At 44.0% G+C, this 72,089-nt stretch overlaps 3 protein-coding genes across 3 annotated transcripts; all 3 read right to left on the bottom strand.

The window, feature by feature from the left end:
* Nucleotides 1-4,631: 4,631 nt before the first annotated feature.
* Nucleotides 4,632-7,730, bottom strand: LOC311173699 (spermatogenesis-associated protein 31D1-like; the record flags this gene model as incomplete). The annotated part of the gene is made up of 1 exon (XM_084237790.1): nt 4,632-7,730. One exon carries the CDS (start codon nt 7,728-7,730, stop codon nt 4,632-4,634), a length of 3,099 nt encoding a protein of 1,032 aa, XP_084093916.1.
* Nucleotides 7,731-35,483: 27,753 nt separating this feature from the next.
* Nucleotides 35,484-38,582, bottom strand: LOC311173698 (spermatogenesis-associated protein 31D1-like; the record flags this gene model as incomplete). The annotated part of the gene is made up of 1 exon (XM_084237789.1): nt 35,484-38,582. One exon carries the CDS (start codon nt 38,580-38,582, stop codon nt 35,484-35,486), a length of 3,099 nt encoding a protein of 1,032 aa, XP_084093915.1.
* A 30,025-nt stretch (nt 38,583-68,607) lies between these two features.
* On the bottom strand, nt 68,608-71,706 carry LOC311173697 (spermatogenesis-associated protein 31D1-like; the record flags this gene model as incomplete). Its single annotated transcript, XM_084237788.1, has 1 exon — nt 68,608-71,706. One exon carries the CDS (start codon nt 71,704-71,706, stop codon nt 68,608-68,610), a length of 3,099 nt encoding a protein of 1,032 aa, XP_084093914.1.
* Between the last annotated feature and the right edge of the window lie 383 nt (nt 71,707-72,089).

Genomic DNA, 72,089 nt, shown 5'->3' with positions numbered 1-72,089 from the left:
GCCAGCCTCCCGGCCCCCCAGCACCCCTGCCTGCCGTATGCCTGATACATCTAAAGAAAACACCTGCAAAAGCCACTGAGGGTTCCAGGACTCCTCCTTTACCCGGTCTGCCGGATCAGAAAACCTACACTGTGTCCATTCCTGCCCCTGCACGTGGCCAACCTCTCCTGTCATGCCGGCTGCTCCCCTCAGCAGTGTATTTTGGGCAGTCTGCCTGTTCCAGCCTCCGCTCTGTCTCCGGTGAGTCCTCTCACCCTACCGTGCCTCTGGCCTGTACCCCAGCTCTTGGATAAAAATAAATAAATCTTAAAAAAAATAAAATTGTATCTTTTTTTAAAAAAAATCATCTGGTCATTAACAAGAAAGGAGAGACACTGTGATCCTGGCAAATGGAAACCAAAGACCCATGACAATGAATGTAGATGTGATTATGGACTGATGCATGATGGAGGTTGAGGAAAAGGGCCACAATGAAACATTTGGAACACTTTGAAAACTTACAAGAAATAAAAATTACAGAGGACATTCATTCCTCAATAAATTGGCAAACATGAAATATGAAAGAGAGATTAAGGTTTTTTACTGAGAGTACCGAATGGATACTTTTATTACGGAATACACAGATATTCAAGAATAATGTACAAAATTCATGAAATGTATTTCTCAAGCATTTGGGAGAAGATAAAGGGAAAAAAGGATGGTAGGGAAGGAGAATAAACTGAAATGGGAGTTGGTTTTTCTTTTGTTAATATTTTATATAATTCTTACATCATTTTTCATTTTTGCACAATGTATGCATTTTCATTTTGGTTATATTCCCCATACAATTGCACCCCCCCTTATTTTGACCCTAATCCTTCTTCAACTCTCCCCTCCACCCCCCCCACAGTGTTTCTCTAGTCCATAGTTGCTTGTTGATTTTGAATTTTACTTTGTATTGATTAGTCTTTTTTAAGTCCCTTATTTAGGTTTTCTAAATTCCTGCTATGAGTGAGACCATCAGAAATGGGAGATTTTAAAAAATGGATTAGATATTAATTGGTCAGTCTGAATAAAGAGTAATTGTTTACCAACCATGTCCCTTCTCAACACACTTGTCAAATATGTTCTTTACATTATTGTTCTGAATGTTACCTATCCTTTGAGATTTCTGCAATTAATACCAACAGCTCGCATCACCTCCCTACCCAGGTCCCTGAGGTGTGCAGTGCCACCTCCAAAGCTGTTGTCTCAGGTTCTGTCTCAGGTTCTGTCTCAGGTGAGAAACTTGGGACCTTTTGTACATATAAGGCATGCTGACATTGCAACAGGGTTTCAGAAAGTACTGGAAAAAACTAGTGCCCCCCCCATTAAAAATATTTAATGATACACACTGTAAAAAAGAAAAAATTCAACATGTTTTCAGCATGTAAATCCTAATTATCTGGTGTCTCCAAAAAAAGAAGTCATTCATTTCCTGGGGTTATGTGGTTTGAATTGGTTTGCCATCTCTGCTGGTTAATTACCACTCCTCATGGGTTTCCATCTTCCAAAATGTAATGACATCATTGTTGTAGCTTCTCTCTTCTTGTCAGCAAGGGCTTAAACTTTTTAAATGATTGTAAATGGTTTTATTGAAATAGAGTGCACATCCCATATGTTTCATCCATAAAGTATATAATTCCATAACTTTTAGTATATTCACAGACACATATAAACATCACCATGGTCAATTTTAAATCATTTTCGTGAAAACGGAAAGAAACCCCGTAAACGAGTTGTCACCCTTCTTTATTCTCATCTCCCCACTCCATGCAACCGCTAATCTACTCTGTCTTTCTGGGTTTCCATATTCTGGATATGTCACCAGTAGAATGATGTGTGTGGTCATTTGTCACTGGATTCTCTACTTACCATGTTTTGAATATTCATTCATATCACAGCAATATTAGCAGTTTTTATTGCCAAGCATGTTACAATGATTCTATGGAATCAGTATATTTCATTTATCTATTCTTCAATAGATGAATGTTTGTATTGTTTCCCACTTTTTACTATTGTGAGTAGTAGTGCTAGGAGAGTTCATTTCCAAGTTTCTGTGTGGAAAGGTATTTTCCTATTCCTTGAGTATATACCTACAAGTAGAATTTCTGGGTTATAGCCTAAGTCTATGTTTGACATATTGAGGAACTTCCAAACTGCTTTCCAGAACAACTACACCATTTTCCCTTCCCGCCAGCAGTGTGAGGGTTCCAATTTCTCTACCTTCTCGCCAATATGTTATTATCTGATTTTTTTTAGTCTAGCCATCCTTGTATGACACGCTATCTCATAGTGGTTTTGATTTTAATTTCTCTGCTGAATGATGATTTTTTGTACCTTTTTATTTAATCTTTTACTCTGATGGCATTTTGGAAAGGAGAGTAACAAGTGCTTGATCTGCGTGTGTTTTCTCTGTAAGATTACTTTCCAAATGGTGTTGAGGGAAGAAATCACTTAAATGAGTTAGTGGACTCAAAGAGCAGAAGGGTGTGCCAACCCTTCTAAGGCTCAGTGCTTTTTCACCAACAATGCTGTTTGTGGATACGTTCATTGCAAAATATCAAAGAAGTGGGGGAGCTTCTATGTTGGCAAAGAACTTATGTGTAAGAGTTGAGTTTTAAGATATTTAAACTGACGTTCATACCTTCAGCATAGTATAAAAGATGTGATGTGTCACACTTACTGGTTCATAATCCTGGAAGAGTGCAAAGGATACTTGGGGAGTTATTGTGTTCCGTGTATCTTGTGTTATGTTTAAACATTACTGTGATGGAAACTGAAAATTAAAAAAATAAAAGAGATCAAGTGCCTCATAAGGAGAGGGAAGCACAAAAAAATAACCTGTCAAGGGTGGCCTGTGTCCATCAAGATTAGAGTGTAGCTGTGTCTCAACAAGGAAATTGCAGAAACTATAACTCCTTTGCTGATGGGTGGAAACCATTATATGTAACAGAAGAAAAGTGGAATAGGAATGTGTTTTGGAAAGTTTGTTGATGAAAAAGTGACTAAAAGCCCTCCCATGGTTTCTCTGTGAATGGTGCTCCGGCACATCTTTGAGCAAATGAGATAAGTGTGAGGGAAGTGAAGGAGGTGTTGAGTGGCACCAAAGAGAATACACTAGAGACACTGAAATGAGTTCCATTGCTTGTGTTCCCATTTTACTACACATGAGATAATTCCTTGTGGAACGCCTGGCCTCCAAAACCCACTTGTATGTTGAGTCAAACAGAAGAGGTGTATGCCAACCCTTGTAAGTCTGTGTATGTGCAGTGTGACCCAAAGAGCATTGTCTGGAGGTCTTTGGTTAGTCCCCAAGAGAAAATGTAGCTCTGGCGCAAAGTCTTAGACTCACCGCTGGCTCATGAATTGAAAGTGTGGTGAGCGAGATCTACCATGACTCCCGCAGGGACATGTGCATTGAAGGTGCTACCTCCATCCTCATAGGTGAACTCTACACACTAACAGTGGGATCTTGTCATCAAGTTTGGGTAGATGCCCTTCCCAAAGAAGAGGTTGTCATGGCTGATGACATCCCTACAGATACAACTGCATTAGTACCGAAAGAACCCTGAACTCTATGACCAAAAGTCATCAGGATGCTGCACGGTACCCGGCCCAGACCCACTCAGGTGGTGCCTGGATCACACTGAGTAGTGGAAGCAGGACGGATCATGACATGGTGATGATGGGGTATATTGAGGCATAAACCTGTTTCACCAGCAGAATCCTGTTTTGCCCTCTTTTTCTTACTACCTTCTTCATTTAAAACATCTTTTTTTTAGCTTTCATTTTCAGTTCACCCTGGGAGGGAAAGGGGCTGACTTGTCAACAGCCCACTGACACTTACATGATGCTTGCACGTGGCATAAAATGTCATGACTCCTGGCAGGCTGAAGAAATACCAGGGGGAGAAAACGACTACTTCAAGGTCCCTTCTCCACAGAGAAGCCTCAGTGGCAGGTTTAACGGTGCTGAACATGAGCCTTCTCAAACAGCATCTGCACTGTTTCTAGATCCTACCCCAGCTAGTTCAACAAAATGCGCCCTCCTGATCCAGGTCCTTGGTCCACACTAGAAACATCCACCTGCAAACACTCCCACTTTCAGCATTCACCCACCACCCGTGGGAACCTCTGGTCACTGACTGTAAACATAATTAAGGTGTTCTTTCTTCTTTCCTGTGGATTTGCTTGCAAACACACTTGTTGTTAGGTCTCTGCATCTGGAAGACCGCTCTTCCACAATCCCTAAACACTAGAGAGCATACAATGAAGGAGAAGGTGTGGGATGCTATGTACTTGCATCAGGGCTATGCAGAGCACATGTCCTCAGACTTAGGTGGAGAGTGAGGTTGGGGCTGAAACACATTCTAATTTCTCAGCCAGGGTTCCAAGGGAGTGGTCATCATTGAGAAACCAAAGGAGGCCATTTGTGAGAACTGAACTAACTCCTTGCTTTCAGCACAGCCCCGATTTACCCAAAACCCAAGTCCCAGAAACATAAGACTTTGCTACTAAAGAAGAATTTATTGGGGATAATCAATCTGATAAACAATAATTATTTTGGGTACAAAATTTTCCTCGCTGGAAAATTTCAGAAGAATTTTCTGTTTATGTAGTTGACACAGCTCTCTGATCACCGTCCCTTCCACAGTGGTGAGAGACGTTGGAGAAGCGTGGCCCACGTGAGGCCTGCAGTTGGCATTTAGATGGTATACAGATACCATGTGGGGGTGGGGGACGCTTCCGACACAATAGCTGTTCCCCAAGTGCCACAGCTTTCTGTGGATGTCCGCCCATGTCTCTGACCCATCGAATATTTGTAGGATGAGTCTGGCCAGCAATGACAGCAGCGTGGGGGCAGAACTTGGCGTGTGTCACTTTACGGCAGGGACCCCTATAGTTAAGAGGATGTCGCTGAATAGGCTCAGTGCAGGTCTGCACTTTTGCGTTCTGATGCGTTCTCCCACACATCACTGGTGAATGAATGGTCTCCTGATAGCCCAGCCTCTCCTGGGACTTTCCAGTGCCTGTCTTGATGTTCTGAGCTCCCGACATCCCAGTAAAGGAAGCTCCACTTTTAAGCGGACAGCTTGATATGGAGCTGCCCTTCTCCTGGGAATTTTCTTCCCTTTTCCCAGGACGAATCCATTGCAAAAAGTGCTTCACTTTTTGCCTGAATATGTTCTCAGCAGGAGGTTGCCCCTCTTTGCTGAAAACCTGGGCAGTCTGCCTCCAGTGTGCCTCATGTAATGCCATGTTCCGAGTGGGAACGCTGTGCCTTCTGGGTTGGGGTGTCCCCGGCCTGGCGTCCCCTCCACCCAGCTCATCTGTGTTGGTCCCCCGAAGACTCACTCTCTTGGCAGCTGGAGGGAAATTCTTATCCTGCCACCTCTTGAACGCATGCTGACAAATCCCATTCCCCAGCCGCCGCCTCGGGCAGAACCCACTGTCCACCAAGTGGGCCTGCAGCACCTGGGAGGCCTCCATGTCCCCAATGGAGATGCCCTGAGCATGAGTCAGTGAGGACTTGACGGTCAAGTTATCCGAAGAAAGCGGTGCTGGTGGAGGGCTCCCTGGCTTGCTCGTTATCAAAATGTCACTAGATTTTGATCGAGGAGCATCAAGTTCCTCAGCCCTGAATATCTCCCTGGACATAGCGGCTTTGGAAAGCATCTCTAAGTTCTGGCGCCTCTCTTTGCCCTGCAGCATTTCTGCCCTACTACCGAAACTCATTCTGTCAGCCTCTGGCTCGTGTGTGGCCACAGCCTGCCTTGCAGGCGGCATGGGGGGGCACCTCGTGCCTCGGGGACACTGAGTCTGCCTTGACTTGCCCGGGAGACTGTGTTTGACAGGCAGAAGACTGGGTCTGCCACCCTTCATCCTCTGCGCACCCTCTGCTGGCTCCTGGGTGACGGCAGGGATTGGTTCTCTCACGCTCCCTTCTCTGTCCCTGCCCAGGTGTGAGGTAGCAGGGACAGGGTGAGCTCGCACAGGACCTACACCTGTTAGCCCCACCTTCTCTTCCCCATTCGATTTTCTTCTAATGGACGTGAAGCCCCCTGATTTGGAGTCCTCCTGAGTAGTCATGTTGGTTGAGGAGGGATGGTTGGGAAGGGAAGAGGTTTCTGTCTCTTTGAAGATGTCTAAGGATTGACGGACTCTAGAGGGAGGTCCCAATCGCATCCCCAGACGAAACCTCTTCATATGGTCTTCCAGCAAATTCTGCGCGCTGGACTTCATGAAGGAGAGCTGCTGGGAGGTGTTGAGGGAGTAGTCCTGACACACCGATGAACACAAATCGTCCTGCCCTACTTGGTTGTGCAGTTTCGCAGAGACTTTTTCTGGGCTATGTCCCTCATACCTCCCTGCATCCTTCTTACACTGAGACATTACCGAGCTCTTCCTCTCACGGACACTTCCCGATTGGCTCAGTCCAACATTTAGAGTTTTGCAACTCCGCCCCTGAAGCACAGTGCTTCCCGAAGGTGCACTGTAGCCCCCCAATTCATTTGCCTCTGACAGCCATTCTGGAGGCATCTGTAATGACATGGAATGTACGATCCTTTGGGGCAAGCCACAACAGTGTTGGATAAGCCTCTTTCGAAGGTGATGTTCTAGTTTTCTCCGCAGTTTATCACTAATGGGGAAATCTCCCGGAAGGATGGAGATGGATTTAGAGACAAGAGAGTGCCGGCGTTGAGGAAAATCGGGAGGTGAAGCGCTAAAGTCTTTGTAAGAACTTTGGACAACAGCGGGTAAACCCCACACATCTGCTAGTTGCTTCTGCAACACATGCCATTCCAGGAATTCAGTATCAGCAGGTTGGAGACAATCTGGGTCATTCTCGGGTCTATTGAAAAACACGCCACAGATCTTAATTTGGTGTGAAGGGCCAGATGGTTGGGCTGGGATTGGGCAAGGCAGGTCGGCTGGCGGCTGGGATTGTGGCATGGACGGGGACTGTGGCGGAGTTTGAGGCAACGTTGGAGTCTGGATTTCGGGTGAGGACAGAGCGAGGGGCTGGGGAAGCTCTGGGGCTTCTTGATTGGTGGAGGCATTTGATATTCTATTGAAAAAAGAGACAGGGGGAGCGCCCCCCGCGAGAGAGACGGCAGAGCGCAAGGACTCGCTGTGTAGGGATGGGAGACCCCAGAAGAACTGGATGCGTTTTTGCTGTAAATGGTCCCCCAAAGATTTAAGATGTGGGGGCAGTTCATGCATCTGCAGCTCCTGTGGTTTGCCTTTGGGGCTCCCTTGGGGAGGGGAGACTGCTGAGTCATCCTTATCAGCAGGGGACCCTAACATTCCCCCTGAAGATTTCGGTTGGTACCCTGGTCCCTGTGGTTTTGGAAAGGAATAACTATTCTTTTCCTTGTCCTTCCACATCAGGAAATCACTCCGCTTTTGCACTTGCCTCTCTAGGAGTTCCAAGACGTCTGCACTGAGAAATGGCAGGTTCACAGAGGTCTCGAAAGACGGAAGGGCAAGCCATTCGTGAGTGAAGTCCCCACGTGGTGCCCAGGTAGAGGCTAACCAGTCTGAAACAGAAAGCCCTGGTGGGCTGCAAGAAGTGGTGTTCTCTGGGACCGTCTTGAATGAGACGGAAATTGCTTTAGATTGAGTCCGAGTTACCGTAGTGTCTTGAGGTGATGAAACAGACAGTGTTGGTGGTGGATGATGATAACCATACGGATCATCAGGATTCATTGGTTGTGGCAAATTAGGTAAGGCTTTGATACCTTGACAGAGGGTGGGGTCCCCTGAGAAGATGTTATTTAGAGACAAAGGGGTGTGTGCTGGGAGCACAGCGTCCACTCTCTGGTTGTGATATTGGGGGACTGGGCAAAAAGCACGGTGTTGTGGTGAAGAATGGCCTGCTGGGTATTCAGGACCCAGTGAAGGAAAAGGCTCTGGTGACAGATTGTATCCCGGTGAGGGTGCAAGAAACTCATCTGAACAGGTCAGTGGATTAGGTGAGTGAAGAGGGGTGGAGAGGGGTGGTGGGGAAGGTTGAAGCAAAGAAACTGGTATTTGGTCTCCAGCGGGAGCTGCTGGGAAGGCAGAGGACATTGTGAAGGAGGACTCAGCCATGGGAGCTGTGGAAGCCAAAGAAGAGACAGAGGGAGCATCTTCCAGGGCTTCTGAGAACAGCAGTTGGTTGATCTCAGCAGTTGCTCTGTTACACACTTCACAGAAGGGGTCTGGACACAATAGTTGGCGAAAGCGGGTGGTAGCATGTTTCCGGCCCAGGGGACTGCAGGAGACACGGGGTGTTCAAATTGCAGCCAGGGCCAGAACCATGAAAGGATGACCCGTTGGCCTGGCAGGGATGGGACATCTAACTCTGCTTCTTCACATTGCCCCGCTCTGTGACCTCACAATACCCTCCTTCCCGTGGCTACCCCTCCCATGACTACAGTGGGTAACACTAAATCCCTAGGTCATGCTACAGTGGCCTAGGTCATGCTACAGTGAGGTCAGGGCAAGGACAAGTCACCTTTCCACAATAGCAGTCAGCTTCCTCTTCTCTTCTGTGTCACTCTGGCAATAGCTCCAACCTGGGAAACAAGAAGAAGGTGTCCTATGTGCTGAAAAGAGAAGCGTAGGTCTAATGCAGGAGTCCCTTAGGAGCCACCTTGGGGCTATCTGGCACTGAAATGCTCAACAATCACTAGAGGAAGACAGATGGCAGTGATACTATCAAGCAGGGTCGTGTGTGTGTGTGTGTGTGTGTGTTTGTGTGTTGCTTCACGACTAGAAGACTTTGATGCACATGATCTCCTGTGATGCCCTAAACCACCCTGGAAGGAATGCAGGTCGGTGGTTCCCTCAAAACGGAATGGATCATCCATGAAGTCAGAGAACTTTTAGAAAGTCAGGCCACTGAAGCTCTGACTCTCAGTATACCCCATGGGCCTGTCAGGCAGCGGCCATTACCCCGGCCCCTCACTGCTTCCTGTCCCGGGGCGGCAGAGCAGGGTACCTGACATACCCCATCCCATCAGCCGCTCCTCGAGGGCCTGTTTCTGAGAGAGACTACTATCCGCAGAAACCACAGATTTGGTAGGGAAAGAAGAAGTCAAACTATCACTATTTGCAGATGATGTGATAATATACATAGAGAACCCCAAAAACTCCACAGAAAAACTAATTCAACTCATCAGTCAGTTCAGTAAAGTGGCAGGATACAAAATCAACACGCAAAAGTCAGTAGCCTTCCTATACACAAACAATAAATCTGAAGAAGAAGAAATCAAAAAAACCATCCCTTTTATTATCGAAACAAAAAAAAATCAGGGACCAGGAAAATGAATAACTATAAGAAAGCGAAAATGAAAATCAACAAAAAACTATGAACCAGAGACACTCTATGGGGGGTAGGGAGCGGGAGGGGAGGGATTGGGGTCAAAATAAGGGGGTTGCAATTGTATGGGGAATATAAAACTAAAATATTTATTAAAAAAAATTTTGAAAGGATAAATAAACATTACAAGTAAAAGCAGGATTACACAAAATATTTGACTGCTTATTTGGAAAAAAAAAAAACACTTATAAAAAAAAAAAAGGAAATCACAGATTTGGGGCTTCCTGCAAGAGAGGGAAGGGCGGCCTCGGAGAGCGCGGGTGGAACGGGCAGAACCTTACCTGTCAGTGTCCCCCCTTTCTGCCTCCTCTTGGCTCCGCACTGAAAACAAAAAGAATGAATGATTGATTCTCAGTTCACTCCTCCTCTGTGGAGAAAACTCAGACAAGACTCTGTTCTCATTGACTGAACGTCGTATTCCTTCTTAAAAATAACTTCTAAACGTGCTAAGGGCCTCCCTGGTGGTGCAGCGGGTTGAGCACAGCACTGTGAGAATCCCCAGCCTCTGTGTCGCCAGTTCGATCCCAGCCGGCCAGGGAGATTCCCACAGGGTGCAGCAGACCTCTCCTTTCTCGCCCGCGGCTCCCCTCAGCAGTGTATTTCCGTCATTTTGCCTGTTCTGCTCCCTCTTCTGTCTCTGTGGATTCTCTCTCCCTTCTGCGCCTCTGGCCTGAACCCCAGTGCTTGTGGAAATAAATAAATCTTCGAAAAAATAAAGGAGTTTAAGAAAATAAAAATCTAAAATTACTAAAATATTTTCGGGGTTGCCATCTGGAAAAAGGCGGGGATTTTGTCTATGAGGTGCACATTGCTATTCTCAGTCAGCAGCCTATAGTCTGTTGGGATGGGAGCTTGTATCTTGGCTCGAGATCCCAGGCTACAGCCTCTGCTCAGGGGACTGCGCTCCTGATCAGCTCAATATTCAGGAAGACTTGATGGAGTGACACCTACCAGGGAATGTGACTCATGACCCAGTGTTGGGGCCTGTGTGTCCCGCAGAGATCTCAGACACTGTCCTGATCAGGAACGCAGGGGCACGGTGCTTACTTCCACCACACCCAGCTGGTCCGTGAGCACCTCGTGAGCCTAGTCCTACCTAGTCTATTCCCGAGGAGCATGAAGTTGTATTCTTTGTCACACTTCCCTTTCCCACACTTCCCAGAATCAAGCAAACTTATTTCAAAATGTGGAAACAGACATGGAAATGGCAATACAGAACCTCTACTGGGGAATTGCCCAGTGTTCCTTACCTTTCTGCCCTCTGTGGTTTTCCAGCCAGTGAATAGAGATGGAATCCCCACCAGGTAGCACAGGAACAGAAAGACCAAACAATACGCACATAGGTAAATGAGGTCAGGGTCAATATCCAAGGATATTGAGCCAAAGCTCAGCCTGGACTCATCAATATGGCATTTCAGAAATGAAAGAGCATCCCATTTACTGATTTCCATATTGTGAATCACACGCTTGCCTGAGGCAACTGAGCCTGAGAAGGCTAGCACTGGCCTTTATTTAGTCCCTTGCTTACATCACAGAGCTCTGAAGTGTCACAAAGGAAACCTGGGAGCAGGGGCGGGGCTACCACAGACTGTGCCCATAGCCCATCCCCCAACTCTGGTCCAGGTCCAGCAGGTTCCTCTATTCTCCATAGCCCACGAGGTTTCTCCACCCTAAACTATCATCCAGTTTTCCAGTTCCACCCTCCATCATATATTTGCTTCGAGTATATATGCTTCTTGTATCTGTCACGCAGATGGAAACTGAGCTCCTCTTTACCGTTCGAAAACCCTGGCTTGAGTCTCACCAATTCAACTGCCTTGAAAGTCTGTAATACTGCTGGGAATGTTTGCACATTGACACTCAACATCCTATGTGTCCTCAAATCCATCTTCCCCGTAGGATGTTTTTGCCTATTCAAACTCAGATAAAGATCTACAGTGCTTTTTACGCTGACTTTTTTTATGAATGCCAAATAGTGAATTTTAGTATTGTGTTTCTGTCATTTTCAATCATCTTTATTCAGCGGGGCTGATTAAAGTTAAAGTGGACAGTTCATGACGAAACTTCAGGAGACAAAAAAAAAAATGTGTAAAATAAATGTAAATAATTAACTTCAAATGTCCTTGGACAACCTCATAACATTTTTCTTTTTAAGGTTTTCTTTTTATTTATTTATGCATACAAGAAATGGGGTATAGGCCAGAGGTACAGGCTTCACCAGAGACCCTGTGGGGAGCAGAACAGTGGGTCGACTGAAATACACTGCTGAGGGGAGTAGTGAGCCAGACAGGAGAGGTCTGCTGTACCATGTGGGTTAGCTCCCAGGCCATGCATGAAACTCAGTCCTCAGTGGCTGGCAATAGCTTGAGAGCACAGAGACTTAACTCCTGCACCACCTGGGAGGGCCCTCTTAACACTTATTTTTCTAAAGTTAGCAAAGCTTAAACTGTACCAAAACTTTTAGTAGATGCCACACACATACACACCCACACACATCCCCTTTGACAATCAAAATCCAGTGCCAGAATGAGACATTTGTTGTAATGAACCAACAATTGACCCATTACTATCAACCCTGGGCCATATTTTACATTGGGGTTTAAACGTAGTGTCCTACATCTCTATTAAATATTGCAGTAGCACAGTAGTTCCACTGTCCTGAACATTCTCTGTCATCTCCCCTTCATTCAATTATCTCTTTTCCCTTCGCAACCGCTGATCTTTCCACTGTCTTCAGAGTTGTGCCTTTTCCAGAATATCATGCAGTTAGAATCATATGGCACGTAGTCCATTCAGATTGACTACTTTGACTTAGCAATGTGCATTTAAATTTTCTGGGCCTCCCCGGTGGTGCAGCGGTAGAGCGCTGGGTTGCGAAGCTGCCCGCGGCCTCTGCGGCGCCGTTTCAATCCCCAGCTGCTCCCCGGCCACCGGAGGAGGGTCCCACATGGCGCGCAGACCTCTCCTGCCGCCCGCTGCTCCCCTCAGCAGTGTACTTCGGTCCTTCTGCCTGCTCTGCTCCCTGTTCTGGCTCTGGTGAATTCTCTCACTCTCCCGCACTTCTGACTGTACCCAGTGCATGTATAAACAAAACAAGCAAAGAAACAAATAAATAAATAAATAAAACATGCCTCTATTTAAAAAAAATAAAAATAAAAATGAATTTTCTTCATGGCTTTTCCTCACTGCATAACTCATCAGGTTTGCATTGTCTAGATGTACCACTGTTGATCTCTCCAGTTACCTTGGACGTCTTTGTTACATCCCAGTTTTGGCAACTGTAAAAAAAATGATATATCACTATATAGCACTTCATTAAAATGTCTTTTGTGTACCTTACAATTCATTCATTAAAAGCTTATAATTCAGAGCTCTCCTACCTACCTGTGATTATGCAGGTGTCTTTCTTTCTCTTTCTCCTGCTCCTAATAAACCTGTCCTTTTAAAATATAAAATGGGCGCGGGGGGGGGAGATTTTATAATTCAGTGACTCAGTATGCTCACAATTTTGCATCCATCACTACAATCAATTTCAGAAATTTTTCATCATTCTGAAAAAAAAGTCTGTTCTTCTTGGCCCTCATGCTCCAATCTTCTCATAGGTCCTCACCTAGATGACCACTAATCTACCTTCTGCTATATATGTGTGTATACATACACGTCTGAGTATTTCCCGTGTAGCGAATACTACAATATGTGGTCTTTTGTATGTGGTTTCTTAGTATGATTTCAAGATTCGTCCATGTAGTAACATATGCCAGAAGTTCATTTCTATTAATGGCAAATAACATTCCATTTTATGGATATCCCACATTTATTTGTATATTGATCAGCAAAAAGTTGGATTATTTCTATTCTTGGAATGCTAAGAAGAAAACTTTAATGGACAATTGTGGACCTGTTTTGGAACACAATTTCTTGATCACTCATTTTAGGAGTAACTTAAGTTTACATCTTGTCTAAGCTTGTTGCTTTCTGAGATTGTGGTAGTATCACCATATTAGACTCCCTATGAAATAAGGTCTTTGGGATCTAAATACAGTTTCTCTCAGGGGTCATGGTGCATTGAATTTGCCCTCCTGCCGTACTTTCAAAATTAGACCTTGAGTCAGCAAGAATGAAGGTGATGTATAATGCTTACACTTTAAGAATAAGGGACCCCTAATACTGTGATAAATAGAAAATGGTCGAGAGCTCATGGATAATATGCAAATTAATCACTTCAGAACACAGGACTTTTCTCTTACAGGTGACAGATAAACAGGATTCTAGTTTAAGCAAAAAATTTTAATGACTTGCCTTATAGTAATCCATAATGTAGGAGTCCATCCAGCTTCTGATTCCCCATGACTTGGTTCTATTTTCTCAAGGTTGATTCATTCTCATGTACACAAAATGGCATCCAGTGAATAGAAAAAGAGAATTGTAGTCACAGTGTTCTCAACTAAAGTTGCAACATTCAGTAAATAGGAGGAGCTCAGGTCAGAGGAACACTCCTGAAAAGGATACTAGAAACCAGAGAATACCATTGACCTAGTTGAAGTCTGATCATAGTAGAACCAAATCGAAAATAAGCCACAAAGAAAGCAGGAAAAACGTCTCATATATGAAGACTGAACAGCATACAGCTGAATGGTCATGGGCTAACAAAGAAATACAAAAACAAAGGAGGATTTACAAATACCTGGAAATGAATGAAAATGAAGACACACCCTACCAGTAACTGTGGGCTGCACCAATTACTGTATTACACTGCGCATACACAACCATATAGGTCTCCTGCACAATCAAGACAGAAGTCAAATAAAGAATCTAAACCTACATCCTAATGAACTCCAAAAAGAGGAACAAATGAAACCAAAAGTCAGCAGAAGAAAGGAAGTAATAAAAATAGAGTTGAAATAAATGAAATAGACGTCAAGAAGAGAGCTCAAAATATCAGCGAAGCCAAAGCTGGGTTCCTTAAAATGATAAAATCGACAAACCAGCACTAAGATTAATGAATAAAAAAGGGCGAAAACCCTGACAAATAGAATCAGAAATGGAAGAGAACCTACAACACGCATCTCAGAAACAGAGGATCATATGAGAGGACTATGAAGATCTTGGCACCAATAAATTGAATAACCCAGAAGAACTGGACGAGTTCTTCAGAATACAACTTCTGAAACTGAATCAGGAAGAAATAGAAAACGTAGGCAGGCCAATTACAAGCAAGGAAATTGAAATAGTAGTCAAAAGCCTCCCAACACTGAAAGCCCAAAACTACAGGGCTTCCCAAGTGAGTTCTACCAAGCCTTCAAAGACAAAATAATAACTATTCTTCAAACTGTTCCCCCAAAACGGGAGAAAATGAAATGCTTTCAATAAAATTTTATGAGACCAACATTACCCTGATAACAAAATCAGAAAGAGAAAGATACATGCCAATATCCTTGATAGACATAGATGGCAATAATTCTCAACAAACCTAGTTCTACCTCACAAACCAAATTTAACAATATGCAAAAGGATTTGTTCTGGCAATTCAAGGGTGGATCTACAACCACGAACTGATCAGTCTCATTCACCATTATGAAAAAGGAAATATCAAAATCATATCGTCATCTAAGGATGCAGAGAAAGCATTTCACAAGATTCAACATCCACTTCTTATTAAAAACTCTTCCAAAATGGGCAAAGAAAAACCATGCCCTTACATAATAAATATCTAGGCCAATAACAAAGCTAACTAACATCATTCTCAAACGAAAGTTTTTCCTCTAAGATCAGATACAAGACAAGGATGTCTGCTGTCCCCACTACAACAAAATACAGTCAGGACAGTTAGTAACAATAAATCCTAGGGATGGAAAGGAATCTAATGGACAGAATTATAACATCCCAATGACAAAAATGCTCAATTTTGAATAAAATAGTCTGTAGCTTGCAGACAAGCAACCACATGATCCAGCAATTTGACTTGTAGATATTTAACGAAAGGAGACAAAAACTAACTGGAAAAGATATCTGCAGCTACATATTCATTGCAGTATTATTGCAATAGCCACGACATGGAAACAAGACCATCAATGGATGAGTGACTAAAGGAAATCGGATTGTAAGGAAATCTTGCCATCTGTGACGACATAGGTGGTCCTTGGAGGCATTATATGAAGTAAAATAACTGAGAAGAAGAAAAATCTCTATGATCTCACTTATCTGTGGAATCTTTGAGGGGAAAAAACAGGCTCATAAATACAGAAAACTCAGATTGGTGGGCACAAGGAAAGTACGGAGAAAAATGGATAAAAAAGACCAAAAAATACAAATTTCAGTTAAAAAAGGTCACTGGATTGTAACATGGAGCCTGGTGTCTATAGTTAATACTGCATTGCGTATTTGAAATTTGGCAACACAATACATTTGCAAAGTTCTCATCACAAGGAAAAAAACAAATTTTTGTTACTCTGTATCATAATGGGTGACTCTTCATGATCAGAGCAGAAAGGTGAAGGAGGACTCCTAGAGCCCTGGCTGGCTTTGTCAGGCTTTTTTTGGGTTTACCAGGTACATGCCAGCAGGGGCGCCCCAGGGACCAGGTGGCTCTCAGGCCTCCTGGCCCCAGGCGAATCTTTCAGGGCTCTCTGGCATTCTCTGGTGGCCTCTGCTTCTCTGCTGCTCCTCTACCTATCTCTCACTTCTTGTTGTTCTGGTTGTTCTGTACTGCTCTCTGGCTTGCTTCTGGTTCGGTTCCTCTCTTAAAGGCCCAGTCTCAGCCCAGGTGTACCCACCTACGTATGCCCACACCCCACTCCAGATGCCCACCATCAGGCATGCATTCAGGACCCCAAGGGTCCATTATCAACCCTAATGGGGGGAGGGCAGAAAAGCCTAACAATCATCCACCCCACAGATGTTAACCAGATTTATACTGGTGAGCATTTTTAAACGTATACCAATACGAAATCCTTCTGCTGTATACCTAAAATTAATATGCCAGTCATAGCTAAAAAAAAATTGAAAATAGCACTTCAGTTAAAGTCTAGCCTTATTTTTACCTCAGGTCCATATATAATTCTGCTATATCTGAAGACAGATGTGCTTTCAGTCTTTGTTATGACATTAAAAGGAAGTATAAATGCCCATATATTCTGTATTATACAGATTATAATTTTGTCAATTACTCTTTTGAGTTAGTGATAATGTGAAAGATGTGTGCACAAGCAAATGAAGCATAAAGCTAACGAAGCCATGAATGCTGAGAGTTTCTTGTAGTGATAAAGTGGTCTCAAAAAAGGCATACTATGCTAGGAAACATTATTATTTGTCTCTCTGGTAAAATGCCACGAGAGGTTTCAGAAGAAAGGGACTAGTATTTCTATGTCTTTGGTAACCTGTTGTGACATTTTTTCTATTCTAAATACATATCCCTTTTTATACTTAAAACAATAAAAATTAAAAATGCATTTATTCTTGGAACAAAATTGCATTTCAAAAGCAATGTTATTTAAAATAGCAAAATTATAAAATGGAAACCAGATTAGTGAAGGAATAGGGTTGTGTCCTAAGGGATAGAAAAGTGAGTGCGTCTATAATATGGAAACATAAGTGGTACTTGTAGTGATAAAAATCTTCTGTATCTTGAATATACCAATGTTGATCTCTTGTTGATATCTGGTAAGGTATTATAAATTAAGCATATATGGTATGTGTTTTTTAGAACTACATGTACATCCCTATGATCTCAAAGATCAATTTCTAAGAAAAAAGGTGAGGGCCTCCACTGGTGGCACATCGGTTGAGCACTGTGCTGTGAAGCTGCCGCAGCCTCTGCGGCGCCAGTTCGATCCCCGGGTGGACTTCTGACTGTACCCAGTGCTTGTATAAATACATGAATAAATCTTTAAAAAGAAAGAAAGAAAGAAAGAGAGAGAGAGAGAGAAAAAAAGAGAAAGAGAAAGAGAGAAAGAGAAGAGAGAGAGAGAAGAAAGAAAGAAAAGGAAGGAAGGAAGGAAGGAAGGAAGGAAGGAAGGAAGGAAGGAAGGAAGGAAGGAAGGAAGGAAGGAAGGAAGGAAGGAAGGAAGGAAGGAAGGAAGGAAGGAAGGAAGGAAGGAAGGAAGGAAAAGTGAATGGGAGGGCTATAAGGACATGCTACATATCTTGGTTGTGACAATTTTATTATCAAAGGCATTATGTTGTGCACTTAAATATGTGCTGCTTTTTGCATATCAATTATGCCTCAAGAAAGAAGGGTAGGAAGATTTCTCTTTTCCCTTTCTGAATAATTCAGGGTTATCCCTACTAGGTAAACCAAGGGAAAGAAGCATCCACATCTCAAAGAAATGTAGAAGAGCAGTTAGAGAGGTGATGCAGGGTCCTAGAACAGTGTGTCAGAGCCAAACCAGGGTGAAGAGGAGTTTGTCATAGAATGGTTACCTGGTGCAGGGTGTGGGTATCTACATGACACAGCTGCTTGGTCCACTGAGTCCAAGTGCAAGTGGGGAAAGAGGACACTGTACATGGAGGGGACAGTTGTGATGACATGTGGTTTTTATACAGATGGAGTAAATGAACAAGTAAATGTATTAAGAATAACGATATTCAGATTTCTCCTTAGAGGAGAAAGAAGTCACAAACATGGAGAGTGAAAAGAAGGAAACTAAAATGATCTCTGTGATAGCAGATTGCAGCTGAAGGTATTGGTGCGAACCCACAGCTGTCAAAATAGATAGACACGCAGAGAAATAAAGATGTACATGCATGCATATGTTGCGTTTCTGTCACACACACACATATATCCCTAACCTAGTCCACTGTGTGGGCTTAGAAGCAGCAACATCCTAACACTATGGAGCCCATCTAATACACTGACCCTGGCTTCCAAATGTCATTCTTCATTAACAGAACTGGGATTACTTGGACACATGGCCGAACCTACAGCTGATGTAGGAAAAGTATATGATAAGCCTGAAGCAAAACTTCCCTGAAATCAATATTCTAAAATAGTAAGCATTGTCATGCAAAGAAATGGCTATAACTTCTCAGCATATATGTAAACTTATCTAAATGATTTCAGGTATATGAGACTTCTTAAAACCTAATATATTCTGGAATAATATTATTGATCCAATTATAAAACAAGGGGACCACAAAATTGAGCAAGCATCCTTTGTTTATTGCTTTATGCTCAGTTTTTAAAAATGTTTATTTTTAAGCCTTTTGCTACATACAGGGATTACTTACTAAACTTTGTAATCAGAAAAATTCATTGAAAAATGAACTGACAGTATTCTGGAATAGAAGCTTGCCATCTTGTCTTGGAACTGAGAAAAACTGCAAAGCATAATGAAAAACTGAACTCCTAAAAATTACTAACAAAAGAGTGACACTTACTACATGGGACTGAATATTCTGAATAGAACTAATATAATCGATAGTGGATTTTTGCTAATACTGGTTTTCAATGTTTTGCCTTTTAGGTCCAGAAAGCTTCTATTTGAAAATTGCTATGATCTGCATCAATGGTAAGTTGCATGTTTTCATAAGTAAGCTGGGATATTTGCTTTTCTCTCTCTCTCACCCCAAATATAAAAACTTAAAGTATTGGTACTTACCATGGCAATTTGTTTATCTGAATAAATCCAATAAGACTCTCCTTTTTCCTCTATAGGAAAATGAATAAATCTTTGACTGAAAACCAGAATGCTCTTAGAAATCGACTGACTTCAGAACCTTTGAGGACAGCCTAATACCTTGCTTTCAGAGATCTATGTCTACCAGGAAGATTAAATAATGTCACTCTCTCTGGAGACCTGGAGAGCCAAGTGCGTTTTGGAACCGCAAGGACAGGAACTTACCCCAAAAGGCAGGTATTTACAGGAAAGATCTGGGGATGACACCATGGATGCTCTCTTACCCTGAGAAGCAAAGAAATAAGAGCTCAGTATGAGATTCCTTGTGGAGAGTCTAGTGCAGTCAAGCTTAAAAACAGTACAGTTATATTTTGTCCTGTTGTACTTACTCAAAAGAACTGACCATTTGTTTCTATGCAGGCATCACTCTTTTTCTCTTTTCCTTATCAACTTGACATGTGGCACTGAAAAAAAAAATTATAACATTTATTTGAAACTACAAAAGAAACCAAATAAGTAAAATATTCCTAAACAAACAAAAAAAAAACCCTAAAAAACAAAAATGGAGTAATCATACTCTCCAATTTCAGCTTACATCAGCAAGGTATTATACTCAAAATAGCAAGGCATTAGAATAAAAGTAGACACACCCATTAATGAAAAAGAAATGAGGACCAGAAATACCCATACACATATAGGGACAACAAATTTATGTCAAAAAAACTAAGTGCATAAATTAGAGTAAGGCAAGTCTCTTCAGTATATTATGTAGAGAGGCTAGAGTATTATATGCAAAAGAATAAAACAAGAACATTGCTGCATACCATGCGCAAAAGCACTTTATTTTTTTAATTAATGATTTATTTTATATAATTCTTATATCATTTTTCATTTTTGCATAATGTATGCATTATCATTTTGGTTATATTCCCCATACAATTGCACCCCCCCTTATATTGACCCAAGTCTTTCCTCTCCCCTGGGCCCCCCCCTCCCATGGTATGTCCTAGTTTGTAGTGCTTGTTGATTTTGATTTTTACTTTGTATTAATTTGTCTTTTTGCTGGTCCCTTATTGAGGTTTTCTAAATTCCTGCTATGAGTGAGACCATCCGGTGTTTTTCTTTTTCTTTCTGACTTATTTCGCTGAGCATGATCCCGTCTAGCTCCATCCATGTTGCTACAAACTGCACGTGTTTATCTTTTTTGATTGCTGAGTAATATTCCATGGTGTATATGTACCATGTTGATCCAGTCATCTATTTTTGGGCATTTGGGTTGCTTCCATTGACCTACTTCCATATGATCCCGCAATTCCACTCCCAGGTGTTTACCCAAAGACACAAAAACATTAATTCCAAAGGGCACCTGCATCCCTATGTTTATAGCAGCGCTATTTACAAAAGCTACTTCAAATGGATTAAAGACTAACACACTTAAGATCTGAAACCATAAAATAATAGAAGAAAACCTAAGAGATAAAAATCTAAAAGTTGTTTTTTAGTGATGGCTTTGTGGCTGTGTCTCCAACAGACAGGGAAATAAAGATAAACAACAGAGTTTTATCAAATTAAGAAGTTTCTATACAGCAAAAGAAACCATTATTAAAACAAAAACAAACTACTGAATGGGAAAAGATACCTGTAAAATGTCGATCTGAGAAGAGTTTAATATCCAAAATACAGAAGAACACACAAAAATCAACAACAACAAAGGCCAACCCAATTTTTAAAAATGACGAGAGGATATGAATAGACACTTCAACCAAAAAGACAAAAAGATGGCCAACAGGTCACATACCATGAAAACATGTTCACCATCTCTTAGTGTTAGGAAAACGCAAATCCAAACAATGATGTCATATTGTGCTCCTTCACACAGTGACATCTTGCTGAGAACGGCTATATCCAAATGACATCATACAAGTGTTAGTGAGGATGAGAAGAAAAGGACCCCTATACACTGTTGGCAGGAATGCTCTTTGCTGCTGCCAATATGGAACAGTATGAAGAACCCTCAAAATATTAAGGATAGAAATGTCCTATGATCCAGCTGTCCCACTTCTGGGTATTTTTGCAAAGTAGGAAAACACTAATCCAAAGAAATATGAAGCCCATATTCACACAACAGTGCACAATAACCAAGAGTTGGAAACATCCTGCCCAGAAGAGTGGATAAATGCGTGGTAACTATACCCAATGAAATACTACTCAGGTATTGGGGGAAATTATGAAATTCTGCCATTGACAATAACTTCAATAGAACCGGATGGTATTGAGCTAATTGAAATGAGTCATCAATAAAGACAAATAGTATATGACGTCACTCATATCTAGTTGATAAAGAAAACAAAATATAAGAGTATGCAACAAATTAGCAGCTGCCACAATGAAGGGGTAAGGGATCCAGTAAGTGAGACATGGAAATCACTTTTGGTGATGAACACAATGTAGTATATATAGATGTTGGGATATGTCTGTATATCTATATAATGTCATAAACCAAACTTAGCACAAATAAGACAAAAATGCCTACAGACAGATCTCTAGTAAACCTCACATCCTGCTGTCCTGGAAATTCAGAGCATGAAAAACAGCTCTGCCCCTTCCCGCAATCCACCAATGCCAGTGCCTTTATTGGCCTTCTCCTGCGGTTTCCACCAACAGTTCTTACTAGACTCACTGCCAGATCCACTGGAAGTTAAAGCTAATATTGGTGCTTCTGAAAACAGCCAGCACAGGGTCGGTATTAAATCAAAGATGAGGACTCTATGATTTAGTGCACGACTTGCACTTTGACTTGTCTAGGCACTGGCAGGGCCCCACGCAGTAACTGCAGTGGCGGCTACAGCCTCCAGACTTGTTCACTCCGATCCTCACAGTCACCATATTAGTAAATACCAGCATCTCTACATAGAATAGACGAGATGTGCTGCAATGCAAGCCATTGGCCACACAGCCAACACAAGGCGAAGCCTTCACAGGCCTCAATATTGTTACTCTGTTGATTCCTATGATCACCTCTGGAATTGGGTGGGCTGCCCACGGCAGAGGGGGCTCAAGTACCAGCACAGCAGACACGGTCCAGACCCAAGGTCTCGCAGAGTGTCTTCGGAGGCTGCAGCCAGGCTTGGCAGGATGGGGGACAGCGAGGAGAGGCTGTGAACAGCCAGGACCCCAACCTGGGATGGAAATGGCAGACAACGGAGGACAGCATCAGGGCAGGGAGAGAGGCTCGGGCTTCCAGAAACCGCGCAGAATCTCATCTTGGGAGTTGGTGTCACCTCTTGCCACAGAAACGATGGACACAGAACCCAGAAGCCATGCAAGGACACTAAATCTATCTATAACCTTCTCTGTTGTTCACGTCACCCTTCTATAAGAGAAATAAAGAAACCTAGTGAGTGGAAAGCATTGGGAAGATTAAAAGAGGCTCAGAACCCCCATTTTGAAAGGTTAAAGAGATAGCCAATAATAGCCACTACTGGGCGCCTTTTTCTATTTAGTTCAGTCTTCAACGCCAACCAAATATGCAGACAGAGAGAAAGTGCCTCTGTTACTGAGTCCATTATGGCTGGACATCATGGGTTGTTCATTACCTATGCCCACTGGGCACATTAAAAGACCAGTGACTGCATAGCCTCTTGCCACGTGTGAGGAAAATACTGTTTTCCTAAATCTCTCCAAATAATGGAGGTCTATATTTGTTATGTGAGCAAACATCATTTCATCCCTCAAGAAGTTGTGCTGTCTCCCAGGTGCTTACACATATAAACCATCTACTACTTAAGAAAATCATCTTTACATCCTTTCTCAGATCAGTGGAGGCCCTGACCTCCACTTAAGCAACTCTCCCTCTTTCAATCTAACGTCTTCATCATCGCCCCGACTCTCTGCTTTCCTCGGAATATCCAGCTAAATATTCTCCCACTTGGGAGTCAGGGTAGAACTGTACCTCACAATTTCTTGGGGTTCAGGGCATGTGAAAGCCATTAATAACCCCATGGTACCAAAAGCCCAGAATATCCTATTAAAGAAAAGAGGAAAATTACCTTTCATTCCTTCTGAAGCCCCATTGGCAGGGAGTAGAAACAGCAATGTATAGCTTGATAACTTACACTGCTTCAGATGAAGTTTGCCTAAAGCAAGGCCAGAATTCCACAGAGGAAAAAATACCCATTCTTGTCGTTGTTATTACCCCAACCCCTCCCAGAGTGAAGCACCTGCTAATCTTACAGTGATCAATTCTTTCCCTGTATCTCACCTACGTGAAAGAAGGAAAAGAAGCCAAGTCTTCTGGGATAGTTAAGGGGACAATGAAGACCAAATGTGTCCTTTTGACCTCAGGAAACTAGCAGCCTAATTTTTACTTTGATTCAGGGTCAATAACGTTCTAGAAGAAAAGTCTCAAAAGAGAGTAGCCACTTACCATTGCCTGTGCCCCTTCTTTGCAATTGTGGGTTAGGCCAAAAATCTCATTATTAGCCCTTTGAAAACTGCCTCATGAAATCTGATACCCTTAGGCAGTGGAGAAATCCACAATGTGTGACAGTGGCATCTGGGGTGTACTCACCTAGTCTGCATCGAGGTAACAGTCAGTTCTTGCCTGACTGACATTAGGATCAGAGTGTGAGTTTGCAGTTGTATACATTCAGGTAGCCCTTTCCCATTACATCCTATGTGTGGGCCCTTGCCACAAAATTGCAGAGCACCGGACACTATCACCCATGGGTTTTGAGCATAAGGTACTTGTTTTTACAGGAAATGAACTTAATGATTCTAATAATTGTTTATCAGTACACTTTCCTGCTTTACATGACAGTTCTGTTTTTCTCATAGAAAAGCAGGACTCTGGGAGAAAGGAAAATATTCCTAGGAGGACAAAAATGTTTGGGATAAGTCTAGGCTGGTGCTGCTACCTGATTTCGACAGTTGACTTTCTAGAAGTTCTCAGGTTGCACATTCAGTATCTGAATTAGCTCTGAATCATTTTGCTCTGAATATACTGACCCCGGCTCAGTATCTTATCCCATTTATACTACCATATCTGTCTTGGTTACAAGTCCTCAGGTATATGGAAAACCTCCTGAAAGTGGGTTTCCTAGTTCTGCTTTTTCTATCTGTGGTTGACTGATTTACTACAAAATTCCAGTTGTGAGAATTAACTTTGAATTGATGAATGATCTATATGAAATATATTAACTAGAGCAGAAATTAAGCCTTTGTATCCATAGATTTGTTTCCTTTTTATGTCCAGTTGTCTGTACAGGAGCTTCTTGAGGCCTGTCGTCTAGATTTCGGAGAGAGTGAAGAGTCTGTTGTGGAGCCAGGATCAGTCATTTTGTGGGGAGCTTTTCTTCCAAATAAATGTGACCACTAGCAGTGGGGAGTCAGGTGGGGCTCAGAGTTCTTTCTCATTACCATTCTTGGTAACTCCCCACTGCCTTTAACTCCATGCCACTTTTCTCTCCTTTGGATGCTACATACTTTTTGATGTTTTTTCTTACCAGCTGCACCTCCATGCAGCCCCAAAGAGTTTTCACTTGAAGACAGGGATATGGGTAAACCCAAGGATCTGCTTGTCACCTTAACTCTACTTTTACTCCTGTGTATTGAATGGAGGGACCTAAAAAAAGCCTTGCGTTAGGAAGACTTCAAAGTTTCAATAATCTCCACCTTTTATTACAAATATTCACCACCTCATGGAAATAACCTTTAGTGTAGGTCGAACTCATGATTTAGTTCTAAACTAAGGGAAAGGAGATGGGTGTCATTCCATTTATCCATTACTAAAGATTGTAACTTCTGTCTTACCAGCAGACTCCCAGCTTTCCGGAAGCAAGCTGCCATATTGGAGTGACCCATCTGACATGGACATGGAACTCTGGTCTGTAGCTCACTCTGGCCAATAGAAAACAAGGATTTGAGGGCCTCAGTCCATCATGTCTTGAGGAAATGAACCCTTCCAACAACGACAAGAGTGATCACAGAAGTGGATCCTTGATCCTTCCCCATTCAAAACTGCAGATGAGACCCAAGACCCAGCCGACATCTTGACAGCCTTGTAAGAGACCCTAAAGCTGAGAACCCAGGTAAGCTTTGCCTGGATTCCTGACCCACAAAAACTGAGATAAAAATATTTCTTTTAAGACACTAAATTTTGAGGTATTCATTCCACAGCAGTAGATTATGAATATACCCTAAATTACTGTTCCATTGGTGTAAGGTGTAGCATGGCTTTAGTACAGGACCCAAAGAGGGAAGCAAGCTCCTTGGCCAATTCCTGTACATGATATCTTCACACTCAAGACTTTCTCACACTTTCTTATTCTGGGATATATTGCTGTGTTCCACAAAGCCCTGAATAGTCTACAGCAGCAGGATCTAAGTCAGGTAGAGATATGGAGTGAGTGCCCAGTGTGGAGTCATGAGTAGGGATGATGGTGTCATTCTTGCCCTCTGATTTTCATCCTTTCCCACTTACTCCACTATTATAGTTTCCTTATTCTTTGATTCCTTTCCCCTACGTTCTGAGTGACTCTGTTGAAAATCTCTACAAGCGATGGCCACGTGATCACCTGACCTTGCAATATTGCCATCAAACTAGACATCCTGGAGATATTCCCCAAGGAAGATCTCTTCACATTCATTCCCATTGAGAGATTTTCACAAGCATGGAGACCTTGCTGTGGAACTCAAAATGTACCTTTCACAAACGTAACACACCACACATCACAGATTTTGCACCCAGCACCCAACTATGCTCTAGATTCTGCCCGCACAAACCCAGTTTCTCAACAGCAGAACGTATTCATACACAACTTCTCAGTGACAACCCACCCGTCAGATACTCTGGAATCAGCCACATTTTCTAAATGAAAGTATGCTGCTATTTGTCAGAAAAGAAACGTACACCTCTGATCCTTTTCACTGATGCACGTTCCATACTGCTTTATTAGGGTAAAGTAAAGGGAGAAGATGAACTGTTCTCCATTCTATTAGGGTAAGGTAAGAAGTAAGGAACTTGGCCTAAATCACATATTTCCTAAAGGAGAGAAGGTCTCTCAGGAGTCGATGACATTTATTCTTCACTAGGAAGCTCAAAGAGAAGATTTTTCTCTATCACAAACCTCAAGTCCTACTCCCCCACACACATCCATTCCCCGGCATTTTGGAGGCAACAAGGGAGATCTCTGACTATATTATGCTAGAGAAACCCACCCCATAAATATTTATGGTAAAGGAGCTGATGAAAATATAGTTTATGCACATTCTTCTGGACTTTTAAAGGATTTTCTCACTTTGGAAGGCCTGAAAGAGTTTATTCTTTCCATTAAAGTATCAAGACCCTACCATACAAAATATCTGCACAGAGTCTACTAAAGGACCCCAGGATCACACTAAGAATGCCACTGTCTGTCTCCCTATAATGGAATAATTACTTTTCAGAAGACAAAGAGAAATGTCGTGGAGCACTGAACTCACCCCATCCTCTCCCTGTACACAAGTCCTGAAACCCAAAACTCACGCCCTCATGAACGACACAGAGAATATCCCAAGTATAGAGTTCAACTTCATCTCTTCAAATTATTTATTCCCTGTTACTCAGATATTATCTGAGGCCCTTGACCTCACATAATCTTTAAAAGTCTGATATGCCCAAGATTTACAGCCCCAAGATCTATTCTGTCCTAAACTACTACTTCCTTCATGTGTTTTTAATTGTATGAAACCAGAACTATAATGAACAGCATCCCTGTCCTCCTCATCTCTTCTCATGAGAATCCCTGTTCACCCATTATTGATAGGATGAGAGAGCAGTACCAGTGATCAGAAAGGAATACAGTGAGGGAGGTAAGGATATAGGATACCCCTGAAATCATGATAAAAAATTTAAAAATCTTTTAGCAATATTCTTTTGCTAAAATCCCTTTAGGGCTATTCGGCCCCTAAGTTTTCTCATTCTCCTCCCTTCCAGCCACACAGTGTCTCACCCTGCTGCTCCCTCTTTCTTTTCTCAACCAATTCCCCTCCCTCTCTTGATAATTATTAAGTCTTTATTTTACCAACATAAAATTCAGTTGTGCTGTTTTGTACTTGCAGACCAAACTCTTCTGATTTTGGGGGCAGGCTTCCCTTTAGCATAACTTCTATTGAGCACAAGTCTAGAAAGCAATCTGTGCAGGAATGGTTTTTCTTTTTTTTGAGTCACATGTCTAGTTGCACCTTTCATAAAATGTTTTCTATTTTCCCATGTACGCTGTGCCTTTTCCTCCAAGTTCTAAGATCTCTATGGGTTTTTTAAAAAAGATTTATTTATTTACGCATACAGGAACTTGCCTACAGGCCAGAGGTGGCTGGCGGGCAGGGAGGGGAGGTTGATCCACCAGAGACAGAGTGTAGAAATGAACAGGCCGATTGACTGAAATACACTGCTGAGGGGAGCAGCAGAGTCAGGAGAGATTTGCTGTACCATGTGAGTAGCCCCTTGCCCGGGGATTGAACTTGTGCTGCCTTGACTGGGGAGAGCGTCATAGGTTGCATCTTAATCCCTTGCACCATCAGGGAGGCCCTTTGTAGTTTTTAAAACACTACATGATAATGGTATAAATGGATCGATTTCATCCTCCCATGCGTGGTCATCATTTTATGGTTGTAAGTCTTGCAACTTTGTATTTAGACTATCACCTGCTGTCTGTCATTTTCTTTGTTTGCTTCCCTGTATTCTCAGCCTGAGTCTGACAAATCAGTCTTGGCCACAGCCATCTAATCATTTCCCTTCCACTTGGGAGGGCTTGTCAGTAATGATAGATTCTTTCTGCGCTGCCCTTTGAGGCCACAGCTTTACCAGACTCTACCAGAAGAAAGCTACATGTCAAGCACAGGCCTTCTTTCATTCCCCACCTTGATCGAAGGAGGAAAAGAGGAATCTGTTCAGAAAAATCTTTCCCACATAAGTTTGCATGTCTAGTGTGTTCTCTTATTATTTTTTTTTTTTTAGACCACATTGGTCCTGACTGTTCCTACATTAGTGGAACTTAGAACAATAAAAATTTTCTTTAAAGTTTGAACAAGATAAATGCCACCAAAAGAGGAACAAGTGAGAAAGGTCTTATAAAAATGGTACATCAAATATATTCTTTAAAAATCATGCGTGTGGGGTAAGGATAAATGACAGGCTTTTCTGCCGTCCCGCCATCAGGATAGATGATGGAGACTTGCGGTGCTGATGTCATGCCTGATGGCGGGCACCTGAAATAAGGTGTGGGCATAGGTAGATGGGATTCACCTGGGGTGAGAGTGGGCTTCTAAGGGCAGCGTCACGGGGACGCCAGCAGAAGCCAAGAAGCCGAGAATAAACAGAAGCCCAAGAGAAGCAGAGAAGGACGGAGAGCCCAGATAGAGTGAAGACTTGGTAGGGGCTGGGAGGCCTGCCAGCCTCCCCGCCACCCAGCACCCCTGCCTGTTGTGTACCTGGTAATTCCAATAAAAGACCTGCAAAAAACCACTAAGAACTCTGACTCCTCCTTTACCCGATCTGGTGGATCCTAGAAAACCTGCTGAGTGCCCTGTCCTGCCTTTGTAATTGGCGTAAGTCGGCAAGATGATCCATGCAGACGGGTATGGAGCCCTCCGAAGACCTGGAGGGACTAAGTAATAACACTGCTTCCCTGTGACGACGCTGGAGCATCATGGTGGCACAGGAGTTGACGAGGCCCAGGAGCTGCAGGATGAGACCTTGTGTGGAGGAGCGGCCCGAGAAGACCAGCCAATGACCCCTGAGGCATCCAGAATCATCGGCGAAGAGAGGACCATGACTCGGAGCTCGCCAGTGCTGATTCAGGGAGAAGCCAATGAACTTGGCCTAATGGACTTGGATGATGGACTCAGACTGATGAACTTGGACTGACAATCCGTCCAGAAGGCAGAGGACTTTGGCAGGTTATGTTTTCTTTTTAAGAATCTGAGGGTGGCCGTTGGGATGGCCAAAAGCAGCCTGTGTATGCCCAGCAGCCAGGCAGAGGAGAAAAGCCAACTGAGAAGGCAAAAGCTGGTGCTGATGCTAAGTTTGGGAAGCCTTGAGCGGCTGTTAAGCAGCCTAAGTATGCTGAAGACCTGTGAGTCTCATAAAATCACCTGTGGGTGATGCCCTGCTCCTTGTCGAGTGAGGGTGAGGAGCTGAGGAACCCGTCCTTGGGGGATGGGTGGGGAACGTGGCTTGGGGTGGAGCCCAAGCCGAATGTAAAGTTTGGATCCCCGGCCCAGGTGCTTGTGCAGTGGGTTGGCCTGAGTGCAGGGGTCTGCGAGTCGCATTGGTGGCTATGAAAGCTGATTGTTGGAGCGACAGCAGACAGAAACCCTGAGGGTTGGCGATTACCCCCAACAGAATAGAATCGTCATTCAGAGAGCTAGTGCATCCTGGGGGTGGATGCGGTGTGTGGCTTGTAGCCGAGACTACAGCCAGAGAAGGCCAGGAAGCCTGACGGCAGTAGATGCCGTGAGTAGTTCCCCTCCCTCGTATGAGCAGTGCCTTCGACAGCAGATGTGGTGGCTCATCTGCTGGTACCAGTAATTGTCTTTTGCACTAGGTTGGGGCCCTGCCTGGACTTATTTGTGTTCTGTTGTATTTTGTTGTTATATTGTGATGTATTTGCTTTTGTGGGCCATGGCTGCATTGCTATGTTTGCTAAGAAAATTGTATATATGAAGACTGGATGGCAGAAAACCCTGAGAGGGTGGACTGTAAGTTAAGGAAAAAAGTGTCAGGATTTTCTGCCCTCCCGCCATCAGGATAGATGATGGATCATTGAGGTCCTGAATGCATGCCTGATGGTGGGCACCTGGAGTAGGGGGTGGGCATAGGTAGATCGGATTCACCTGGGCCAAGACTGGGCTTTTAAGGGCGGCGTCACGGGGACGCCAGCAGAAGCCAAGAATCCGAGAACAAACAGAAGCCGAGAGAGAAGCAGAGAAGGCCGGAGAGCCCAGACAGAGTGAAGACTTGCTAGGGGCTGGGAGGCCTGCAGCCTCCCGGCCCCCAAGCACCCCTGCCTGCTGTGTACCTGGTGATTCCAATAAAAGACCTGCAAAAAACCACTGAGGACTCTGACTCCTCCTTTACCCAGTCTGCTGGATCCTAGAAAACCTGCTCAGTGGTCATTCCTGCCACAACAGGCAGCGCCACGGGGATGCCAGTAGAAGCCAAAAGAGAAGCCGAGAGAGAAGCAAGAGAAGCAGTAGCTGAGAGAAGGCCGGAGAGCCCAGAGTGAAGACCTGCTGGGGGCTGGAAGGCCTGCCAGCCTCCTGGCCCCCCAGAACCCCTGCCTGCCATATGCCTGGTGAAGCCCAATAAAAGACCTGCAAAACCCCTGAGGGCTCCAGAACTCCTCCTTTACCCATTCTTCATGGGATCCTAGAAAACCTGCCCTGTGCCCATTCCTGCCCCTACAATGTGGTCATGGGCCTCCCTGGTGGGGCAGTGGGTTGAGCACAGAACGTTGAGCACAGCGCTGTGAAGCTGTCCGCAGTGTCTGCAGCTCGGGTTCGAATCCTGGCCAGCCAGAGAGATTCCCACAAGGCGTGGTGTAGGGTAAGGTAAATGTATTAGGCTTTTTGCCCTCCCACCATCAGGATAGATGATGGATCCTTGAGGTCCTCAATGCATGCCTGATGGCGGGCACCTGGAGTAGGGTGTGGGCATCGGTAGATGGGATTCTCTGGGGCTAAGACCGGGCTTCTCAGGGCAGTGTCGCGGGGTCACCAGCAGAAACCGAGAGAAGAAGAAGAGAAGCAGAGAGAAGGCCAGAGAGCCCAGATAGAGTGAGGATTTGCTGGGGGCTGGAAGGACTGCCAGCCTCCCGGCCCCCCAGCACCCCTGCCTGCCGTATGCCTGATACATCTAAAGAAAACACCTGCAAAAGCCACTGAGGGTTCCAGGACTCCTCCTTTACCCGGTCTGCCGGATCAGAAAACCTACACTGTGTCCATTCCTGCCCCTGCACGTGGCCAACCTCTCCTGTCATGCCGGCTGCTCCCCTCAGCAGTGTATTTTGGGCAGTCTGCCTGTTCCAGCCTCCGCTCTGTCTCCGGTGAGTCCTCTCACCCTACTGTGCCTCTGGCCTGTACCCCAGCTCTTGGATAAAAATAAATAAATCTTAAAAAAAATAAAATTGTATCTTTTTAAAAAAAAAATCATCTGGTCATTAACAAGAAAGGAGAGACACTGATCCTGGCAAATGGAAACCAAAGACCCATGACAATGAATGTAGATGTGATTATGGACTGATGCATGATGGAGGTTGAGGAAAAGGGCCACAATGAAACATTTGGAACACTTTGAAAACTTACAAGAAATAAAAATTACAGAGGACATTCATTCCTCAATAAATTGGCAAACATGGAATATGAAAGAGAGATTAAGGTTTTTTACTGAGAGTACCAAATGGATACTTTTATTACGGAATACACAGATATTCAAGAATAATGTACAAAATTCATGAAATGTATTTCTCAAGCATTTGGGAGAAGATAAAGGGAAAAAAGGATGGTAGGGAAGGAGAATAAACTGAAATGGGAGTTGGTTTTTCTTTTGTTAATATTTTATATAATTCTTACATCATTTTTCATTTTTGTACAATGTATGCATTTTCATTTTGGTTATATTCCCCATACAATTGCATCCCCCCCCCTTATTTTGACCCTAATCCTTCTTCAACTCTCCCCTACACCCCCCCCCACAGTGTTTCTCTAGTCCATAGTTGCTTGTTGATTTTGAATTTTACTTTGTATTGATTAGTCTTTTTCCAAGTCCCTTATTTAGGTTTTCTAAATTCCTGCTATGAGTGAGACCATCTGAAATGGGAGATTTTTAAAAATGGATTAGATATTATTTGGTCAGTCTGAATAAAGAGTAATTGTTTACCAACCATGTCCCTTTTCAACACATTTGTCAAATATGTTCTTTACATTATTGTTCTGAATGTTACCTATCCTTTGAGATTTCTGCAATTAATACCAACAGCTCGCATCACCTCCCTACCCAGGTCCCTGAGGTGTGCAGTGCCACCTCCAAAGCTGTTGTCTCAGGTTCTGTCTCAGGTTCTGTCTCAGGTGAGAAACTTGGGACCTTTTGTACATATAAGGCATGCTGACATTGCAACAGGGTTTCAGAAAGTACTGGAAAAAACTAGTGCCCCCCCCATTAAAAATATTTAATGATACACACTGTAAAAAAGAAAAAATTCAACATGTTTTCAGCATGTAAATCCTAATTATCTGGTGTCTCCAAAAAAAGAAGTCATTCATTTCCTGGGGTTATGTGGTTTGAATTGGTTTGCCATCTCTGCTGGTTAATTACCACTCCTCATGGGTTTCCATCTTCCAAAATGTAATGACATCATTGTTGTAGCTTCTCTCTTCTTGTCAGCAAGGGCTTAAATTTTTTAAATGATTGTAAATGGTTTTATTGAAATAGAGTGCACATCCCATATGTTTCATCCATAAAGTATATAATTCCATAACTTTTAGTATATTCACAGACACATATAAACATCACCATGGTCAATTTTAAATCATTTTCGTGAAAACGGAAAGAAACCCCGTAAACGAGTTGTCACCCTTCTTTTTTCTCATCTCCCCACTGCATGCAACCGCTAATCTACTCTGTCTTTCTGGGTTTCCATATTCTGGATATGTCACCAGTAGAATGATGTGTGTGGTCATTTGTCACTGGATTCTCTACTTACCATGTTTTGAATATTCATTCATATCACAGCAATATTAGCAGTTTTTATTGCCAAGCATGTTACAATGATTCTATGGAATCAGTATATTTCATTTATCCATTCTTCAATAGATGAATGTTTGTATTGTTTCCCACTTTTTACTATTGTGAGTAGTAGTGCTAGGAGAGTTCATTTCCAAGTTTCTGTGTGGAAAGATATTTTCCTATTCCTTGAGTATATACCTACAAGTAGAATTTCTGGGTTATAGCCTAAGTCTATGTTTGACATATTGAGGAACTTCCAAACTGCTTTCCAGAACAACTACACCATTTTCCCTTCCCGCCAGCAGTGTGAGGGTTCCAATTTCTCTACCTTCTCGCCAATGTTATTATCTGATTTTTTTAGTTTAGCCATCCTTGTATGACACGCTATCTCATAGTGGTTTTGATTTTAATTTCTCTGCTGAATGATGATTTTTTGTACCTTTTTATTTAATCTTTTACTCTGATGGCATTTTGGAAAGGAGAGTAACAAGTGCTTGATCTGCGTGTGTTTTCTCTGTAAGATTACTTTCCAAATGGTGTTGAGGGAAGAAATCACTTAAATGAGTTAGTGGACTCAAAGAGCAGAAGGGTGTGCCAACCCTTCTAAGGCTCAGTGCTTTTTCACCAACAATGCTGTTTGTGGATACGTTCATTGCAAAATATCAAAGAAGTGGGGGAGCTTCTATGTTGGCAAAGAACTTATGTGTAAGAGTTGAGTTTTAAGATATTTAAACTGACGTTCATACCTTCAGCATAGTATAAAAGATGTGATGTGTCACACTTACTGGTTCATAATCCTGGAAGTTGTGCAAAGGATACTTGGGGAGTTATTGTGTTCCGTGTATCTTGTGTTATGTTTAAACATTACTGTGATGGAAACTGAAAATTAAAAAAATAAAAGAGATCAAGTGCCTCATAAGGAGAGGGAAGCACAAAAAAATAACCTGTCAAGGGTGGCCTGTGTCCATCAAGATTAGAGTGTAGCTGTGTCTCAACAAGGAAATTGCAGAAACTATATATAACTCCTTTGCTGATGGGTGGAAACCATTATATGTAACAGAAGAAAAGTGGAATAGGAATGTGTTTTGGAAAGTTTGTTGATGAAAAAGTGACTAAAAGCCCTCCCATGGTTTCTCTGTGAATGGTGCTCCGGCACATCTTTGAGCAAATGAGATAAGTGTGAGGGAAGTGAAGGAGGTGTTGAGTGGCACCAAAGAGAATACACTAGAGACACTGAAATGAGTTCCATTGCTTGTGTTCCCATTTTACTACACATGAGATAATTCCTTGTGGAACGCCTGGCCTCCAAAACCCACTTGTAAGTTGAGTCAAACAGAAGAGGTGTATGCCAACCCTTGTAAGTCTGTGTATGTGCAGTGTGACCCAAAGAGCATTGTCTGGAGGTCTTTGGTTAGTCCCCAAGAGAAAATGTAGCTCTGGCGCAAAGTCTTAGACTCACCGCTGGCTCATGAATTGAAAGTGTGGTGAGCGAGATCTACCATGACTCCCGCAGGGACATGTGCATTGAAGGTGCTACCTCCATCCTCATAGGTGAACTCTACACACTAACAGTGGGATCTTGTCATCAAGTTTGGGTAGATGCCCTTCCCAAAGAAGAGGTTGTCATGGCTGATGACATCCCTACAGATACAACTGCATTAGTACCGAAAGAACCCTGAACTCTATGACCAAAAGTCATCAGGATGCTGCACGGTACCCGGCCCAGACCCACTCAGGTGGTGCCTGGATCACACTGAGTAGTGGAAGCAGGACGGATCATGACATGGTGATGATGGGGTATATTGAGGCATAAACCTGTTTCACCAGCAGAATCCTGTTTTGCCCTCTTTTTCTTACTACCCTCTTCATTTAAAGCATCTTTTTTTTAGCTTTCATTTTCAGTTCACCCTGGGAGGGAAAGGGGCTGACTTGTCAACAGCCCACTGACACTTACATGATGCTTGCACGTGGCATAAAATGTCATGACTCCTGGCAGGCTGAAGAAATACCAGGGGGAGAAAACGACTACTTCAAGGTCCCTTCTCCACAGAGAAGCCTCAGTGGCAGGTTTAACGGTGCTGAACATGAGCCTTCTCAAACAGCATCTGCACTGTTTCTAGATCCTACCCCAGCTAGTTCAACAAAATGCGCCCTCCTGATCCAGGTCCTTGGTCCACACTAGAAACATCCACCTGCAAACACTCCCACTTTCAGCATTCACCCACCACCCGTGGGAACCTCTGGTCACTGACTGTAAACATAATTAAGGTGTTCTTTCTTCTTTCCTGTGGATTTGCTTGCAAACACACTTGTTGTTAGGTCTCTGCATCTGGAAGACCGCTCTTCCACAATCCCTAAACACTAGAGAGCATACAATGAAGGAGAAGGTGTGGGATGCTATGTACTTGCATCAGGGCTATGCAGAGCACATGTCCTCAGACTTAGGTGGAGAGTGAGGTTGGGGCTGAAACACATTCTAATTTCTCAGCCAGGGTTCCAAGGGAGTGGTCATCATTGAGAAACCAAAGGAGGCCATTTGTGAGAACTGAACTAACTCCTTGCTTTCAGCACAGCCCCGATTTACCCAAAACCCAAGTCCCAGAAACATAAGACTTTGCTACTAAAGAAGAATTTATTGGGGATAATCAATCTGATAAACAATAATTATTTTGGGTACAAAATTTTCCTCGCTGGAAAATTTCAGAAGAATTTTCTGTTTATGTAGTTGACACAGCTCTCTGATCACCGTCCCTTCCACAGTGGTGAGAGACGTTGGAGAAGCGTGGCCCACGTGAGGCCTGCAGTTGGCATTTAGATGGTATACAGATACCATGTGGGGGTGGGGGACGCTTCCGACACAATAGCTGTTCCCCAAGTGCCACAGCTTTCTGTGGATGTCCGCCCATGTCTCTGACCCATCGAATATTTGTAGGATGAGTCTGGCCAGCAATGACAGCAGCGTGGGGGCAGAACTTGGCGTGTGTCACTTTACGGCAGGGACCCCTATAGTTAAGAGGATGTCGCTGAATAGGCTCAGTGCAGGTCTGCACTTTTGGGTTCTGATGCGTTCTCCCACACATCACTGGTGAATGAACGGTCTCATGATAGCCCAGCCTCTCCTGGGACTTTCCAGTGCCTGTCTTGATGTTCTGAGCTCCCGACATCCCAGTAAAGGAAGCTCCACTTTTAAGCGGACAGCTTGATATGGAGCTGCCCTTCTCCTGGGAATTTTCTTCCCTTTTCCCAGGACGAATCCATTGCAAAAAGTGCTTCACTTTTTGCCTGAATATGTTCTCAGCAGGAGGTTGCCCCTCTTTGCTGAAAACCTGGGCAGTCTGCCTCCAGTGTGCCTCATGTAATGCCATGTTCCGAGTGGGAACGCTGTGCCTTCTGGGTTGGGGTGTCCCCGGCCTGGCGTCCCCTCCACCCAGCTCATCTGTGTTGGTCCCCCGAAGACTCACTCTCTTGGCAGCTGGAGGGAAATTCTTATCCTGCCACCTCTTGAACACATGCTGACAAATCCCATTCCCCAGCCGCCGCCTCGGGCTGAACCCACTGTCCACCAAGTGGGCCTGCAGCACCTGGGAGGCCTCCATGTCCCCAATGGAGATGCCCTGAGCATGAGTCAGTGAGGACTTGACGGTCAAGTTATCCGAAGAAAGCGGTGCTGGTGGAGGGCTCCCTGGCTTGCTCGTTATCAAAATGTCACTAGATTTTGATCGAGGAGCATCAAGTTCCTCAGCCCTGAATATCTCCCTGGACATAGCGGCTTTGGAAAGCATCTCTAAGTTCTGGCGCCTCTCTTTGCCCTGCAGCATTTCTGCCCTACTACCGAAACTCATTCTGTCAGCCTCTGGCTCGTGTGTGGCCACAGCCTGCCTTGCAGGCGGCATGGGGGGGCACCTCGTGCCTCGGGGACACTGAGTCTGCCTTGACTTGCCCGGGAGACTGTGTTTGACAGACAGAAGACTGGGTCTGCCACCCTTCATCCTCTGCGCACCCTCTGCTGGCTCCTGGGTGACGGCAGGGATTGGTTCTCTCACGCTCCCTTCTCTGTCCCTGCCCGGGTGTGAGGTAGCAGGGACAGGGTGAGCTCGCACAGGACCTACACCTGTTAGCCCCACCTTCTCTTCCCCATTCGATTTTCTTCTAATGGACGTGAAGCCCCCTGATTTGGAGTCCTCCTGAGTAGTCATGTTGGTTGAGGAGGGATGGTTGGGAAGGGAAGAGGTTTCTGCCTCTTTGAAGATGTCTAAGGATTGACGGACTCTAGAGGGAGGTCCCAATCGCATCCCCAGACGAAACCTCTTCATATGGTCTTCCAGCAAATTCTGCGCGCTGGACTTCATGAAGGAGAGCTGCTGGGAGGTGTTGAGGGAGTAGTCCTGACACACCGATGAACACAAATCGTCCTGCCCTACTTGGTTGTGCAGTTTCGCAGAGACTTTTTCTGGGCTATGTCCCTCATACCTCCCTGCATCCTTCTTACACTGAGACATTACCGAGCTCTTCCTCTCACGGACACTTCCCGATTGGCTCAGTCCAACATTTAGAGTTTTGCAACTCCGCCCCTGAAGCACAGTGCTTCCCGAAGGTGCACTGTAGCCCCCCAATTCATTTGCCTCTGACAGCCATTCTGGAGGCATCTGTAATGACATGGAATGTACGATCCTTTGGGGCAAGCCACAACAGTGTTGGATAAGCCTCTTTCGAAGGTGATGTTCTAGTTTTCTCCGCAGTTTATCACTAATGGGGAAATCTCCCGGAAGGATGGAGATGGATTTAGAGACAAGAGAGTGCCGGCGTTGAGGAAAATCGGGAGGTGAAGCGCTAAAGTCTTTGTAAGAACTTTGGACAACAGCGGGTAAACCCCACACATCTGCTAGTTGCTTCTGCAACACATGCCATTCCAGGAATTCAGTATCAGCAGGTTGGAGACAATCTGGGTCATTCTCGGGTCTATTGAAAAACACGCCACAGATCTTAATTTGGTGTGAAGGGCCAGATGGTTGGGCTGGGATTGGGCAAGGCAGGTCGGCTGGCGGCTGGGATTGTGGCATGGACGGGGACTGTGGCGGAGTTTGAGGCAACGTTGGAGTCTGGATTTCGGGTGAGGACAGAGCGAGGGGCTGGGGAAGCTCTGGGGCTTCTTGATTGGTGGAGGCATTTGATATTCTATTGAAAAAAGAGACAGGGGGAGCGCCCCCCGCGAGAGAGACGGCAGAGCGCAAGGACTCGCTGTGTAGGGATGGGAGACCCCAGAAGAACTGGATGCGTTTTTGCTGTAAATGGTCCCCCAAAGATTTAAGATGTGGGGGCAGTTCATGCATCTGCAGCTCCTGTGGTTTGCCTTTGGGGCTCCCTTGGGGAGGGGAGACTGCTGAGTCATCCTTATCAGCAGGGGACCCTAACATTCCCCCTGAAGATTTCGGTTGGTACCCTGGTCCCTGTGGTTTTGGAAAGGAATAACTATTCTTTTCCTTGTCCTTCCACATCAGGAAATCACTCCGCTTTTGCACTTGCCTCTCTAGGAGTTCCAAGACGTCTGCACTGAGAAATGGCAGGTTCACAGAGGTCTCGAAAGACGGAAGGGCAAGCCATTCGTGAGTGAAGTCCCCACGTGGTGCCCAGGTAGAGGCTAACCAGTCTGAAACAGAAAGCCCTGGTGGGCTGCAAGAAGTGGTGTTCTCTGGGACCGTCTTGAATGAGACGGAAATTGCTTTAGATTGAGTCCGAGTTACCGTAGTGTCTTGAGGTGATGAAACAGACAGTGTTGGTGGTGGATGATGATAACCATACGGATCATCAGGATTCATTGGTTGTGGCAAATTAGGTAAGGCTTTGATACCTTGACAGAGGGTGGGGTCCCCTGAGAAGATGTTATTTAGAGACAAAGGGGTGTGTGCTGGGAGCACAGCGTCCACTCTCTGGTTGTGATATTGGGGGACTGGGCAAAAAGCACGGTGTTGTGGTGAAGAATGGCCTGCTGGGTATTCAGGACCCAGTGAAGGAAAAGGCTCTGGTGACAGATTGTATCCCGGTGAGGGAGCAAGAAACTCATCTGAACAGGTCAGTGGATTAGGTGAGTGAAGAGGGGTGGAGAGGGGTGGTGGGGAAGGTTGAAGCAAAGAAACTGGTATTTGGTCTCCAGCGGGAGCTGCTGGGAAGGCAGAGGACATTGTGAAGGAGGACTCAGCCATGGGAGCTGTGGAAGCCAAAGAAGAGACAGAGGGAGCATCTTCCAGGGCTTCTGAGAACAGCAGTTGGTTGATCTCAGCAGTTGCTCTGTTACACACTTCACAGAAGGGGTCTGGACACAATAGTTGGCGAAAGCGGGTGGTAGCATGTTTCCGGCCCAGGGGACTGCAGGAGACACGGGGTGTTCAAATTGCAGCCAGGGCCAGAACCATAAAAGGATGACCCGTTGGCCTGGCAGGGATGGGACATCTAACTCTGCTTCTTCACATTGCCCCGCTCTGTGACCTCACAATACCCTCCTTCCCGTGGCTACCCCTCCCATGACTACAGCGGGTAACACTAAATCCCTAGGTCATGCTACAGTGGCCTAGGTCATGCTACAGTGAGGTCAGGGCAAGGACAAGTCACCTTTCCACAATAGCAGTCAGCTTCCTCTTCTCTTCTGTGTCACTCTGGCAATAGCTCCAACCTGGGAAACAAGAAGAAGGTGTCCTATGTGCTGAAAAGAGAAGCGTAGGTCTAATGCAGGAGTCCCTTAGGAGCCACCTTGGGGCTATCTGGCACTGAAATGCTCAACAATCACTAGAGGAAGACAGATGGCAGTGATACTATCAAGCAGGGTCGTGTGTGTGTGTGTGTGTGTGTTTGTGTGTTGCTTCACGACTAGAAGACTTTGATGCACATGATCTCCTGTGATGCCCTAAACCACCCTGGAAGGAATGCAGGTCGGTGGTTCCCTCAAAACGGAATGGATCATCCATGAAGTCAGAGAACTTTTAGAAAGTCAGGCCACTGAAGCTCTGACTCTCAGTATACCCCATGGGCCTGTCAGGCAACGGCCATTACCCCGGCCCATCACTGCTTCCTGTCCCGGGGCGGCAGAGCAGGGTACCTGACATACCCCATCCCATCAGCCGCTCCTCGAGGGCCTGTTTCTGAGAGAGACTACTATCCGCAGAAACCACAGATTTGGTAGGGAAAGAAGAAGTCAAACTATCACTATTTGCAGATGATGTGATAATATACATAGAGAACCCCAAAAACTCCACAGAAAAACTAATTCAACTCATCAGTCAGTTCAGTAAAGTGGCAGGATACAAAATCAACACGCAAAAGTCAGTAGCCTTCCTATACACAAACAATAAATCTGAAGAAGAAGAAATAAAAAAAACCATCCCTTTTATTATCGAAACAAAAAAAAATCAGGGACCAGGAAAATGAATAACTATAAGAAAGCGAAAATGAAAATCAACAAAAAACTATGAACCAGAGACACTCTATGGGGGGTAGGGAGCGGGAGGGGAGGGATTGGGGTCAAAATAAGGGGGTTGCAATTGTATGGGGAATATAAAACTAAAATATTTATTAAAAAAAAATTTGAAAGGATAAATAAACATTACAAGTAAAAGCAGGATTACACAAAATATTTGACTGCTTATTTGGAAAAAAAAAAAACACTTCTAAAAAAAAAAAAAAGGAAATCACAGATTTGGGGCTTCCTGCAAGAGAGGGAAGGGCGGCCTCGGAGAGCGCGGGTGGAACGGGCAGAACCTTACCTGTCAGTGTCCCCCCTTTCCGCCTCCTCTTGGCTCCGCACTGAAAACAAAAAGAATGAATGATTGATTCTCTGTTCACTCCTCCTCTGTGGAGAAAACTCAGACAAGACTCTGTTCTCATTGACTGAACGTCGTATTCCTTCTTAAAAATAACTTCTAAACGTGCTAAGGGCCTCCCTGGTGGTGCAGCGGGTTGAGCACAGCACTGTGAGAATCCCCAGCCTCTGTGTCGCCAGTTCGATCCCAGCCGGCCAGGGAGATTCCCACAGGGTGCAGCAGACCTCTCCTTTCTCGCCCGCGGCTCCCCTCAGCAGTGTATTTCCGTCATTTTGCCTGTTCTGCTCCCTCTTCTGTCTCTGTGGATTCTCTCTCCCTTCTGCGCCTCTGGCCTGAACCCCAGTGCTTGTGGAAATAAATAAATCTTCGAAAAAATAAAGGAGTTTAAGAAAATAAAAATCTAAAATTACTAAAATATTTTCGGGGTTGCCATCTGGAAAAAGGCGGGGATTTTGTCTATGAGGTGCACATTGCTATTCTCAGTCAGCAGCCTATAGTCTGTTGGGATGGGAGCTTGTATCTTGGCTCGAGATCCCAGGCTACAGCCTCTGCTCAGGGGACTGCGCTCCTGATCAGCTCAACATTCAGGAAGACTTGATGGAGTGACACCTACCAGGGAATGTGACTCATGACCCAGTGTTGGGGCCTGTGTGTCCCGCAGAGATCTCAGACACTGTCCTGATCAGGAACGCAGGGGCACGGTGCTTACTTCCACCACACCCAGCTGGTCCGTGAGTACCTCGTGAGCCTAGTCCTACCTAGTCTATTCCCGAGGAGCATGAAGTTGTATTCTTTGTCACACTTCCCTTTCCCACACTTCCCAGAATCAAGCAAACTTATTTCAAAATGTGGAAACAGACATGGAAATGGCAATACAGAACCTCTACTGGGGAATTGCCCAGTGTTCCTTACCTTTCTGCCCTCTGTGGTTTTCCAGCCAGTGAATAGAGATGGAATCCCCACCAGGTAGCACAGGAACAGAAAGACCAAACAATACGCACATAGGTAAATGAGGTCAGGGTCAATATCCAAGGATATTGAGCCAAAGCTCAGCCTGGACTCATCAATATGGCATTTCAGAAATGAAAGAGCATCCCATTTACTGATTTCCATATTGTGAATCACACGCTTGCCTGAGGCAACTGAGCCTGAGAAGGCTAGCACTGGCCTTTATTTAGTCCCTTGCTTACATCACAGAGCTCTGAAGTGTCACAAGGGAAACCTGGGAGCAGGGGCGGGGCTACCACAGACTGTGCCCATAGCCCATCCCCCAACTCTGGTCCAGGTCCAGCAGGTTCCTCTATTCTCCATAGCCCACGAGGTTTCTCCACCCTAAACTATCATCCAGTTTTCCAGTTCCACCCTCCATCATATATTTGCTTCGAGTATATATGCTTCTTGTATCTGTCACGCAGATGGAAACTGAGCTCCTCTTTACCGTTCGAAAACCCTGGCTTGAGTCTCACCAATTCAACTGCCTTGAAAGTCTGTAATACTGCTGGGAATGTTTGCACATTGACACTCAACATCCTATGTGTCCTCAAATCCATCTTCCCCGTAGGATGTTTTTGCCTATTCAAACTCAGATAAAGATCTACAGTGCTTTTTACGCTGACTTTTTTTATGAATGCCAAATAGTGAATTTTAGTATTGTGTTTCTGTCATTTTCAATCATCTTTATTCAGCGGGGCTGATTAAAGTTAAAGTGGACAGTTCATGACGAAACTTCAGGAGACAAAAAAAAAAATGTGTAAAATAAATGTAAATAATTAACTTCAAATGTCCTTGGACAACCTCATAACATTTTTCTTTTTAAGGTTTTCTTTTTATTTATTTATGCATACAAGAAATGGGGTATAGGCCAGAGGTACAGGCTTCACCAGAGACCCTGTGGGGAGCAGAACAGTGGGTCGACTGAAATACACTGCTGAGGGGAGTAGTGAGCCAGACAGGAGAGGTCTGCTGTACCATGTGGGTTAGCTCCCAGGCCATGCATGAAACTCAGTCCTCAGTGGCTGGCAATAGCTTGAGAGCACAGAGACTTAACTCCTGCACCACCTGGGAGGGCCCTCTTAACACTTATTTTTCTAAAGTTAGCAAAGCTTAAACTGTACCAAAACTTTTAGTAGATGCCACACACATACACACCCACACACATCCCCTTTGACAATCAAAATCCAGTACCAGAATGAGACATTTGTTGTAATGAACCAACAATTGACCCATTACTATCAACCCTGGGCCATATTTTACATTGGGGTTTAAACGTAGTGTCCTACATCTCTATTAAATATTGCAGTAGCACAGTAGTTCCACTGTCCTGAACATTCTCTGTCATCTCCCCTTCATTCAATTATCTCTTTTCCCTTCGCAACCGCTGATCTTTCCACTGTCTTCAGAGTTGTGCCTTTTCCAGAATATCATGCAGTTAGAATCATATGGCACGTAGTCCATTCAGATTGACTACTTTGACTTAGCAATGTGCATTTAAATTTTCTGGGCCTCCCCAGTGGTGCAGCGGTAGAGCGCTGGGTTGCGAAGCTGCCCGCGGCCTCTGCGGCGCCGTTTCAATCCCCAGCTGCTCCCCGGCCACCGGAGGAGGGTCCCACATGGCGCGCAGACCTCTCCTGCCGCCCGCTGCTCCCCTCAGCAGTGTACTTCGGTCCTTCTGCCTGCTCTGCTCCCTGTTCTGGCTCTGGTGAATTCTCTCACTCTCCCGCACTTCTGACTGTACCCAGTGCATGTATAAACAAAACAAGCAAAGAAACAAATAAATAAATAAATAAAACATGCCTCTATTTAAAAAAAATAAAAATAAAAATGAATTTTCTTCATGGCTTTTCCTCACTGCATAACTCATCAGGTTTGCATTGTCTAGATGTACCACTGTTGATCTCTCCAGTTACCTTGGACGTCTTTGTTACATCCCAGTTTTGGCAACTGTAAAAAAAATGATATATCACTATATAGCACTTCATTAAAATGTCTTTTGTGTACCTTACAATTCATTCATTAAAAGCTTATAATTCAGAGCTCTCCTACCTACCTGTGATTATGCAGGTGTCTTTCTTTCTCTTTCTCCTGCTCCTAATAAACCTGTCCTTTTAAAATATAAAATGGGCGCGGGGGGGGGAGATTTTATAATTCAGTGACTCAGTATGCTCACAATTTTGCATCCATCACTACAATCAATTTCAGAAATTTTTCATCATTCTGAAAAAAAAGTCTGTTCTTCTTGGCCCTCATGCTCCAATCTTCTCATAGGTCCTCACCTAGATGACCACTAATCTACCTTCTGCTATATATGTGTGTATACATACACGTCTGAGTATTTCCCGTGTAGCGAATACTACAATATGTGGTCTTTTGTATGTGGTTTCTTAGTATGATTTCAAGATTCGTCCATGTAGTAACATATGCCAGAAGTTCATTTCTATTAATGGCAAATAACATTCCATTTTATGGATATCCCACATTTATTTGTATATTGATCAGCAAAAAGTTGGATTATTTCTATTCTTGGAATGCTAAGAAGAAAACTTTAATGGACAATTGTGGACCTGTTTTGGAACACAATTTCTTGATCACTCATTTTAGGAGTAACTTAAGTTTACATCTTGTCTAAGCTTGTTGCTTTCTGAGATTGTGGTAGTATCACCATATTAGACTCCCTATGAAATAAGGTCTTTGGGATCTAAATACAGTTTCTCTCAGGGGTCATGGTGCATTGAATTTGCCCTCCTGCCGTACTCTCAAAATTAGACCTTGAGTCAGCAAGAATGAAGGTGATGTATAATGCTTACACTTTAAGAATAAGGGACCCCTAATACTGTGATAAATAGAAAATGGTCGAGAGCTCATGGATAATATGCAAATTAATCACTTCAGAACACAGGACTTTTCTCTTACAGGTGACAGATAAACAGGATTCTAGTTTAAGCAAAAAATTTTAATGACTTGCCTTATAGTAATCCATAATGTAGGAGTCCATCCAGCTTCTGATTCCCCATGACTTGGTTCTATTTTCTCAAGGTTGATTCATTCTCATGTACACAAAATGGCATCCAGTGAATAGAAAAAGAGAATTGTAGTCACAGTGTTCTCAACTAAAGTTGCAACATTCAGTAAATAGGAGGAGCTCAGGTCAGAGGAACACTCCTGAAAAGGATACTAGAAACCAGAGAATACCATTGACCTAGTTGAAGTCTGATCATAGTAGAACCAAATCGAAAATAAGCCACAAAGAAAGCAGGAAAAACGTCTCATATATGAAGACTGAACAGCATACAGCTGAATGATCATGGGCTAACAAAGAAATACAAAACCAAAGGAGGATTTACAAATACCTGGAAATGAATGAAAATGAAGACACACCCTACCAGTAACTGTGGGCTGCACCAATTACTGTATTACACTGCGCATACACAACCATATAGGTCTCCTGCACAATCAAGACAGAAGTCAAATAAAGAATCTAAACCTACATCCTAATGAACTCCAAAAAGAGGAACAAATGAAACCAAAAGTCAGCAGAAGAAAGGAAGTAATAAAAATAGAGTTGAAATAAATGAAATAGACGTCAAGAAGAGAGCTCAAAATATCAGCGAAGCCAAAGCTGGGTTCCTTAAAATGATAAAATCGACAAACCAGCACTAAGATTAATGAATAAAAAAGGGCGAAAACCCTGACAAATAGAATCAGAAATGGAAGAGAACCTACAACACGCATCTCAGAAACAGAGGATCATATGAGAGGACTATGAAGATCTTGGCACCAATAAATTGAATAACCCAGAAGAACTGGACGAGTTCTTCAGAATACAACTTCTGAAAGTGAATCAGGAAGAAATAGAAAACGTAGGCAGGCCAATTACAAGCAAGGAAATTGAAATAGTAGTCAAAAGCCTCCCAACACTGAAAGCCCAAAACTACAGGGCTTCCCAAGTGAGTTCTACCAAGCCTTCAAAGACAAAATAATAACTATTCTTCAAACTGTTCCCCCAAAACGGGAGAAAATGAAATGCTTTCAATAAAATTTTATGAGACCAACATTACCCTGATAACAAAATCAGAAAGAGAAAGATACATGCCAATATCCTTGATAGACATAGATGGCAATAATTCTCAACAAACCTAGTTCTACCTCACAAACCAAATTTAACAATATGCAAAAGGATTTGTTCTGGCAATTCAAGGGTGGATCTACAACCACGAACTGATCAGTCTCATTCACCATTATGAAAAAGGAAATATCAAAATCATATCGTCATCTAAGGATGCAGAGAAAGCATTTCACAAGATTCAACATCCACTTCTTATTAAAAACTCTTCCAAAATGGGCAAAGAAAAACCATGCCCTTACATAATAAATATCTAGGCCAATAACAAAGCTAACTAACATCATTCTCAAACGAAAGTTTTCCTCTAAGATCAGATACAAGACAAGGATGTCTGCTGTCCCCACTACAACAAAATACAGTCAGGACAGTTAGTAACAATAAATCCTAGGGATGGAAAGGAATCTAATGGACAGAATTATAACATCCCAATGACAAAAATGCTCAATTTTGAATAAAATAGTCTGTAGCTTGCAGACAAGCAACCACATGATCCAGCAATTTGACTTGTAGATATTTAACGAAAAGAGACAAAAACTAACTGGAAAAGATATCTGCAGCTACATATTCATTGCAGTATTATTGCAATAGCCACGACATGGAAACAAGACCATCAATGGATGAGTGACTAAAGGAAATCGGATTGTAAGGAAATCTTGCCATCTGTGACGACATAGGTGGTCCTTGGAGGCATTATATGAAGTAAAATAACTGAGAAGAAGAAAAATCTCTATGATCTCACTTATCTGTGGAATCTTTGAGGGGAAAAAACAGGCTCATAAATACAGAAAACTCAGATTGGTGGGCACAAGGAAAGTACGGAGAAAAATGGATAAAAAAGACCAAAAAATACAAATTTCAGTTAAAAAAGGTCACTGGATTGTAACATGGAGCCTGGTGTCTATAGTTAATACTGCATTGCGTATTTGAAATTTGGCAACACAATACATTTGCAAAGTTCTCATCACAAGGAAAAAAACAAATTTTTGTTACTCTGTATCATAATGGATGACTCTGCATGATCAGAGCAGAAAGGTGAAGGAGGACTCCTAGAGCCCTGGCTGGCTTTGTCAGGCTTTTTTTGGGTTTACCAGGTACATGCCAGCAGGGGCGCCCCAGGGACCAGGAGGCTCTCAGGCCTCTTGGCCCCAGGCGAATCTTTCAGGGCTCTCTGGCATTCTCTGGTGGCCTCTGCTTCTCTGCTGCTCCTCTACCTATCTCTTACTTCTTGTTGTTCTGGTTGTTCTGTACTGCTCTCTGGCTTGCTTCTGGTTCTGTTCCTCTCTTAAAGGCCCAGTCTCAGCCCAGGTGTACCCACCTACGTATGCCCACACCCCACTCCAGATGCCCACCATCAGACATGCATTCAGGACCCCAAGGGTCCATTATCAACCCTAATGGGGGGAGGGCAGAAAAGCCTAACAATCATCCACCCCACAGATGTTAACCAGATTTATAGTGGTGAGCATTTTTAAACGTATACCAATACGAAATCCTTCTGCTGTATACCTAAAATTAATATGCCAGTCATAGCTAAAAAAAAATTGAAAATAGCACTTCAGTTAAAGTCTAGCCTTATTTTTACCTCAGGTCCATATATAATTCTGCTATATCTGAAGACAGATGTGCTTTCAGTCTTTGTTATGACATTAAAAGGAAGTATAAATGCCCATATATTCTGTATTATACAGGTTATAATTTTGTCAATTACTCTTTTGAGTTAGTGATAATGTGAAAGATGTGTGCACAAGCAAATGAAGCATAAAGCTAACGAAGCCATGAATGCTGAGAGTTTCTTGTAGTGATAAAGTGGTCTCAAAAAAGGCATACTATGCTAGGAAACATTATTATTTGTCTCTCTGGTAAAATGCCACGAGAGGTTTCAGAAGAAAGGGACTAGTATTTCTATGTCTTTGGTAACCTGTGATGACATTTTTTCTATTCTAAATACATATCCCTTTTTATACTTAAAACAATAAAAATTAAAAATGCATTTATTCTTGGAACAAAATTGCATTTCAAAAGCAATGTTATTTAAAATAGCAAAATTATAAAATGGAAACCAGATTAGTGAAGGAATAGGATTGTGTCCTAAGGGATAGAAAAGTGAGTGCGTCTATAATATGGAAACATGAGTGGTACTTGTAGTGATAAAAATCTTCTGTATCTTGAATATACCAATGTTGATCTCTTGTTGATATCTGGTAAGGTATTATAAATTAAGCATATATGGTATGTGTTTTTTAGAACTACATGTACATCCCTATGATCTCAAAGATCAATTTCTAAGAAAAAAGTTGAGGGCCTCCACTGGTGGCACAGCGGTTGAGCACTGTGCTGTGAAGCTGCCGCAGCCTCTGCGGCGCCAGTTCGATCCCCGGGTGGACTTCTGACTGTACCCAGTGCTTGTATAAATACATGAATAAATCTTTAAAAAGAAAGAAAGAGAGAGAGAGAGAAAGAGAGAAAGAGAAAGAGAGAAAGAGAAGAGAGAGAGAGAAAGAAAGAAAGAAAAGGAAGGAAGGAAGGAAGGAAGGAAGGAAGGAAGGAAGGAAGGAAGGAAGGAAGGAAGGAAGGAAGGAAGGAAGGAAGGAAGGAAAAGTGAATGGGAGGGCTATAAGGACATGCTACGTATCTTGGTTGTGACAATTTTATTATCAAAGGCATTATGTTGTGCACTTAAATATGTGCTGCTTTTTGCATATCAATTATGCCTCAAGAAAGAAGGGTAGGAAGATTTCTCTTTTCCCTTTCTGAATAATTCAGGGTTATCCCTACTAGGTAAACCAAGGGAAAGAAGCATCCACATCTCAAAGAAATGTAGAAGAGCAGTTAGAGAGGTGATGCAGGGTCCTAGAACAGTGTGTCAGAGCCAAACCAGGGTGAAGAGGAGTTTGTCATAGAATGGTTACCTGGTGCAGGGTGTGGGTATCTACATGACACAGCTGCTTGGTCCACTGAGTCCAAGTGCAAGTGGGGAAAGAGGACACTGTACATGGAGGGGACAGTTGTGATGACATGTTGTTTTTATACAGATGGAGTAAATGAACAAGTAAATGTATTAAGAATAACGATATTCAGATTTCTCCTTAGAGGAGAAAGAGGTCACAAACATGGAGAGTGAAAAGAAGGAAACTAAAATGATCTCTGTGATAGCAGATTGCAGCTGAAGGTATTGGTGCGAACCCACAGCTGTCAAAATAGATAGACACGCAGAGAAATAAAGATGTACATGCATGCATATGTTGCGTTTCTGTCACACACACACATATATCCCTAACCTAGTCCACTGTGTGGGCTTAGAAGCAGCAACATCCTAACACTATGGAGCCCATCTAATACACTGACCCTGGCTTCCAAATGTCATTCTTCATTAACAGAACTGGGATTACTTGGACACATGGCCGAACCTACAGCTGATGTAGGAAAAGTATATGATAAGCCTGAAGCAAAACTTCCCTGAAATCAATATTCTAAAATAGTAAGCATTGTCATGCAAAGAAATGGCTATAACTTCTCAGCATATATGTAAACTTATCTAAATGATTTCAGGTATATGAGACTTCTTAAAACCTAATATATTCTGGAATAATATTATTGATCCAATTATAAAACAAGGGGACCACAAAATTGAGCAAGCATCCTTTGTTTATTGCTTTATGCTCAGTTTTTAAAAATGTTTATTTTTAAGCCTTTTGCTACATACAGTGAATACTTACTAAAATTTGTAATCAGAAAAATTCATAGAAAAATGAACTGACAGTGATAGTGAAGGCAAAGATAAACAGCTGGGACTACATCAAATTAAAGAGCTTCTGCACAGCTAAAGAGACAATAACAAAAACAAAGAGAAACCCCACTGACTGGGAGAACATTTTTGCACACAACACTAATGATAAAGGACTGATCACAAAAATCTGCAAAGAGCTGATGAGACTCAACAACAACAAAGAAAATAATCCAGTCAAAAAATGGGCAGAAGAGCTAAAAAGAAACTTCTCTGAAGAGGAAATGCAAATGGCCAACAGGCATATGAAAAAATGTTCAACATCACTTGTAATCAGGGAAATGCAAATCAAAACTACCATGAGATACCATCTTACACCAGTGAGAATGGCACATATTAAAAAAACTAGCAACAACAAATGTTGGCGTGGGTGTGGAGAAAAAGGAACTCTTCTGCACTGTTGGTCGGAGTGCAAACTGGTCCAGCCACTATGGAGAGCTGTGTGGAGATTTCTGGACCTACTTAACATAGAGCTTCCATATGATCCAGCAATTCCACTCCTAGGTATTTACCCAAAGGACACAGAAACATCAATTCCAAAGAACACCTGCACCCCTATGTTTATAGCAGCACTGTTTATAATAGCTAAGCTTTGGAAGCAGCCCAAATGCCCAAAAATAGATGACTGGATCAAGAAGATGTGGTACATATATACCATGGAATATTACTCAGCATTCAAAAAAGATAAACACTTGCCATTTGCAGCAACATGGATGGCGCTGGAAGGGATCATGCTCAGCAAAATAAGCCAGAAAGAAAAAGAAAAATACCGGATGGTCTCACTCATAGCAGGAATCTAGAAAACTTAAATAAGGGACCAGGAAAATGAAAACTATAAGAAAGTGAAAATCAAAATCAACAAAACATTATGAAACAGAGACACTTTTGAGGGGATGGGGGGGCGGGAGGGGAGGGTTGGGATCAGAATGGGGGGGTTGCAATTGTATGGGGAATATAAAAATAAAATTTATTATTAAAAAAAAAAGAAAATGAACTGACAGTATTCTGGAATAGAAGCTTGTCATCTTGTCTTGGAACTGAGAAAATCTGCAAAGCATAATGAAAAACTGAACTCCTCAAAATTACTAACAAAACAGTGACACTTACTACATGGGACTGAATATTCTGAATAGAACCAATATAATCGATAGTGAATTTTTGCTAATACTGGTTTTCAATGTTTTGTCTTTTAGGTCCAGAAAGCTTCTATTTGAAAATTGCTATGATCTGCATCAATGGTAAGTTGCATGTTTTCATAAGTAAGCTGGGATATTTGCTTTTCTCTCTCTCTCACTCCAAATATAAAAACTTAAAGTATTGGTACTTACCATGGCAATTTGTTTATCTGAATAAATCCAATAAGACTGTCCTTTCTCCTCTATAGGAAAATGAATAAATCTTTGACTGAAAACCAGAATGCTCTTAGAGATCGACTGACTGCAGAACCTTTGAGGACAGCCTAATACCTTGCTTTCAGAGATCTATGTCTACCAGGAAGATTATTTAATGTCACTCTCGCTGGAGACCTGGAGAGCCAAGTGCGTTTTGGAACTGCAAGGACAGGAACTTACCCCAAAAGGCAGGTATTTACAGGAAAAATCTGGGGATGACACCATGGATGCTCTCTTACCCTGAGAAGCAAAGAAATGAGAGCTCAGCGTGAGATTCCTTGTGGAGATTCCAGTGCAGTCAAGCTTAAAAACAGTATAGTTATATTTTGTCCTGTTGTACTTACTCAAAAGAACTGACCATTTGTTTCTATGCAGGCATCACTCTTTTTCTCTTTTCCTTATCAACTTGCCATGTGGCACTGACAAAAAAATTATAACATTTATTTGAAACTACAAAAGAAACCAAATAAGTAAAATATTCCTAAGAAAAAAAAAAAAACCAAAAATGGAGAAATCATACTCTCTAATTTCAGCTTACATCACAAAGGTATTATACTCAAAATAGCAAGGTATTAGAATAAAAGTAGACACACCCATCAATGAAAAAGAAATGAGGACCAGAAATACCCATACACATATAGGAACAACAAATTTATGTCAAAAAAACTAAGTGCATAAATTAGAGTAAGGCAAGTCTCTTCAGTATATTATGTAGAGAGTCTGGAGTGTTATATGAAAAGAATAAAACTAGAACACTGCTGCATACCATGCACAAAAGCTACTTTATTTTTTAATTAATGATTTATTTTATATAATTCTTGCATCATTTTTCATTTTTGCACAATGTATGCATTATCATTTTGGTTATATTCCCCATACAATTGCACCCCCCTCCCTTATTTTGACCCAATTCTTTCCTCTCCCCTTGCCTCTCCCTGGTTTGTAGTGCTTGTTGATTTTGATTTTTACTTTGTATTAATTAGTCTTTTTCCTGGTCCCTTATTGAGGTTTTCTAAATTCCTGCTATGAGTGAGGCCATCCGGTGTTTTTCTTTTTCTTTCTGACTTATTTCGCTGAGCATGATCCCGTCTAGCTCCATCCATGTTGCTACAAACTGCATATGTTTATCTTTTTTGATTGCTGAGTAATATTCCATGGTGTATGCGTACCACATCTTGATCCAGTCATCAATTTTTGGGCATTTGGGTTGTTTCCATTGACCTACTAAAGATAGAGCTTCCATATGATCCAGCAATTCCACTCCTAGGTGTTTACCCAAATGACACAGAAACATAATTCCAAAGGACACCTGCATCCCTATGTTTATAGCAGCGCTATTTACCAAAGCTACTTTAAATGGATTAAAGACTCACTTAAGATCTGAAACCATAAAATAATAGAAGAAAACCTAAGAGATAAAATTTAAACATTGTTTTTAAGTGATGGCTTTGTGGCTATGTCTCCAACAGACAGGGAAATAAACAACCTAGTTTTATCAAATTAAGAAGTTTCTATACAGCAAAAGAAACAATTATTAAAACAAAAACAAACTACTGAATGGGAAAAGATATCTGTAAAATGTCCATCTGAGAAGAGTCTAATATCCAAAATAGAGAAGAACTCATAAAAATCAACAACAACAAAGGCCAACGCAATTTTTAAAAAGCACGAGAAGATATGAATAGACACTTCAACCAAAAAGACAAAAAGATGGCCAACAGGTCACATACCATGAAAACATGTTCACCATCTCTTAGTGTTAGGAAAATGCAAATCCAAACAATGATGACATATTGTGCTCCTTCACACAGTGACATCTTGCTGAGAACGGCTATATCCAAATGACATAATACAAGTGTTAGTGAGCATGAGAAGAAAAGGACCCCTCATACACTGTTGGCAGGAATGCTATTTGCTGCTGCCAGTATGGAACAGTATGGAGAACCCTCAAAAAATAAAGGATAGAAATATCCTATGATCCAGCTGTCCCACCTCTGCGTATTTTTGCAAAATAGGAAAACAATAATCCAACGAAATATGAAGCCCATACTCACACAACAGTCCACAATAACCAAGAGTTGGAAACAGCTGCCCAAAAGAGTGGATAAATGCATGGTAACTATACCCAATGAAATACTACTCAGGTATTGGGGGAAATTATGAAATTCTGCCATTTTCCATAACTTCAATAGAACCGGATGTTATTGAGCTAATTGAAATGAGTCATCAATAAAGACAAATAGTATATGACATCACTCATATCTAGTTGATAAAGAAAACAAAATATAAGAGTATGCCACAAGTTAGCAGCTGCCACAATGAAGGGGTAAGGCATATAGTAAGTGAGACATGGAAATCATTTTTGGTGATGAACATAATGTAGTATATATAGATGTTGGTAAATGTCTGTTTATCTATATAATGTCATAAACCAAACTTAGCACAAATAAGACAAAAATGCCTACAGACAGATCTCTGGAAAACCTGACATTCTGCTGTCCTGGAAATTGCAGAGCATGAAAAATAGCTCTGCCCCTTCCCGCAACCCACCAATGCCAGTGCCTTTATTGGCCTTCTCCTGCGGTTTCCACCAACAGTTCTTACTAGACTCACTGCCAGATCCACTGGAAGTTAAAGCTAATATTGGTGCTTCTGAAAACAGCCAGCACAGGGTCGGTATTAAATCAAAGATGAGGACTCTGTGATTTAGTGCACGACTTGCACTTTGATGTGTCTAGGCACTGGTAGGGCCCCACGCAGTAACTGCATCGGAGGCCACAGCCTCCAGACTTGTTCACTCCGATCCTCACAGTCACCATATTAGTAAATACCAGCATCTCTACATAGAATAGACGAGATGTGCTGCAATGCAAGCCATTGGCCACACAGCCAACACAAGGCGAAGCCTTCACAGGCCTCAATATTGTTACGCTATTGATTCCTATGATCACCTCTGGAATTGGGTGGGCTGCCCACGGCAGAGGGGGCTCAAGTACCAGCACAGCAGACACGGTCCAGACCCAAGGTCTCGCAGAGTGTCTTCGGAGGCTGCAGCCAGGCTTGGCAGGATGGGGGACAGCGAGGAGAGGCTGTGAACAGCCAGGACCCCAACCTGGGATGGAAATGGCAGACAACGAGGACAGCATCAGGGCAGGGAGAGAGGCTCGGGCTTCCAGAAACCTCCCAGAATCTCATCTTGGAAGTTGGTGTCACCTCTTGCCACAGAAACGATGGACACAGAACCCAGAAGCCAAAAGCCAGGAAGCCACTAAGCTGCGGGGCCCCGCCAAGAAGCCAAACACGGCCCCGCTCAGGCCCCGCCCCGCGTCAGGCCCCGCCCCCGGTGACCCCGCCCCGGGCGCGCTGGGCGGGGCCTCGCCTGCGCCTCCTTCCGTTGCTCCGGGCTCCTCGCAGCGCCTGCTGCGCGCCGGGCTCAGGGCCCTGGGCCTGGGCCTCACGGAAGGTAAATGGCTGCGCTACACTGCAAGGCGGTGTCCAAAGTCTGGGGTCTGGGAAGCCAGGACGGAGGCGGCGCGGGAGCTCTGGGCACCGCAGCCGAGGACACTTCTCCGTGCAACGGGAGGAAAGAGAAAGGACCGGAGGCCCCGCTGTGGTTTGGGTTTTGCTGTTGTTTTCCAGTCGCTTTGATGAGGCAGCCCCACGTGCCGTCTCCGTCCCTCTGGTTGTCCAGGACTCATGTGTTCAAATGAATAGAAGGAGTGTGACGAGCTGTGGCGTCGAACTGGTCCGCGGAAAAAGGGAATTCAACAAGAAACTAACAGCCGGACTCTCTCTGCCTCGGGGCAGGTGCCTGAGAGAGCCTGACATGCATGGGGGAGCCTCTGAGCAATTCCTCGCTCTCCCATGGCCCGTCCTGGGTGCCCTCCCACCGCTGTCCCCTCCGGGGCCCTCCCCCGAATGGGTGTTTCCTACAGCTCTAAGCTTCGGTCAACAGCCTGATTCTGGACGCGAACCAGAAATGGGAGCAAGCATTCATTCGGCTTCTGGAAATAGTCCCTCTGTTGTCCTTGAGCGCACTATTACCCCATTCTCAGTCCCTGCGCAGTGGTCCTCGTTCCCCAACACTCCCCTGAGAAGAGTAAGTATGTGACTCAGATGTGACAGAAAAATATCATATAATTAATTTGGCCAGGAATGGGCCCAATTAGGAATGGGCATGTGACTGAACTGGAGATTGTAAGACAAGAGGGGTCTTTTAGTGGGAGGGACACGTGTTGTAGCTGCATCTGAGCCTCGGGGGATCAGGCTATGAATCGACCAGACAGAACATCTTACAATGAAGTCAGCCCAGATCTTAGAGCCAGGAAGTAGAGAGAAACTGAATCATGATGGCATCAGCTGAACCCTAACATGAACCCTGAACCCTAATTGTGAACCCTCTACTTGATACCACCTTTAGTACCAGATTTTCTCAGATACCTGAGAGAAAAATCTCTTTCACGATTAAGACCATTGCATATGCTGTTATCCAAATATTACACACAATGTAAGGGAACTTTCCATCCCTGGCTTCCTCTTCCATGCAAGGACACTAAATCTATCTATAACCTTCTCTGTTGTTCACGTCACCCTTCTACAAGAGAAATAAAGAAACCTAGTGAGTGGAAAGCATTGGGAAGATTAAAAGAGGCTCAGAACCCCCATTTTGAAAGGGTAAAAAGATAGCCAATAATAGCCACTACTGGGTGCCTTTTTCTATTTAGTTCAGTCTTCAACGCCAACCAAATATGCAGACAGAGAGAAAGAGCCTCTGTTACTGAGTCCATTATGGCTGGACATCATGGGATGTTCATTACCCATGCCCACTGGGCACATTAAAAGACCAGTGACTGCATAGCCTCTTGCCACGTGTGAGGAAAATACTGTTTTCCTAAATCCCACCAAATAATGGAGGTCTATATATGTTATGTGAGCAAACATCATTTCATCCCTCAAGAAGTTGTGCTGTCTCCCAGGTGCTTACACATATAAACCATCTACTACTTAAGAAAATCATCTTTACATCCTTTCTCAGGTCAGTGGAGGCCCTGACCTCCACTTAAGCAACTCTCCCTCTTTCAATCTAACGTCTTCATCATCGCCCCGACTCTCTGCTTTCCTCGGAACATCCAGCTAAATATTCTCCCACTTGGGAGTCAGGGTAGAACTGTACCTCACAATTTCTTGGGGTTCAGGGAATGTGAAAGCCATTAATAACCCCATGGTACCAAAAGCCCAGAATATCCTATTAAAGAAAAGAGGAAAATTACCTTTCATTCCTTCTGAAGCCCCATTGGCAGGGAGTAGAAACAGCAATGTATAGCTTGATAACTTACACTGCTTCAGATGAAGTTTGCCTAAAGCAAGGCCAGAATTCCACAGAGGAAAAAATACCCATTCTTGTCGTTGTTATTACCCCAACCCCTCCCAGAGTGAAGCACCTGCTAATCTTACAGTGATCAATTCTTTCCCTGTATCTCACCTACGTGAAAGAAGGAAAAGAAGCCAAGTCTTCTGGGATAGTTAAGGGGACAACTTCTACAAGTCTGTGAACTGCCACTTGGCCTCCCTAATGAAGACCAAATGTGTCCTTTTGACCTCAGGAAACTAGCAGCCTAATTTTTACTTTGATTCAGGGTCAATAACGTTCTAGAAGAAAAGTCTCAAAAGAGAGTAGCCACTTACCATTGCCTGTGCCCCTTCTTTGCAATTGTGGGTTAGGCCAAAAATCTCATTATTAGCCCTTTGAAAACTGCCTCATGAAATCTGATACCCTTAGGCAGTGGAGAAATCCACAATGTGTGACAGTGGCATCTGGGGTGTACTTACCTAGTCTGCATCGAGGTAACAGTCAGTTCTTGCCTGACTGACATTAGGATCAGAGTGTGAGTTTGCAGTTGTATACATTCAGGTAGCCCTTTCCCATTACATCCTATGTGTGGGCCCTTGCCACAAAATTGCAGAGCACCGGACACTATCACCCATGGGTTTTGAGCATAAGGTACTTGTTTTTACAGGAAATGAGCTTAATGATTCTAATAATTGTTTATCAGTACACTTTCCTGCTTTACATGACAGTTCTGTTTTTCTCATAGAAAAGCAGGACTCTGGGAGAAAGGAAAATATTCCTAGGAGGACAAAAATGTTTGGGATAAGTCTAGGCTGGTGCTGCTACCTGATTTCGACAGTTGACTTTCTAGAAGTTTTCAGGATGCACATTCAGTATCTGAATTAGCTCTGAATCATTCTTGCTCTGAATATACTGACCCCGGCTCAGTATCTTATCCCATTTATACTACCATATCTGTCTTGGTTACAAGTCCTCAGGTATATGGAAAACCTCCTGAAAGTGGGTTTCCTAGTTCTGCTTTTTCTATCTGTGGTTGACTGATTTACTACAAAATTCCAGTTGTGAGAATTAACTTTGAATTGATGAATGATCTATATGAAATGTATTAACTAGAGCAGAAATTAAGCCTTTGTATCCATAGATTTGTTTCCTTTTTATGTCCAGTTGTCTGTACAGGAGCTTCTTGAGGCCTGTCGTCTAGATTTCGGAGAGAGTGAAGAGTCTGTTGTGGAGCCAGGATCAGTCATTTTGTGGGGAGCTTTTCTTCCAAATAAATGTGACCACTAGCAGTGGGGAGTCAGGTGGGGCTCAGAGTTCTTTCTCATTACCATTCTTGGTAACTCCCCACTGCCTTTAACTCCATGCCACTTTTCTCTCCTTTGGATGCTACATAGTTTTTGATGTTTTTTCTTACCAGCTGCACCTCCATGCAGCCCCAAAGAGTTTTCACTTGATGACAGGGATATGGGTAAACCCAAGGATCTGCTTGTCACCTTAACTCTACTTTTACTCCTGTGTATTGAATGGAGGGACCTAAAAAAAGCCTTGCGTTAGGAAGACTTCAAAGTTTCAATAATCTCCACCTTTTATTACAAATATTCACCACCTCATGGAAATAACCTTTAGTGTAGGTCGAACTCATGATTTAGTTCTAAACTAAGGGAAAGGAGATGGGTGTCATTCCATTTATCCATTACTAAAGATTGTAACTTCTGTCTTACCAGCAGACTCCCAGCTTTCCGGAAGCAAGCTGCCATATTGGAGTGACCCATCTGACATGGACATGGAACTCTGGTCTGTAGCTCACTCTGGCCAATAGAAAACAAGGATTTGAGGGCCTCAGTCCATCATGTCTTGAGGAAATGAATCCTTCCAACAACGACAAGAGTGATCACAGAAGTGGATCCTTGATCCTTCCCCATTCAAAACTGCAGATGAGACCCAAGACCCAGCCGACATCTTGACAGCCTTGTAAGAGACCCTAAAGCTGAGAACCCAGGTAAGCTTTGCCTGGATTCCTGACCCACAAAAACTGAGATAAAAATATTTCTTTTAAGACACTAAATTTTGAGGTATTCATTCCACAGCAGTAGATTATGAATATACCCTAAATTACTGTTCCATTTGTGTAGGGTGTAGCATGGCTTTAGTACAGGACCCAAAGAGGCAAGCAAGCTCCTTGGCAAATTCCTGTACATGTTATCTTCACACTCAAGACTTTGTCACACTTTCTTATTCTGGGATATATTGCTGTGTTCCACAAAGCCCTGAATAGTCTACAGCAGCAGGATCTAAGTCAGGTAGAGTTGGATGGAGTGAGTGCCCAGTGTGGAGTCATGAGTAGGGATGATGGTGTCATTCTTGCCCTCTGATTTTCATCCTTTCCCACTTACTCCACTATTATAGTTTCCTTATTCTTTGATTCCTTTCCCCTACGTTCTGAGTGACTCTGTTGAAAATCTCTACAAGAAATGGCCACGTGATCACCTGACCTTGCAATATTGCCATCAAACTAGACATCCTGGAGGTATTCCCCAAGGAAGATCTCTTCACATTCATTCCCATTGAGAGATTTTCACAAGCATGGAGACCTTGCTGTGGAACTCAAAATGTACCTTTCACAAACGTAACACACCACACATCACAGATTTTGCACCCAGCACCCAACTATGCTCTAGATTCTGCCCTCACAAACCCAGTTTCTCAACAGCAGAACGTATTCATACACAACTTCTCAGTGACAACCCACCTGTCAGATACTCTGGAATCAGCCACATTTTCTAAATGAAAGTATGCTGCTATTTGTCAGAAAAGAAACGTACACCTCTGATCCTTTTCACTGATGCACGTTCCATACTGCTTTATTAGGGTAAAGTAAAGGGAGAAGATGAGCTGTTCTCCATTCTATTAGGGTAAGGTAAGAAGTAAGGAACTTGGCCTAAATCACATATTTCCTAAAGGAGAGAAGGTCTCTCAGGAGTCGATGACATTTATTCTTCACTAGGAAGCTCAAAGAGAAGATTTTTCTCTATCACAAACCTCAAGTCCTACTCCCCCACACACATCCATTCCCCGGCATTTTGGAGGCAACAAGGGAGATCTCTGACTATATTATGCTAGAGAAACCCACCCCATAAATATTTATGGTAAAGGAGCAGATGAAAATATAGTTTATGCACATTCTTCTGGACTTTTAAAGGATTTTCTCACTTTGGAAGGCCTGAAAGAGTTTATTCTTTCCATTAAAGTATCAAGACCCTACCATACAAAATATCTGCACAGAGTCTACTAAAGGACCCCAGGATCACACTAAGAATGCCACTGTCTGTCTCCCTATAATGGAATAATTACTTTTCAGAAGCCAAAGAGAAATGTCGTGGAGCACTGAACTCACCCCATCCTCTCCCTGTACACAAGTCCTGAAACCCAAAACTCACGCCCTCATGAAGGACACAGAGAATATCCCAAGTATAGAGTTCAACTTCATCTCTTCAAATTATTTATTCCCTGTTACCCAGATATTATCTGAGGCCCTTGACCTCACATAATCTTTAAAAGTCTGATATGCCCAGGTTTTACAGCCCCAAGATCTATTCTGTCCTAAACTACTACTTCCTTCATGTGTTTTTAATTGTATGAAACCAGAACTATAACGAACAGCATCCCTGTCCTCCTCATCTCTTCTCATGAGAATCCCTGTTCACCCATCATTGATAGGATGAGAGAGCAGTACCAGTAATCAGAAAGGAAGACAGTGAGGGAGGTAAGGATATAGGATACCCCTGAAATCATGATAAAAAATTTAAAAATCTTTTAGCAATTTTCTTTTGCCAAAATCCCTTTAGGGCTATTCGGCCCCTAAGTTTTCTCATTCTCCTCCCTTCCAGCCACACAGTGTCTCACCCTGCTGCTCCCTCTTTCTTTCTCAACCAATTCCCCTCCCTCTCTTGATAATTATTAAGTCTTTATTTTACCAACATAAAATTCAGTTGTGCTGTTTTGTACTTGCAGACCAAACTCTTCTGATTTTGGGGGCAGGCTTCCCTTTAGCATAACTTCTAATGAGCACAAGTCTAGAAAGCAATGTGCAGGAATGGTTTTTCTTTTTTTTGAGTCACATGTCTAGTTGCACCTTTCATAAAATGTTTTCTATTTTCCCATCTAAGCTGTGCCTTTTCCTCCAAGTTCTAAGATCTCTATGGGTTTTTTAAAAAAGATTTATTTATTTATGCATACAGGAACTTGCCTACAGGCCAGAGGTGGCTGGCGGGCAGGGAGGGGAGATTGATCCACCAGAGACAGAGTGCAGAAAAGAACAGGCCGATTGACTGAAATACACTGCTGAGGGGAGCAGCAGAGTCAGGAGAGATTTGCTGTACCATGTGAGTAGCCCCTTGCCCGGGGATTGAACTTGTGCTGCCTTGACTGGGGAGAGCGTCATAGGTTGCATCTTAATCCCTTGCACCATCAGGGAGGCCCTTTGTCGTTTTTAAAACACTGTCATGATAATGGTATAAATGGATCGATTTCATCCTCCCATGCGTGGTCATCATTTTATGGTTGTAAGTCTTGCAACTTTGTATTTAGACTATCACCTGCTGTCTGTCATTTTCTTTGTTTGCTTCCCTGTATTCTCAGCCTGAGTCTGACAAATCAGTCTTGGCCACAGCCATCTAATCATTTCCCTTCCACTTGGGAGGGCTTATCAGTAATGATAGATTCTTTCTGCGCTGCCCTTTGAGGCCACAGCTTTACCAGACTCTACCAGAAGAAAGCTACATGTCAAGCACAGGCCTTCTTTCATTCCCCACCTTGATCGAAGGAGGAAAAGAGGAATCTGTTCAGAAAAATATTTCCCACATAAGTTTGCATGTCTAGTGTGTTCTCTTATTATTTTTTTTTTTAGACCACATTTGTCCTGACTGTTCCTACATTAGTGGAACTTAGAACAATAAAAATTTTCTTTAAAGTTTGAACAAGATAAATGCCACCAAAAGAGGAACAAGTGAGAAAGGTCTTATAAAAATGGTACATCAAATATATTCTTTAAAAATCATGCGTGTGGGGTAAGGATAAATGACAGGCTTTTCTGCCGTCCCGCCATCAGGATAGATGATGGAGACTTGCGGTGCTGATGTCATGCCTGATGGCGGGCACCTGAAATAAGGTGTGGGCATAGGTAGATGGGATTCACCTGGGGTGAGAGTGGGCTTCTAAGGGCAGCGTCACGGGGACGCCAGCAGAAGCCAAGAAGCCGAGAACAAACAGAAGCCCAAGAGAAGCAGAGAAGGACGGAGAGCCCAGATAGAGTGAAGACTTGGTAGGGGCTGGGAGGCCTGCCAGCCTCCCCGCCACCCAGCACCCCTGCCTGTTGTGTACCTGGTAATTCCAATAAAAGACCTGCAAAAAACCACTAAGAACTCTGACTCCTCCTTTACCCGATCTGGTGGATCCTAGAAAACCTGCTGAGTGACCTGTCCTGCCTTTATAATTGGCGTAAGTCGGCAAGATGATCCATGCAGACGGGTATGGAGCCCTCCGAAGACCTGGAGGGACTAAGTAATAACACTGCTTCCCTGTGACGACGCTGGAGCATCATGGTGGCACAGGAGTTGGACGAGGCCCAGGAGCTGCAGGATGAGACCTTGTGTGGAGGAGCGGCCCGAGAAGACCAGCCAATGACCCCTGAGGCATCCAGAATCATCGGCGAAGAGAGGACCATGACTCGGAGCTCGCCAGTGCTGATTCAGGGAGAAGCCAATGAACTTGGCCTAATGGACTTGGATGATGGACTCAGACTGATGAACTTGGACTGACAATCCGTCCAGAAGGCAGAGGACTTTGGCAGGTTATGTTTTCTTTTTAAGAATCTGAGGGTGGCCGTTGGGATGGCCAAAAGCAGCCTGTGTATGCCCAGCAGCCAGGCAGAGGAGAAAAGCCAACTGAGAAGGCAAAAGCTGGTGCTGATGCTAAGTTTGGGAAGCCTTGAGCGGCTGTTAAGCAGCCTAAGTATGCTGAAGACCTGTGAGTCTCATAAAATCACCTGTGGGTGATGCCCTGCTCCTTGTCGAGTGAGGGTGAGGAGCTGAGGAACCCGTCCTTGGGGGATGGGTGGGGAACGTGGCTTGGGGTGGAGCCCAAGCCGAATGTAAAGTTTGGATCCCCGGCCCAGGTGCTTGTGCAGTGGGTTGGCCTGAGTGCAGGGGTCTGCGAGTCGCATTGGTGGCTATGAAAGCTGATTGTTGGAGCGACAGCAGACAGAAACCCTGAGGGTTGGCGATTACCCCCAACAGAATAGAATCGTCATTCAGAGAGCTAGTGCATCCTGGGGGTGGATGCGGTGTGTGGCTTGTAGCCGAGACTACAGCCAGAGAAGGCCAGGAAGCCTGACGGCAGTAGATGCCGTGAGTAGTTCCCCTCCCTCGTATGAGCAGTGCCTTCGACAGCAGATGTGGTGGCTCATCTGCTGGTACCAGTAATTGTCTTTTGCACTAGGTTGGGGCCCTGCCTGGACTTATTTGTGTTCTGTTGTATTTTGTTGTTATATTGTGATGTATTTGCTTTTGTGGGCCATGGCTGCATTGCTATGTTTGCTAAGAAAATTGTATATATGAAGACTGGATGGCAGAAAACCCTGAGAGGGTGGACTGTAAGTTAAGGAAAAAAGTGTCAGGATTTTCTGCCCTCCCGCCATCAGGATAGATGATGGATCATTGAGGTCCTGAATGCATGCCTGATGGTGGGCACCTGGAGTAGGGGGTGGGCATAGGTAGATCGGATTCACCTGGGCCAAGACTGGGCTTTTAAGGGCGGCGTCACGGGGACGCCAGCAGAAGCCAAGAATCCGAGAACAAACAGAAGCCGAGAGAGAAGCAGAGAAGGCCGGAGAGCCCAGACAGAGTGAAGACTTGCTAGGGGCTGGGAGGCCTGCAGCCTCCCGGCCCCCAAGCACCCCTGCCTGCTGTGTACCTGGTGATTCCAATAAAAGACCTGCAAAAAACCACTGAGGACTCTGACTCCTCCTTTACCCAGTCTGCTGGATCCTAGAAAACCTGCTCAGTGGTCATTCCTGCCACAACAGGCAGCGCCACGGGGATGCCAGTAGAAGCCAAAAGAGAAGCCGAGAGAGAAGCAAGAGAAGCAGTAGCTGAGAGAAGGCCGGAGAGCCCAGAGTGAAGACCTGCTGGGGGCTGGAAGGCCTGCCAGCCTCCCGGCCCCCCAGAACCCCTGCCTGCCATATGCCTGGTGAAGCCCAATAAAAGACCTGCAAAACCCCTGAGGGCTCCAGAACTCCTCCTTTACCCATTCTTCATGGGATCCTAGAAAACCTGCCCTGTGTCCATTCCTGCCCCTACAATGTGGTCATGGGCCTCCCTGGTGGGGCAGTGGGTTGAGCACAGAACGTTGAGCACAGCGCTGTGAAGCTGTCCGCAGTGTCTGCAGCTCGGGTTCGAATCCTGGCCAGCCAGGGAGATTCCCACAAGGCGTGGTGTAGGGTAAGGTAAATGTATTAGGCTTTTTGCCCTCCCACCATCAGGATAGATGATGGATCCTTGAGGTCCTCAATGCATGCCTGATGGCGGGCACCTGGAGTAGGGTGTGGGCATCGGTAGATGGGATTCTCTGGGGCTAAGACCGGGCTTCTCAGGGCAGTGTCGCGGGGTCACCAGCAGAAACCGAGAGAAGAAGAAGAGAAGCAGAGAGAAGGCCAGAGAGCCCAGATAGAGTGAGGATTTGCTGGGGGCTGGAAGGACTGCCAGCCTCCCGGCCCCCCAGCACCCCTGCCTGCCGTATGCCTGATACATCTAAAGAAAACACCTGCAAAAGCCACTGAGGGTTCCAGGACTCCTCCTTTACCCGGTCTGCCGGATCAGAAAACCTACACTGTGTCCATTCCTGCCCCTGCACGTGGCCAACCTCTCCTGTCATGCCGGCTGCTCCCCTCAGCAGTGTATTTTGGGCAGTCTGCCTGTTCCAGCCTCCGCTCTGTCTCCGGTGAGTCCTCTCACCCTACCGTGCCTCTGGCCTGTACCCCAGCTCTTGGATAAAAATAAATAAATCTTAAAAAAAATAAAATTGTATCTTTTTTTAAAAAAAATCATCTGGTCATTAACAAGAAAGGAGAGACACTGTGATCCTGGCAAATGGAAACCAAAGACCCATGACAATGAATGTAGATGTGATTATGGACTGATGCATGATGGAGGTTGAGGAAAAGGGCCACAATGAAACATTTGGAACACTTTGAAAACTTACAAGAAATAAAAATTACAGAGGACATTCATTCCTCAATAAATTGGCAAACATGAAATATGAAAGAGAGATTAAGGTTTTTTACTGAGAGTACCGAATGGATACTTTTATTACGGAATACACAGATATTCAAGAATAATGTACAAAATTCATGAAATGTATTTCTCAAGCATTTGGGAGAAGATAAAGGGAAAAAAGGATGGTAGGGAAGGAGAATAAACTGAAATGGGAGTTGGTTTTTCTTTTGTTAATATTTTATATAATTCTTACATCATTTTTCATTTTTGCACAATGTATGCATTTTCATTTTGGTTATATTCCCCATACAATTGCACCCCCCCTTATTTTGACCCTAATCCTTCTTCAACTCTCCCCTCCACCCCCCCCACAGTGTTTCTCTAGTCCATAGTTGCTTGTTGATTTTGAATTTTACTTTGTATTGATTAGTCTTTTTTAAGTCCCTTATTTAGGTTTTCTAAATTCCTGCTATGAGTGAGACCATCAGAAATGGGAGATTTTAAAAAATGGATTAGATATTAATTGGTCAGTCTGAATAAAGAGTAATTGTTTACCAACCATGTCCCTTCTCAACACACTTGTCAAATATGTTCTTTACATTATTGTTCTGAATGTTACCTATCCTTTGAGATTTCTGCAATTAATACCAACAGCTCGCATCACCTCCCTACCCAGGTCCCTGAGGTGTGCAGTGCCACCTCCAAAGCTGTTGTCTCAGGTTCTGTCTCAGGTTCTGTCTCAGGTGAGAAACTTGGGACCTTTTGTACATATAAGGCATGCTGACATTGCAACAGGGTTTCAGAAAGTACTGGAAAAAACTAGTGCCCCCCCCATTAAAAATATTTAATGATACACACTGTAAAAAAGAAAAAATTCAACATGTTTTCAGCATGTAAATCCTAATTATCTGGTGTCTCCAAAAAAAGAAGTCATTCATTTCCTGGGGTTATGTGGTTTGAATTGGTTTGCCATCTCTGCTGGTTAATTACCACTCCTCATGGGTTTCCATCTTCCAAAATGTAATGACATCATTGTTGTAGCTTCTCTCTTCTTGTCAGCAAGGGCTTAAACTTTTTAAATGATTGTAAATGGTTTTATTGAAATAGAGTGCACATCCCATATGTTTCATCCATAAAGTATATAATTCCATAACTTTTAGTATATTCACAGACACATATAAACATCACCATGGTCAATTTTAAATCATTTTCGTGAAAACGGAAAGAAACCCCGTAAACGAGTTGTCACCCTTCTTTATTCTCATCTCCCCACTCCATGCAACCGCTAATCTACTCTGTCTTTCTGGGTTTCCATATTCTGGATATGTCACCAGTAGAATGATGTGTGTGGTCATTTGTCACTGGATTCTCTACTTACCATGTTTTGAATATTCATTCATATCACAGCAATATTAGCAGTTTTTATTGCCAAGCATGTTACAATGATTCTATGGAATCAGTATATTTCATTTATCTATTCTTCAATAGATGAATGTTTGTATTGTTTCCCACTTTTTACTATTGTGAGTAGTAGTGCTAGGAGAGTTCATTTCCAAGTTTCTGTGTGGAAAGGTATTTTCCTATTCCTTGAGTATATACCTACAAGTAGAATTTCTGGGTTATAGCCTAAGTCTATGTTTGACATATTGAGGAACTTCCAAACTGCTTTCCAGAACAACTACACCATTTTCCCTTCCCGCCAGCAGTGTGAGGGTTCCAATTTCTCTACCTTCTCGCCAATATGTTATTATCTGATTTTTTTTAGTCTAGCCATCCTTGTATGACACGCTATCTCATAGTGGTTTTGATTTTAATTTCTCTGCTGAATGATGATTTTTTGTACCTTTTTATTTAATCTTTTACTCTGATGGCATTTTGGAAAGGAGAGTAACAAGTGCTTGATCTGCGTGTGTTTTCTCTGTAAGATTACTTTCCAAATGGTGTTGAGGGAAGAAATCACTTAAATGAGTTAGTGGACTCAAAGAGCAGAAGGGTGTGCCAACCCTTCTAAGGCTCAGTGCTTTTTCACCAACAATGCTGTTTGTGGATACGTTCATTGCAAAATATCAAAGAAGTGGGGGAGCTTCTATGTTGGCAAAGAACTTATGTGTAAGAGTTGAGTTTTAAGATATTTAAACTGACGTTCATACCTTCAGCATAGTATAAAAGATGTGATGTGTCACACTTACTGGTTCATAATCCTGGAAGAGTGCAAAGGATACTTGGGGAGTTATTGTGTTCCGTGTATCTTGTGTTATGTTTAAACATTACTGTGATGGAAACTGAAAATTAAAAAAATAAAAGAGATCAAGTGCCTCATAAGGAGAGGGAAGCACAAAAAAATAACCTGTCAAGGGTGGCCTGTGTCCATCAAGATTAGAGTGTAGCTGTGTCTCAACAAGGAAATTGCAGAAACTATAACTCCTTTGCTGATGGGTGGAAACCATTATATGTAACAGAAGAAAAGTGGAATAGGAATGTGTTTTGGAAAGTTTGTTGATGAAAAAGTGACTAAAAGCCCTCCCATGGTTTCTCTGTGAATGGTGCTCCGGCACATCTTTGAGCAAATGAGATAAGTGTGAGGGAAGTGAAGGAGGTGTTGAGTGGCACCAAAGAGAATACACTAGAGACACTGAAATGAGTTCCATTGCTTGTGTTCCCATTTTACTACACATGAGATAATTCCTTGTGGAACGCCTGGCCTCCAAAACCCACTTGTATGTTGAGTCAAACAGAAGAGGTGTATGCCAACCCTTGTAAGTCTGTGTATGTGCAGTGTGACCCAAAGAGCATTGTCTGGAGGTCTTTGGTTAGTCCCCAAGAGAAAATGTAGCTCTGGCGCAAAGTCTTAGACTCACCGCTGGCTCATGAATTGAAAGTGTGGTGAGCGAGATCTACCATGACTCCCGCAGGGACATGTGCATTGAAGGTGCTACCTCCATCCTCATAGGTGAACTCTACACACTAACAGTGGGATCTTGTCATCAAGTTTGGGTAGATGCCCTTCCCAAAGAAGAGGTTGTCATGGCTGATGACATCCCTACAGATACAACTGCATTAGTACCGAAAGAACCCTGAACTCTATGACCAAAAGTCATCAGGATGCTGCACGGTACCCGGCCCAGACCCACTCAGGTGGTGCCTGGATCACACTGAGTAGTGGAAGCAGGACGGATCATGACATGGTGATGATGGGGTATATTGAGGCATAAACCTGTTTCACCAGCAGAATCCTGTTTTGCCCTCTTTTTCTTACTACCTTCTTCATTTAAAACATCTTTTTTTTAGCTTTCATTTTCAGTTCACCCTGGGAGGGAAAGGGGCTGACTTGTCAACAGCCCACTGACACTTACATGATGCTTGCACGTGGCATAAAATGTCATGACTCCTGGCAGGCTGAAGAAATACCAGGGGGAGAAAACGACTACTTCAAGGTCCCTTCTCCACAGAGAAGCCTCAGTGGCAGGTTTAACGGTGCTGAACATGAGCCTTCTCAAACAGCATCTGCACTGTTTCTAGATCCTACCCCAGCTAGTTCAACAAAATGCGCCCTCCTGATCCAGGTCCTTGGTCCACACTAGAAACATCCACCTGCAAACACTCCCACTTTCAGCATTCACCCACCACCCGTGGGAACCTCTGGTCACTGACTGTAAACATAATTAAGGTGTTCTTTCTTCTTTCCTGTGGATTTGCTTGCAAACACACTTGTTGTTAGGTCTCTGCATCTGGAAGACCGCTCTTCCACAATCCCTAAACACTAGAGAGCATACAATGAAGGAGAAGGTGTGGGATGCTATGTACTTGCATCAGGGCTATGCAGAGCACATGTCCTCAGACTTAGGTGGAGAGTGAGGTTGGGGCTGAAACACATTCTAATTTCTCAGCCAGGGTTCCAAGGGAGTGGTCATCATTGAGAAACCAAAGGAGGCCATTTGTGAGAACTGAACTAACTCCTTGCTTTCAGCACAGCCCCGATTTACCCAAAACCCAAGTCCCAGAAACATAAGACTTTGCTACTAAAGAAGAATTTATTGGGGATAATCAATCTGATAAACAATAATTATTTTGGGTACAAAATTTTCCTCGCTGGAAAATTTCAGAAGAATTTTCTGTTTATGTAGTTGACACAGCTCTCTGATCACCGTCCCTTCCACAGTGGTGAGAGACGTTGGAGAAGCGTGGCCCACGTGAGGCCTGCAGTTGGCATTTAGATGGTATACAGATACCATGTGGGGGTGGGGGACGCTTCCGACACAATAGCTGTTCCCCAAGTGCCACAGCTTTCTGTGGATGTCCGCCCATGTCTCTGACCCATCGAATATTTGTAGGATGAGTCTGGCCAGCAATGACAGCAGCGTGGGGGCAGAACTTGGCGTGTGTCACTTTACGGCAGGGACCCCTATAGTTAAGAGGATGTCGCTGAATAGGCTCAGTGCAGGTCTGCACTTTTGCGTTCTGATGCGTTCTCCCACACATCACTGGTGAATGAATGGTCTCCTGATAGCCCAGCCTCTCCTGGGACTTTCCAGTGCCTGTCTTGATGTTCTGAGCTCCCGACATCCCAGTAAAGGAAGCTCCACTTTTAAGCGGACAGCTTGATATGGAGCTGCCCTTCTCCTGGGAATTTTCTTCCCTTTTCCCAGGACGAATCCATTGCAAAAAGTGCTTCACTTTTTGCCTGAATATGTTCTCAGCAGGAGGTTGCCCCTCTTTGCTGAAAACCTGGGCAGTCTGCCTCCAGTGTGCCTCATGTAATGCCATGTTCCGAGTGGGAACGCTGTGCCTTCTGGGTTGGGGTGTCCCCGGCCTGGCGTCCCCTCCACCCAGCTCATCTGTGTTGGTCCCCCGAAGACTCACTCTCTTGGCAGCTGGAGGGAAATTCTTATCCTGCCACCTCTTGAACGCATGCTGACAAATCCCATTCCCCAGCCGCCGCCTCGGGCAGAACCCACTGTCCACCAAGTGGGCCTGCAGCACCTGGGAGGCCTCCATGTCCCCAATGGAGATGCCCTGAGCATGAGTCAGTGAGGACTTGACGGTCAAGTTATCCGAAGAAAGCGGTGCTGGTGGAGGGCTCCCTGGCTTGCTCGTTATCAAAATGTCACTAGATTTTGATCGAGGAGCATCAAGTTCCTCAGCCCTGAATATCTCCCTGGACATAGCGGCTTTGGAAAGCATCTCTAAGTTCTGGCGCCTCTCTTTGCCCTGCAGCATTTCTGCCCTACTACCGAAACTCATTCTGTCAGCCTCTGGCTCGTGTGTGGCCACAGCCTGCCTTGCAGGCGGCATGGGGGGGCACCTCGTGCCTCGGGGACACTGAGTCTGCCTTGACTTGCCCGGGAGACTGTGTTTGACAGGCAGAAGACTGGGTCTGCCACCCTTCATCCTCTGCGCACCCTCTGCTGGCTCCTGGGTGACGGCAGGGATTGGTTCTCTCACGCTCCCTTCTCTGTCCCTGCCCAGGTGTGAGGTAGCAGGGACAGGGTGAGCTCGCACAGGACCTACACCTGTTAGCCCCACCTTCTCTTCCCCATTCGATTTTCTTCTAATGGACGTGAAGCCCCCTGATTTGGAGTCCTCCTGAGTAGTCATGTTGGTTGAGGAGGGATGGTTGGGAAGGGAAGAGGTTTCTGTCTCTTTGAAGATGTCTAAGGATTGACGGACTCTAGAGGGAGGTCCCAATCGCATCCCCAGACGAAACCTCTTCATATGGTCTTCCAGCAAATTCTGCGCGCTGGACTTCATGAAGGAGAGCTGCTGGGAGGTGTTGAGGGAGTAGTCCTGACACACCGATGAACACAAATCGTCCTGCCCTACTTGGTTGTGCAGTTTCGCAGAGACTTTTTCTGGGCTATGTCCCTCATACCTCCCTGCATCCTTCTTACACTGAGACATTACCGAGCTCTTCCTCTCACGGACACTTCCCGATTGGCTCAGTCCAACATTTAGAGTTTTGCAACTCCGCCCCTGAAGCACAGTGCTTCCCGAAGGTGCACTGTAGCCCCCCAATTCATTTGCCTCTGACAGCCATTCTGGAGGCATCTGTAATGACATGGAATGTACGATCCTTTGGGGCAAGCCACAACAGTGTTGGATAAGCCTCTTTCGAAGGTGATGTTCTAGTTTTCTCCGCAGTTTATCACTAATGGGGAAATCTCCCGGAAGGATGGAGATGGATTTAGAGACAAGAGAGTGCCGGCGTTGAGGAAAATCGGGAGGTGAAGCGCTAAAGTCTTTGTAAGAACTTTGGACAACAGCGGGTAAACCCCACACATCTGCTAGTTGCTTCTGCAACACATGCCATTCCAGGAATTCAGTATCAGCAGGTTGGAGACAATCTGGGTCATTCTCGGGTCTATTGAAAAACACGCCACAGATCTTAATTTGGTGTGAAGGGCCAGATGGTTGGGCTGGGATTGGGCAAGGCAGGTCGGCTGGCGGCTGGGATTGTGGCATGGACGGGGACTGTGGCGGAGTTTGAGGCAACGTTGGAGTCTGGATTTCGGGTGAGGACAGAGCGAGGGGCTGGGGAAGCTCTGGGGCTTCTTGATTGGTGGAGGCATTTGATATTCTATTGAAAAAAGAGACAGGGGGAGCGCCCCCCGCGAGAGAGACGGCAGAGCGCAAGGACTCGCTGTGTAGGGATGGGAGACCCCAGAAGAACTGGATGCGTTTTTGCTGTAAATGGTCCCCCAAAGATTTAAGATGTGGGGGCAGTTCATGCATCTGCAGCTCCTGTGGTTTGCCTTTGGGGCTCCCTTGGGGAGGGGAGACTGCTGAGTCATCCTTATCAGCAGGGGACCCTAACATTCCCCCTGAAGATTTCGGTTGGTACCCTGGTCCCTGTGGTTTTGGAAAGGAATAACTATTCTTTTCCTTGTCCTTCCACATCAGGAAATCACTCCGCTTTTGCACTTGCCTCTCTAGGAGTTCCAAGACGTCTGCACTGAGAAATGGCAGGTTCACAGAGGTCTCGAAAGACGGAAGGGCAAGCCATTCGTGAGTGAAGTCCCCACGTGGTGCCCAGGTAGAGGCTAACCAGTCTGAAACAGAAAGCCCTGGTGGGCTGCAAGAAGTGGTGTTCTCTGGGACCGTCTTGAATGAGACGGAAATTGCTTTAGATTGAGTCCGAGTTACCGTAGTGTCTTGAGGTGATGAAACAGACAGTGTTGGTGGTGGATGATGATAACCATACGGATCATCAGGATTCATTGGTTGTGGCAAATTAGGTAAGGCTTTGATACCTTGACAGAGGGTGGGGTCCCCTGAGAAGATGTTATTTAGAGACAAAGGGGTGTGTGCTGGGAGCACAGCGTCCACTCTCTGGTTGTGATATTGGGGGACTGGGCAAAAAGCACGGTGTTGTGGTGAAGAATGGCCTGCTGGGTATTCAGGACCCAGTGAAGGAAAAGGCTCTGGTGACAGATTGTATCCCGGTGAGGGTGCAAGAAACTCATCTGAACAGGTCAGTGGATTAGGTGAGTGAAGAGGGGTGGAGAGGGGTGGTGGGGAAGGTTGAAGCAAAGAAACTGGTATTTGGTCTCCAGCGGGAGCTGCTGGGAAGGCAGAGGACATTGTGAAGGAGGACTCAGCCA

This window comes from Talpa europaea, assembly GCF_964194135.1.
Source record: "Talpa europaea genome assembly, chromosome: 7".
In the NCBI taxonomy this organism is placed as follows: Eukaryota; Metazoa; Chordata; class Mammalia; order Eulipotyphla; family Talpidae; genus Talpa; species Talpa europaea.
The sequence above is the reverse complement of the archived record's forward strand: the minus strand, read 5'-3'. Positions and strand labels throughout refer to the sequence as shown.